At 42.0% G+C, this 71,288-nt stretch overlaps 11 protein-coding genes across 11 annotated transcripts; 7 read left to right on the plus strand and 4 right to left on the minus strand.

Moving 5' to 3' along the window:
* Positions 1 to 300: 300 nt before the first annotated feature.
* LOC307214794 (olfactory receptor 5AR1-like) lies at positions 301 to 1,245 on the plus strand (the record flags this gene model as incomplete). Its single annotated transcript, XM_079973804.1, has 1 exon — positions 301 to 1,245. The coding sequence occupies one exon, from the start codon at positions 301 to 303 to the stop codon at positions 1,243 to 1,245; it is 945 nt and encodes a 314-aa protein (XP_079829930.1).
* Positions 1,246 to 8,442: 7,197 nt separating this feature from the next.
* Positions 8,443 to 9,384, minus strand: LOC307201205 (olfactory receptor 5AR1-like; the record flags this gene model as incomplete). The annotated part of the gene is made up of 1 exon (XM_079950219.1): positions 8,443 to 9,384. The coding sequence occupies one exon, from the start codon at positions 9,382 to 9,384 to the stop codon at positions 8,443 to 8,445; it is 942 nt and encodes a 313-aa protein (XP_079806345.1).
* Positions 9,385 to 16,469: 7,085 nt separating this feature from the next.
* Positions 16,470 to 17,423, plus strand: LOC307214733 (olfactory receptor 10T2-like; the record flags this gene model as incomplete). The annotated part of the gene is made up of 1 exon (XM_079973685.1): positions 16,470 to 17,423. The coding sequence occupies one exon, from the start codon at positions 16,470 to 16,472 to the stop codon at positions 17,421 to 17,423; it is 954 nt and encodes a 317-aa protein (XP_079829811.1).
* A 3,731-nt stretch (positions 17,424 to 21,154) lies between these two features.
* LOC307214745 (olfactory receptor 10T2-like) lies at positions 21,155 to 22,108 on the plus strand (the record flags this gene model as incomplete). The annotated part of the gene is made up of 1 exon (XM_079973712.1): positions 21,155 to 22,108. The coding sequence occupies one exon, from the start codon at positions 21,155 to 21,157 to the stop codon at positions 22,106 to 22,108; it is 954 nt and encodes a 317-aa protein (XP_079829838.1).
* A 6,173-nt stretch (positions 22,109 to 28,281) lies between these two features.
* LOC307214738 (olfactory receptor 10K1-like) lies at positions 28,282 to 29,235 on the plus strand (the record flags this gene model as incomplete). The annotated part of the gene is made up of 1 exon (XM_079973700.1): positions 28,282 to 29,235. One exon carries the CDS (start codon positions 28,282 to 28,284, stop codon positions 29,233 to 29,235), a length of 954 nt encoding a protein of 317 aa, XP_079829826.1.
* Positions 29,236 to 33,016: 3,781 nt separating this feature from the next.
* Positions 33,017 to 33,970, plus strand: LOC307201216 (olfactory receptor 10T2-like; the record flags this gene model as incomplete). The annotated part of the gene is made up of 1 exon (XM_079950228.1): positions 33,017 to 33,970. The coding sequence occupies one exon, from the start codon at positions 33,017 to 33,019 to the stop codon at positions 33,968 to 33,970; it is 954 nt and encodes a 317-aa protein (XP_079806354.1).
* A 3,970-nt stretch (positions 33,971 to 37,940) lies between these two features.
* Positions 37,941 to 43,400, plus strand: LOC307201218 (olfactory receptor 5G9-like; the record flags this gene model as incomplete). The annotated part of the gene is made up of 3 exons (XM_079950240.1): positions 37,941 to 37,952; positions 39,656 to 40,682; positions 43,336 to 43,400. The coding sequence occupies 3 exons, from the start codon at positions 37,941 to 37,943 to the stop codon at positions 43,398 to 43,400; spliced, it is 1,104 nt and encodes a 367-aa protein (XP_079806366.1).
* A 795-nt stretch (positions 43,401 to 44,195) lies between these two features.
* On the plus strand, positions 44,196 to 45,140 carry LOC307214835 (olfactory receptor 5AP2-like; the record flags this gene model as incomplete). Its single annotated transcript, XM_079973881.1, has 1 exon — positions 44,196 to 45,140. The coding sequence occupies one exon, from the start codon at positions 44,196 to 44,198 to the stop codon at positions 45,138 to 45,140; it is 945 nt and encodes a 314-aa protein (XP_079830007.1).
* A 4,280-nt stretch (positions 45,141 to 49,420) lies between these two features.
* On the minus strand, positions 49,421 to 50,527 carry LOC307214915 (olfactory receptor 5V1-like; the record flags this gene model as incomplete). Its single annotated transcript, XM_079974005.1, has 1 exon — positions 49,421 to 50,527. One exon carries the CDS (start codon positions 50,525 to 50,527, stop codon positions 49,592 to 49,594), a length of 936 nt encoding a protein of 311 aa, XP_079830131.1. The 3' UTR covers positions 49,421 to 49,591.
* A 6,844-nt stretch (positions 50,528 to 57,371) lies between these two features.
* On the minus strand, positions 57,372 to 58,307 carry LOC307214923 (olfactory receptor 5V1-like; the record flags this gene model as incomplete). Its single annotated transcript, XM_079974018.1, has 1 exon — positions 57,372 to 58,307. One exon carries the CDS (start codon positions 58,305 to 58,307, stop codon positions 57,372 to 57,374), a length of 936 nt encoding a protein of 311 aa, XP_079830144.1.
* A 5,583-nt stretch (positions 58,308 to 63,890) lies between these two features.
* On the minus strand, positions 63,891 to 64,826 carry LOC307215000 (olfactory receptor 5V1-like; the record flags this gene model as incomplete). The annotated part of the gene is made up of 1 exon (XM_079974128.1): positions 63,891 to 64,826. One exon carries the CDS (start codon positions 64,824 to 64,826, stop codon positions 63,891 to 63,893), a length of 936 nt encoding a protein of 311 aa, XP_079830254.1.
* Positions 64,827 to 71,288: the final 6,462 nt, after the last annotated feature.

A 71,288-nucleotide genomic window follows, 5' to 3' on the forward strand; every position in this document is an offset into this window, starting at 1 on the left:
AAAAATGTGAAGGGCTATATGCTATTCTGTGTTCCTTGTTATTCCTCCACTTAAATGTGTGGCCTCCAAAAACAGCCTTTGATTAAATGAGAGATGGAGGGGGGAGAGAATATCACGTTACATGTGTAACACCTAGAGAAAAGGTTAAGCAGCACTATGTCACCCTAGGCATGTGGCCTCATGAAACTACTGCAGTTTGAAAAAAATGTGAATGATGATATGCTATTCTGTGTCATGTCAAAAATGGAAATAATCATTGTTCTCATATTTTGTTTACAGGTGAGAGCACACCTTACATAAATGGCAGAGGGAAACTTCACCACAATTACTGAATTTGTATTGCTGGGATTCACAGATAACCAGAATACGATGTTTGTTCTCTTCACTGTGTTCTTACTGATTTACTTGTTGATCCTGGTGGGGAACATTGGCATGGTAACATTAATCAGGGTTGACTCCAGGCTCCACACTCCCATGTATTTTTTCCTCAGTAGCCTGTCACTTTTGGATATTGGTTATTCCACTGTAATTGCTCCCAGGACACTAATAACCTTTGTGGCAGAAAGCAAAACTATTTCTTTCACTGGCTGTGCCCTGCAGTTTTTCTTCTTCTGCATTGCTGTATCCTGTGAGTGCTGCCTGCTGGGTGTGATGGCATATGACCGCTTCATTGCAATCTGCAACCCACTGCTGTATACTGCTCTCATGTCCAAAAAGCTCTGTTATTTGCTTGTGGCTGGCTCCTATCTAACAGGCTGTGTGAATGCAATTGTCCAGACATCATTCATATTTAATCTGTCCTTCTGCAGATCCAACATCATCAACCATTTCTTCTGTGATGTGCCCCCTATCCTAAAGCTCTCCTGCTCAGATACAGGCGTCACTGATATAATTCATTTCACCTTCTCGACAGCAATTGTATCAGTAACTCTCCTGACCATTCTTGTCTCTTACACATACATTCTTGTTGCCATCCTTCGGATCAACTCAGCCGAGGGCAGACGAAAAGCCTTCTCCACCTGTGCCTCCCACCTTACGGCTGTCACTGTATTCTATGGGACAGCCATTTTCATGTACTTAAGGCCCAGTTCAAAATATTCAGTGGAGCAAGACAAAATCATCTCTGTCTTTTATACCCTTGCGATACCTATGTTAAATCCACTCATCTACAGTCTGAGAAATAAGGAGGTAAAAGAAGCTTTCAAAAGGTTGGTTGGAGGAAAGGTTGTTTCTCAGAGACAGTAACTATCATTGTCCTATGTCTGATCCTGTTCCTTCCTGCTACCTTTATTGCAATGTCTAAATTATGAATTTTGGCCTTTACTTTGTGCTACATCCAGGTAATGCTGTTATCCTATACATAGTTTACAAATATTTGCATTGACCTCTGCAAGTTGGAGGGCTGCTTGCCCAGCATTGGGAAGAGGGGGGGCTCTGGCCAGGTCCTAGAGTCCACACATCTCCTTCCCAAAACCCAGTAAGTGATTGCTCAGCTTTGTGAAGGAAGTGGGAGGGCTCTACAACTCCACCATAGCCCTTGCATCATCTTTCCAAGGCCAGGTAAACCTGTGATCATAGTATGCTCAGGTGGTGATGGTGAATAAATAAATGTAGAGTGGATTTCCTCTGCTCTCCTTGCATAAGTAAAAGAAGTGTAAGATGTGAGTTACCTTTCACTATATGCAAATAAGATGTAAGTTTTACTGACCAGTGGTTATTAAATTTACTGAAACACAGAGGATTCAGATATCTGTCTTCTGTCAAAGAGGGAATGAGACACTACATTAATGTGCAACACAGAGTTTACTTTTTAACACGTAAGTGATCGAAATACTTGGCACATTTATGGGAGAGATGAATATCTCTCTTCTATCACATGGGTGTACAACGTGTCGATCCTGAGCCCCCAGTCGATCCTGTGCTCTGGGGGGGGGGAGAGAGAGAGAGAGAGAGAGAGAGAGAGAGAGAGAGAGAAGCAGTGAAGCCCCACCCCCACCTGAAAACCCCGGGTGGATACACAGAGCTTTGCAAAAGAGGCTCTTCCTGAGCAAGGACAAATTGAGGGCTGGCAATGGGCAGGCGGCAGCAGTGGACGGTGGAGCAACGTCAAAATGTTGCCCAATGTCAGTTTTCCCTTTGGAGGCTTGCTGATTTTGGAGGGTCTCCTCACTGAGGGAGAGACTGGAGGGTTCAGCACCCCCAGCCCCGTCCCCCAAAAGAGACAATTGATGGAGCAAAACAGTTTAATGTTGGAGGTTTTCCGTCTCCTGCCAGCGAGTTGCAAAGCGGGCAACAGATCAGGGTGCATTAAAAGCAAGCGACGAATTAGTGAGATGGAAAGGACTCCAAAGTAACACCACAGGAGGCAAACATGTCTTCCTAAGCAGCGGAGGGTTTGCTAGTAGGACATTGGCATGGCCACTTCTCTTTGGTTCAGATCCTACTGCCCCCAGGAGACAGCTGTGCACACTCATTCTGCACTTTTGTCATCAGAAGCTCCTTTCTCCGGGTCTGGGAAACCCTGATGCTGCTGGAAGGTGCTGTTAGAGGACCTCCCCAGAGCCAGTCCCCTGCGCTTGGTCCCAGAGCTGTGGGGAGCCTCAGCACCAGCAGGGTCCAGGCTGCTTGGCAGCAATGTGCCTCCACTGCCTCTTGTCACTATTGGCCAGGAAAAGTGATGGTGGCGGCGGCAGCGGGGTGGGATCAAGCAACCATCCTTGCTGGCATGTTGTGTGTGTTGCTGCTGTGGTGGGGGCTTGAGGGGGGAGAGAGTGCTGCTTTAAACTCCCCCCTCCCGCGTCCAGTTAGCCACTTCCTTCCACACAAGCACCCCCCTGCGCATGCTCTCCTCGTCCCTCCAATTCGAGTGTTAGTTGGCCCTGTATTTGGCTGGTTTGGATGGTGCTGGTGCTGCCCTGAGCAGGCAACACAGATGTCACTGGCCTACTTCAGAGCTTCTTCCTCTAGCCCAGCTAATACCGGGAGGAGAAGCAGCGCCCGGTGAGAGCTCCGCAGCGCACTCCACTAACCCGGCCAGTGATCTTCTGGGGTGGGGCGGGCGGGAGAGACCATCAGACAGACCAGTTTGGCCCTGAGGGGGTCTAAAAGAAACACAGCTTAAAACACACGTTAAGGGAGGGGGCGGGGAGAGTATGTTTAAGTTGAAGAATGAAAATGGGTAGATCACTGCCATTTTTTGATACTGAGTTTTGATCACAACCTATCTGAAGTTGGACATGCCTCTATCAGAATCTCAGATTAAGTCCTTTTCAAGTGCTCTCCTCCACACCAGTGCTCTTCAACCCTGGGTCCCCAAATGTTGTTGTACTGCAGGTCTCATCATCCCTGACCATTGTCTAAACTGGCTGAGAACAATGGGAGTGCAAATTCTGGAGAGCCAAAGTTGAAGAACATTGTTCCATAGGATTGTGATCACATGGAACAGGAGAGTAGGACCACAGCTGCTGGCCATGCCTCCATCACCACATCACTAAGGGAAATGGGTGTCAAATGAAACCTTTGTATTTTCCTTATTATGGATAGAATCCCTGAAATATGAACAGTGGAAAATTGGACTAACGTACTAACAGTGGAAAATTGGACTAACAAATTTAGCTAACATACCTTTCTGCTAGATCACAACGATATCTTCCATAGAACAAGCCATTAAAATAAAGATGGCAGTCATTAAGAAGCACCAGAGGACAACAGTATGAATGGCATACTGAGTAGTGCTGAGGGAGCTCAGAGTGATGTGCGGGGGGGGGGGGTGGACACACACAGAGACACCAACTCTCCATGCCACACCCCCATGCAAAATATGGAAACGGTTCAGAACATTTCTTCTGAATAATACCCCTGAGACGTAGAAAGTCCCAGGCTCAATCTTTGGCATCTTCATTTAGAAGGATGTGTTTGCAGCTGATGTGGCAGCCATGTGCCTGGCACAGTGGAATACTGTAAGCAATGCTGTGGGGGTGTCATTGTTTTGGTTTGTTATTAAATTATGCATTTTTGCATTTGTGTATTATAAACTGCCCTGTGAATCTCACATGAAGGGCAGTATAGAAATTTAATAAATAAATAAACAAATAATAAAAATGGATGAAAGAAACTGACTCACCTTATACCATATAAGGCAGCATCCTACAGCCTGCATTTGTGCAGAATCACAGAGAGCACATAGCATATTAGGTTCCCCACTGACTGTAATGTGAATTCCATTATAGCACTTACAGCAGGGGGGAAATATCCAGGAGTTCCAGTATATTCCTTCTGAATGGAGGATTGCCATAAATATATTTTGGTCTCTAGAGAGACAAGCTGCTGCTACCAGGTTGATTCCAGAGAAAGAGAGTAGCCTCTCATTCTGGAGAAGTAGGATTCATTGGCACAACCTTTACCTAGGATTTGTATGGTTTCCATCTTGTGAAAGAAGGCTCTCTTTTGTAAAGGATCCTGTAGTGTCAGGGAACTGACATCAGAGCTAGAGGTGGAGGCAGGGCTCCAAAGGGATGCAGGAGAGGGGACCAGCAGGGGGGAAGGAATTCAGCGTAACACCAGTAGAGAAGAGAATGAGATGGAGGATTTGGAGACAGGGCTCCAAGACCCTTCACCAGAGACTAGTGGGGAGAGCGCTGACACGCCTCTGCCTTCCCCTTACTTGCGCAGACGAGTTCCGCGCAGGGAAAGTAGGAGGAGACTTGGCGTCAAACAGCTCTTATGCTGGAAAAGGTTCAAGAAACGCCCACTGACGGATTCTGCAAGCGACTGACCGGCCACGGAGTGTGGGCTGTCAGCCAAGGGATGGTGAACCAAACAATCTAACTCAAATTGAAGGCAGCTTACGCACAAGTAACCCCTTACTACCATTACAGCAATCCGTCAGTCTCTGAAGTTACTTGTGCACAGGCAGGGGACCATGAGCCAGACTGGAGGTGCCGGTGCAGCGGAGCAAGCTGCGAGTGTGCAGGACTTGGTGAAGAGGAACCGGGACCTGGAGCAGCATGTAGCTCTGCTAACGGCGCAGCTGGATGAAAGGCAAACTCAGGATGCGCAGGTTAGACCCACCCCAGTGGCAAAGAAAGTGCCGGGACTGGTACACAAGTTTGGGGGGAAGCCCCAGGACTATAACGCGTTCCGAACGGAAATAGAGTACACTTTGGAACTGCAGCATGATGACTTTGCTGACAATGCAGAGAGGGTGGCATATATCGTGGGGCACCTTCAGGATGGGGCGCGCGAATGGGTCAGGCCCCTAATGGCCACGCAGAATGCTGCCATGAGGGACGTACGGAAGTTCCTCCAGGCAATGGATGCGATGTATTCAAGCCAAATTGGGCAGAGTGTGACCCAGCGGGAGCTGATGAGGTGTAAGCAGGGGGACCTATCCGTTAGAGACTATTGGTCCCGTTTTGTGATGCTAATACACCGGCTCGAATGGGACCTGGATGACCCGCCTATACGGATGTTGTTTGAGGAGGGGTTATCCCCAGCCGTGAAGGACGAGCTCTCCCGCGCGCCCCGCCCGCAGTCTATAAATGAATTGACCAAAGCCGCACTTGCGATAGGAGCTCGGCAGGAAGCACGTGCTTTGGAAAGGCGGGAAGGGAGAGGAGAGCGTTGCCTTGACTACCGCATTCCTGAGATGCCAAAGCAGCCTTCCGGGTCTGTTGAGCCAATGGAAATTGATGGAGCGCGCACGAGGTTTCAAGCGCCAGCCAAGGATGCAAAAGGGAGGGAAAGGCTGGCAAAAGCACCAAGAAGTGTTTCCTCTGCCAACGGCCAGGACACTTTGCCAGGGCCTGTCCACAAAGAAAGGCTTGGCAAGGGATGGTGGGAGCCGCTGGTAGCGAGGAGGAGGAGGCGGAGGACAAGGTGCAGGGAAACGCCAACGCTTGGCTGCCCACGGGGGGGCACAGCAGCCAGGCGAGCAACTAATGGAAGTGCCCCCACCAGACCCACCCAAGGCGTCAATAGCGATAGAGGTGGTGCTAGAACTCCCAAATGAGCACCCGGTCAAGGTGAAGGCAATGCTGGATTCAGGCAGCTCCTGTAATTTTTTTAGCAAGGAGTTCGCACTAGAGCACCAACTCCACCTGCTGCCACTTGATTTTCCCCTCCAGGTCACCACGATAGATGGCAGGGAGCTGCTGGGAGGGGAGGTGACACATCAAACCCCACCAATGAGAATGAGGGTTTCCAGACACACAGAAACCATTGCCTTTCATGTGGCCACACTGGCGGGACCCCCGATAATATTAGGCATGAGCTGGCTAGTGCTACATGATCCAGTGGTGGCTTGGCATCAACGGACAGTCACCTTTGGGTCAGCTCACTGTTTGGAACACTGTCTAGGGGGGGGAAGCCCAGGTTGAGGTTGGCAAGAGTGGCAGGAACAACACTGAAGCCGAGAGGAGAGGTGCCGCCACAGTACGCTGACTTACAGGTTTCATAAGAGAATCTAAGGCAGTGGGGGGCAGTCCGGTGTTCTTTGTGGACAAAAAGAACACGAATGAGCCCAGGTTGATTATAGACTATAGGGCGTTAAACCTTGTATCAGAACCCGTGACCTTCCCAATGCCCAGAATTGATGACATTTTAACACGGGTGAGGAAGGGAAAGATCTTCACCAAGCTGGACCTCCGGGGAGCGTACAATTTGATTAGGATGAGGGAGGGGGATGAATGGAAAACCACCATGTTCACCCCCCTAGGGGCCTTTGAGTACTTAGTCATGCAATTTGGATTACAGTCGGGCTCCGCCTGTTTTCAAGCCTTCATGCACCATGTGTTGGGTTCCCTGCTGTACAAGAACTGCGTAGCATTTCTGGACGACGTCCTAATCTATTCGGACAATGAGAAACAGCATGTCGAGGACGTCAGGGAAGTGCTAAAGAGACTGCAGAAGCACCAGTTGTGGGTCAAGCTGGAGAAGTGCCAATTTCACGCCAGGGAAGTGGAATTTCTGGGGTACAAGTTGTCGGACAGGGGCCTAGCTATGGACCCCAGCAAGGTGCAGGTGGTGCTGGACTGGAAGACCCCCAAAACACAAAAGGATGTGCAGAGGTTCCTTGGGTTCAGCAACTTCTACCGGAAGATGATCAAGAACTTCGCCCACTTGACCGCACCCATCACGGATTGTCTCAGTAGCAAAAAAAAATTCGTCTGGACTGAAAGTGCCCAACGATCTTTCAAAAGGCTAAAGAATGTGTTCACGTCGGAGGAACAGCTCTTGCACGTGGATGTGCAGAAGCCGATCTACAAGAACTACAAGTCAGAATTGCTTACATGGTGCCCTCCAGATGTTGTGGGCTACAACTCCCACCAGTCTTTGCCAGCATAGTCAAAATGTCAGGGGTGATAGGCATTGTAGTCTAGCAACATCTAGAGGGCACCATGTTGGCTTCCCCTGCTGTGTGTAAAAATGCAGAGTATAAATTTAAAATAAACTATAAGAGTTCCACAACAGGTATCCGAGGAAGCCCAAACCAATAGAGAGATTCTGGGAGGAGCAATTTGGAACCACCGATGAGGAGGAGGAGGATTTCGGGGGTTTTCCTGCTTCCGAAGAGGAAGGAGGAGAAGCGTCAGGGGACTGGGAAGCCCGTCCCACGCAGAGAAATCGGAGCGGGTGGGAAGCAGGGTTTGAGTCCTCGGAGGACGACAGCAGCTCCTTCCGGGGGTTTCCTGCATCGTCAGCTGAAGAGGGAGACAAGGTTACGTCACCGGGTCGGGCCGGGAGTGGAGGGGGTCCTGGGAGGGAGGTGGATGTCAAGGAACTGACATCAGAGCTAGAGGTGGAGGCAGGGCTCCAAAGGGATGCAGGAGAGGGGATCAGCAGGGGGGAACGAATTCAGCGTAACACCAGTAGAGAAGAGAATGAGATGGAGGATTTGGAGACAGGGCTCCAAGACCCTTCACCAGAGACTAGTGGGAAGAACGCTGACACGCCTCTGCCTTCCCCTTACTTGCGCAGACGAGTTCCACGCAGGGAAAGTAGGAGGAGACTTGGCGTCAAACAGCTCTTATGCTGTTAAAGGTTCAAGAAACGCCCACTGACGGATTCTGCAAGCGACTGACCGGCCACGGAGTGTGGGCTGTCAGCCAAGGGATGGTGAACCAAACAATCTAACTCAAATTGAAGGCAGCTTACGCACAAGTAACCCCTTACTACCATTACATGTAGGATTAAGTTAGCATCACAGATTGTTTTGTTTGGATATAGGCGGTCTGTATAGAATCAGGGTACTTTTTTCTCTCTGCCAATGTAAGGCATTGCAGAAATACACATTTAATTCTCCATTTAGGTATAACATGATAAATGCATACATAAGCAAGTTCTAGACATTAGATATTTCACATGCTGTGCACACAGAATAATAGTGCAAGTCAGATGCCTGCTGCTAATTTATTTCCAGTCAACACAGTTACTTAAAAAAAATCATGTAGAATGGGATCGTGCCATTTTGTTTGTCACCCTTGCAAAGGCATCTTTCACATCCTTGTTCCTCAGGCTGTAGATCAATGGGTTAAGCATAGGGATCACAAGAGTGTAAAACACAGAGACAATTTTGTCTTGGTCCATTAAGAAACTGGAGCTTGGCCTTAAATACATGAAGATAATGGTTCCATAAAAGATGGCGACAGTTGTCAGGTGTGAAGCACAGGTGGAGAAAGCTTTCTGCTGACCCTGGGGAGAGCGGATCTTCAAGATGGCTAAGAGAATGTACATATAGGACACTAAGATAATCACAAATGTAGTCAAGGCAATTATAGTGGACAGGATGAAGTGCAGAATGTCAATTGTACAAGTGTCTGAACAGGACAATTTCAGAATGGGAGGGGTGTCACAGAAAAAGTGATTGATGACATTTGAATTACAGAAGGACAGACTAAAAATAAAAACAGTATGAACAGTTGAATTTACAATGCCACATATATAAGCACATGCCAATAACACTGCACAAAGTTTTGAGGACATCACTGATAGATAGAACAATGGGTTGCAGATGGCTGTGAAACGATCGTACGCCATCACAGCCAGAAGGCTACCTTCAGCAGTTACAAACATACAAAACACAAAAAATTGTGTTGCGCATTCTGCGAAGGAAATCATTTTGTTCTGTGATATAAAGGTCATCATCATCCTGGGAGCAATGGCAGTAGAATATCCAACATCTACAAGTGACAGGTTGCTCAGGAAAAAATACATGGCTGTGTGGAGTTGTGCATCAATCTTGACTAAAACAATCATTCCAATATTTTCCACCAATGTGATAATATAGAATATTAAAAACATGGTGAAAAGAGCGACTTGGAGCTCTGGGTGGTCCATGAATCCCACAAGGAAGAATTCTGTCACTAAAGTGTGATTATATTTCATTACAGTGGTACCTCGGGTTAAGAACTTAATTCGTTCTGGAGGTCCTTTCTTAACCTGAAACTGTTTTTAACCTGAAGCACCACTTTAGGTAATGGGGCCTCCCGCTGCCGCTGCTGCTGCCGCTGCTGCTGCCGCTGCCGCTGCCGCTGCTGCACCGCTGCCACGCGATTTCTGTTCTTATCCTGAAGCAAAGTTCTTAACCCGAGGTACAATTTCTGGGTTAGTGGAGTCTGTAACCTGAAGCATCTGTAACCCGAAGTACCACTGTATTTATTTCAGCAGCAATACCTGTTGAGGAAAAAATCCGTTCAGGGCAAGGGAAGACCACGTCATTCATTCATTGATTCATTCTGAGCTTATTACTTGCTAAGATCATTGCGTGGCTATTCCCGCCCCCCCCCCCACAGGTTGAATAAATAAAGACTCCGGACACAAGAATTCAGGTTAATGGGCGAAAATGGCCACAACTTTATTGATTACAGGTAAGAGGGGTATTGGCTTTAGGCATTGGCCCCTAAGAGACTATCCGGTCTAACCGGGAAGGGTTAAGCACCAACAGGGGGAGCCACCCGAGATGCATATCCCTGGGCGCTCCCCAAGGGGTTACCGCTCGGGGGCGCGCTTTAGGCCCTAGCCTCCGTAGGTTTCGGACGAGGCGACGCCCCTCGGAGTCCTTTAACGAACTACCCTTCAAGCCTTGGGGGAGGTGATGGCAATCCTCCCCCCCAACCTCATTTGCATGACAATACCCCTGCCAATGCCTAACCGCCAAAACCAAGGAGTTGTGACGTTTTGCTACGAGGTAGGCGAAAAAACCAAGTGGCTTAAAATTTCAGCCAATTAGCCAAATGGAAAAACTCCTACCAGGCCCCTTGCGGCGACCAGCCGAAGCCCATAGCAAAGTCAAGGGCAACCTAAAGGGCGGGTGGGTGGGAAACTGCAGCTGCTGAAGCGGAGAAAAGGGGCGAGCCAGGGTCGCCCCGACCTTAAGTGGCCTTAGATCGGCCCGCCCCCAACGCCAGCCGATTGGCTGATGCTGCGGAGAATGCTAATTAAGGGAATTCCCTGTTTCCCGCGAGGCTGGCGTCAGCCCCGCGGGAGTGTGGGTGGGGACGTGAGCCCGCAACCCCTCCCCCTCCTGAGGGTCAGTTCGGTAGTGGCATTGCGTGGCTATTCCCGCCCCCCCCCCCCACAGGTTGAATAAATAAAGACTCCGGACACAAGAATTCAGGTTAATGGGCGAAAATGGCCACAACTTTATTGATTACAGGTAAGAGGGGTATTGGCTTTAGGCATTGGCCCCTAAGAGACTATCCGGTCTAACCGGGAAGGGTTAAGCACCAACAGGGGGAGCCACCCGAGATGCATATCCCTGGGCGCTCCCCAAGGAGTTTCCTCACCAAACTGCAGCTGCTGAAGCGGAGAAAAGGGGCGAGCCAGGGTCGCCCCGACCTTAAGTGGCCTTAGATCGGCCCGCCCCCAACGCCAGCCGATTGGCTGATGCTGCGGAGAATGCTAATTAAGGGAATTCCCTGTTTCCCGCGAGGCTGGCGTCAGCCCCGCGGGAGTGTGGGTGGGGACGTGAGCCCGCAACCCCTCCCCCTCCTGAGGGTCAGTTCGGTAGTGGCATTGGTAAATACATATTTCAGAGTATCTATCAGCAAAAAAATGGTGTCATGTCAACTTTCTGTAAAATAAACTTTCAGGTATAGTGTTGGTTGACAATAGTGTTCCATCCTTCAGCCTCACATATACCTTGCAATTGTGTGGAAGCCTTATGAGATGTATAACCCTGTAATGTGAGACAAACCTCTCCGGCATCTTCCTGATGAAGCGCAGCTCGGGACGTCCATAAATCTCCAGTCCTGACATGCTCCCAGCGACACATAACAGAAGTCTATGTGCACACTCAATCACTCAACTCAGCAGAACAGAGCAGAAACGAAATGGAGCTTGGTGTGTGCTTTCTAAGTATTTATTAAGCAATATATACAGGACAAAGGCATCCTCCTCTTTCTTCTCCAAGAGAGAGAGAGAGAAGAGTGACACCTTCTGCACTCTGTGCCACCGACTGGGGTGCTTTAGAAATAATAGCCTCCCCCTGCTCGGTAGCAATTGCCTTCCTGCGGACAGAACAAACACAAGCTACATTTAAATCTGCAGCAGGTAGAATGGCCAACTGAGACGCGACAGCTGAGTAACTCTCATCCACAAGCAGATATACATCATCATCATCATCATATACAATATACAAATATTAGATTATACATTTTAAAAAAGAAAAATACGAATAGTTTAACATCCTACACAATGCTAAATCTGCATCTTCTTTGCCCCTCTCTGACAACTGTGTTACATCATTACCTGTTTACTTATACACATTGGGTAGGTTCAACATACAACAGTTCTGGAGTTCTGCTGAATAGTAAGTGGAAGTTCAAGGTAAAAAGTGGTTAGTAAACCTTAAATGAGCATCTAGCACTTTCTATTGAGACAAGGTTCTCCTCTAATTGATCAGACCATAGTATCTTAAATCAGTGATGCAGCTCTCTGGAATGCTGTTGGATTCCATCTCACATAAGCTGTAGCCAACATGACCAACGGTCAGGGTTGATGGAAGTTGTATGGAGAGCCATAGCTTCCCCATTCTAGGATCTTGTCAAATGACATCCTGCCTGGCGCCTGGAGGGCCATAGGTTCCCCATCCATACCTTAGATGAAGCAAATGCCAGGAAGAACATGTATGCACTCTGCTAGCAGTGATTACATGGGACTGAATATACTCAGGAAAAACATATCTGAATGTCTCAAAGAATTGGTTTATGACAATGATGCCAGATAATGTGAAGCCCAGTCAATTCAGAATGGGGATAGAGCAAAATAATACACTTTTATTATTATTATTGTTATTGCCACACTTACACAAAATGTATCATTTCATCAAAATAAAATTTCTAATAAAACATTTATCACCACTTTTAGATAGACAATAAAAAAATAAAGTTAGGCCAGAAGATTGCAGATTCTTACCATACAGCAAGAGAAAACTAGAAGGTCTATGACTTTGGGGAGGAGTCATACTCAGTGCTAAAGAACATGCTTTAAAAGCAAATGTTCCCATATTCAAGCCCTGGTATCTCAGGTCAAAATACTCATTCACCTCCCTCCAAGATCCTGGACAGCTAAACTAGGTGAATCAATGGTCACACTCAATGTAAGGCATCTATATGCTCATGCGTTTTAGCCCCTACTTTGGAGAACTACAAGTCAGAATTGCTTACATGGTGCCCTCCAGATGTTGTGGGCTACAACTCCCACCAGTCTTTGCCAGCATAGTCAAAATGTCAGGGGTGATAGGCATTGTAGTCTAGCAACATCTAGAGGGCACCATGTTGGCTTCCCCTGCTGTGTGTAAAAATGCAGAGTATAAATTTAAAATAAACTATAAATCAAGGAAGCAACTGAAATCAGATTCTATAAGAAAGAATTAAGCATTCATTATCCTAAAAAAAAAAAAATCTTGTTAGTACAAAGGCTGGAGATTCCCTTAACAGATTCCCAGCCATCGAATCTTAGACCGAATATTGTTTCCAGCTGTGATGGAGCTAGACTGAATAACTTACCGATGAGGAAGAAAAGCTCTCATTCCAGATATCTGAAAATAAAAGGTATTATATATGGTATCCCAGACCAATTTAATAGTTCAGTGCTTCCACTGGGAATTGAACTAGTGCAGACAAACTCCTGGTGGACTCATTGAAATGTTGTTTGTGTTCTCTGGGTCAAAATACATGCAGGCTGTGCAGAGATTCAGCAAAAGCATGGCAAAGATTCAACATATTGCGTCTCCATTGTATCAATTGGCTTACATGCAAGTATATCATAAAATAAGAAAGGTACAATGAAGCTTTTATAACTTCTGGAGCTTGCCATAATTTCTGTGTTGTTTTTTTCCTAAACTTGAAAAGAAAAGAAAAGAAAAGAAAAGAAAAGAAAAGAAAAGAAAAGAAAAGAGAAAAGAAAAAACCCTTAGGATTGACTATCAAGCTGAGAATTGTCAGTTTGGATTGTCTGCAGTCATTTATTTAGGACACAAATCTACAGGGCCACTGGGAGCTCTGTCTCATTGTACTTTCTTGGCATGACAGTACAGCCCTCTCCTGCATTGCAAAAGTATTGTCAGCAGATCTGGGTCATATGAGACAACCCTATGGTATTGCTTCTCCCTGCAGCACTCTTCCCCACCCATAATCAAGGACAAAGTAGGCATTCTAAGGAAATGTACTATGGATTCATTTCATGAGGTCTAAAATTCCTGATGTTCCCAGGATGCTAAAGGAACATGAAAAGGACCCCTGGAAACATCCTGGCTTCTACGTCACATTCTGTAATCAAGAGGAACCAGTACTTTAGACATTCTGCTAACATCTGGACAGAAAAGAATTCCAAAATATTTCAGTCATCTCAGAAACAGCTGAAAAAAATACTCTATTGTGACATGCACAAGTATATTTTCTTGCAGTATTATTTCAGATAAATCATTCGGGTTATTATTGTAATTGATGTCTGTCAATGTTAAAAAAGCATTTGATTATGTCGATTGGCCATTCTTATATGAGCTAACATGGAAAATGTTAACTTCAGACACATTTTTTAAATGTAGATAACGGTTCTGCATAATCAACTTTGCACTTTAGACACGTTTCTAAATCTGGCTGTTTATCTGGGCTGGCCTTGACTGACATTGTTATTTATATTAGATTGGATCCACTCAGCAAATGGAGGGGCTCCTTCCAGCCATTTCACTCATTGGTGGAATGGAGAGGTGAAAACCTTTGCCAATTCCACCTTCCCCTTTGGAGGCCAGGGCACCACCTTCCAAACTGGCCCATATAGTACTCAAACCCACTGGAGCAGATTTTCAGGGAGTACTGCCAGGAACTGCCAGGGGAAGGGGAAGGGGTAACTAGTAAAAATTAGCTTCATGGATAGACAAGTCTCCTGAGTGGACAACCACTCTGGTGATGCACCTGTTAATGAGAGCCAACAGGTTTGGAACTATTGGCAATAAATAAAAGAAACATACAGAAAGAATAAATAAGCAAGTAAAGTAAAGGTAAAGGGACCCCTGACCGTTAGGTCCAGTCACGAACGACTCTGGGGTTGCGGCACTCATCTCACTTTACTGGCCAAGGGAGCCGACGTACAGCTTCGGGGTCATGTGGCCAGCATGACTAAGCCACTTCTGATGAACCAGAGCAGTGTACAGAAATGCTGTTTACCTTCCCATCGGAGCGATACCTATTTATCTACTTGCACTTTGACGTGCTTTCGAACTGCTAGGTTGGCAGGAGCAGGGACCGAGCAACGGGAGCTCACCCCATCGCGGGGATTTGAACCGCCGACCTTCTGATCGGCAAGCCCTAGGTTCTGTGGTTTAGACCACAGCACCACCCGCGTCCCTAAATAAGCTAGTAGTTGGAACTAAAATGCACAATTTAAGCAAATAAACAGATGAAACATGTATCACTAATCTAGCAGAAATAACAGAAAAAAATAATAGTCTCATTGGAGCTTGAAATCTTGGCTAGACTTACTAACAAAAAATATTAACATTGTTTCAGATGTTTTCAGATAAATACAGTATCAGGAAGTTGTATTACCCAAACATGAGACAGCACTGTATAAAATATTTTTATTTATGTATTTATTTTATTACATTTATATCCCACCTTTCCTCTAATGAGCCCAAGGTGGCATACATCCTAATCCTGCCCTGAACAGAAACAGAAATGTCAGAGCCCTAGCTCTTATCCTTGGAAAGTTTCATTCAAGGAAGAGAGACGGGTTAGATATATAGATCTTAGGTAAGAAAAGAATAATTACTATTCAGGAACTATGAAAACTTTAACATGAATCACATGAACATACTATAGTTCCCCCCTTTTTCTTTTAAAATGTCAAAATACTATGGAACAAGCATAATTTTGAATAGCTAATAAATTCAAACAATTCAAATTAATACTCAGCTTTATTGGCAAAACCCTTCACCTCTACCATCTACCTCCAAAGATTAATTGTTTTATTTATGTTTTGCATGGCCAACATTATCAGGGGAATATGTTCCCAAGTGATGAACCAGTCCTTGAATTAATAAGATAAAATCAAATTGGGGTAACTCACAACTGCAGTGCTGATTGCTTCTAGCCAGAGGTAAGATACTTGAAGATAGTAGCATAGCTTCATTCATTCATTCTTACATGTATGCATCCATCCCTTCTAGTCTCCATCTTCGTTTCAGTGCTCATTTTAAAAATGTTATTGACAAACTGAACAGAAGTTGCCTTTAAAGCCTGAGAGAGAAACAGAAGCTGTATAAAGAATGATTCAGTAAACTGTATTCAGCCCTACACCATCTATTAGGGTTAGATGAAGGATCTTGCTCACCTGTGTTATGTAACAAAGGCAGAGATCATTTGTTTTCAAAGTGCTACTCTGCCTAAAAATACGTGGAAGGGGGTGGTTCATCGCAGTAGGGAGGGGGGGATTTTTGGTTCTGTTCTTGTTTTAATGTGAAATGACCTAGTTTGCTGTTCCTAAAACAATGCGCAGACCAAGACTCATCTGTCCTTCAAAATTTGCACTTCTTTGTATTTTGCAATGCAGTTCTTCATATGTGCATATTAAGGGGAAATGTTCATAACCATGCAGAGAGAGAGAGAGAGAGAGAGAGAGAGAGAGAGAGAGAGAGAGAAATATACATAGATTAATTATATTAAGCAACATTGTTTGCCAAAATATGCATGTTAGGAGAAAATGCCCACGAATCTGCAGATAAATTTCCAAAAGGGCTTTTTTAAAATATTTGAACTGACATGGCAATATGGAATATTGCAGGAAGGGAAAGTGCGAACCTTAGAGAAATTAAATGGATAAATTTCTCCAGCAATACATTTGCAATCATTCCAATGTATTTCAAAACCTCAAGACAGGGTTAATGCCAAGAGCTAGATGAGAAATATTTTTTAAAACTAATAAGACTTTACTTCCTTTTTCCTTTCAGGTCAGATAACATTATTGGTAACATGAATAAGGGAAATGACAGCTCAGTGACTGAATTCCTCTTGCTGGGCTTTTCTGTCTTTGGAAGGAAACCAACTCTACTTTTCCTAGGTTTCTCTCTTATATATGGCACAATCCTGGTCTTCAACCTCACCATCATGTCTGTCATCCTGTTTGACCGGACTTTACACAGCCCCATGTACTTTCTACTCTTTGCATTCTCCACATCAGAAACCTGCACTACATTTATCACCATCCCTAAGTTGTTGGTGACCCTGGTGATAGGCAGTCAATCCATTTCCTTTGACGAGTGTGCCGTGCAGATGTTTTTCATTTCTGTATTTGGAGCGAACAACTGTTTCCTGCTTGCTGCTATGGCTTATGATCGGTATGTGGCAATATGCTGCCCACTTCAGTACCAGGTGCTGATGAACAAAAGAATTTGTACCCAAATGGTAGCTGCTTCATGTGTAACTGGATGTATCATATCACTGAGTATTAATACTCTCATTTTCAGGTTGCCCTTCTGTGGGCCAAATGGAATCAGGCATTTCTTTTGTGATTTCCTACCTGTGCTGAGGCTGGCTTGCATTGATGAATCAGTCTTGCACCTGACTAATATTGCAATCATTATTTTGTGTGCCATTGTTTTGCTGGGCACAGTCATAGTGATGTTTGTTTCATACCTGTACATCATTTCTGCCATCCTAAGGATCCCTTCCAGCTTAGGAAGGCAGAAAGCCTTCTCCACATGTGCCTCCCACCTCACAGTGGTGATAACACACTTTGGGTGTGCATCCTTTGTGTATTTGAGACCCAAGTCTTCCTCATCGCTAGATCAGGACACATTGATCTCAGTGACTTATGTCTTTTTAACCCCTCTACTGAACCCTGTGATTTATACCTTAAGAAACAGGGAAGTTAAAATAGCCATAAAGAAGTTAGTTGTGCACTCATTCTGTTCTCAGAAACTGTGAAGAGAAGGCACTTTGACATTTTTGTCAATTACGGTAGCAAGCAAGTCCTGATTGAGAATATAGTTGTTTAAGCTGTGACAGCTATTTGACATGAGAAATAAACTTGAATATGATTTAGGGTTGGGACCATGGTATAGAAGATATGGGTACCCCACTTCTCCCATACTCTCTGGTTCCAATCCTGATCATGTCCACCAATGACGGTCATTTTCAGTCTTCAAAATACAAGGAATGTCAATCCAAACTTCGAACATTATGGGTAGTTTGGTTTTAGTTTTAATTAACAAAATACCATTCTCTAATACAGTTTGCCAGTCCACTGTTTCAGTATTTGTACCTGAATAAATATTTAAGTACTCAAAAAATCTGTAGGCAGTGATTTGTAATCAAAGGGTTGGTATCTGTTAGATCAGAGAGAGTCAATGTCTTCCCTTCAGATATTTGGTGGACTAGAACTCTCATCCGGGTGAACTGACTGGCCAGCCATTTCCTTGGCTGTTGTGGGAACTTCATTCTCAGAAAGTGGGGAAGAGACTGACTCAGGAGGATCCCCTCCCTTTCTGTGATATCTGGGAGCAAAGGGGTAGAACCCTCTCCCTTGTCACTTCTTCATCTGTCCCAAATCCCAACTTCTGAATGCTCTGTCTCCTCCTGTGACAGACCCACCATGTCCCACTTGGAACCATGGGGTCCATAACGATCAGTCAGTATGATTGCAGCTATGGAGGCAGAGCATAGCCATCAAGCATTAGCCATCAAGCATAGCCACACATAGCCTTTGAAACTGTCCAGGTAGGGTGCAAGAAGCCTTTAGAGCTCTCCTTCTCTGGTAGGAGGGGGAAACCTAAGATTTTAACCATTCATCCTTTACCCATCCACCTTCTCCCACCCTAGTCTCTTACAATCATTCATCCAACCACAGTCCTTGGACATACTTACTCAACCCATTTTTCACTGTACATGTCAGAACCCTCCTTGTACTCTATATGGAGTGGCTTTTCATTTTAACATTCAAAGGTCGGTCCCACCTGGAGCAATCCAGTGTTTGTCAAAATGGAGAGGAAGTCAGGTGGTGAGGAGAGTGGGAAGTTGATGATATAGTCAGACAATCCCACCTGCATTGTCTCCCTCTTTCCCCACTACTTATTGCCAACCACATGTTTCATTAGGGCTTAATATCCTGGTTGAAACTGAGCTAGGAGGGGGGAGTGAGACAAGGTCACCAACCACATTGAGTTGTATAACCCTGATTACACCTTCTCCGGTGGGGCAGGAAGACACACTGGACACTGGATCAATTAGAGCTTAAACTGTTATCTTTTTAATTATGGCCTTTATAAAACTCCTGATTAAATTTAGGGCCAGGGTGTTGGTTTCCGCTCTCTTCACTGTGCAGCGAAGTACTTGTCACGAGACAGGTGTTTACATTCCACAGTCTGTGCTGTTGGGTTTTCCCACGGGAAAGGAGACTGGATGTGACGTACACTGGTTTCCTGTTTTTCACTGTTCTCACAGTGTTCTCTCCGTGCTTTAGAGGAGAGAGGATGCTTTCTCTGCTCCGGCAGAGGCAAGATGTTTTTCTGTAATCTACCAGCTTTGAAGTGTAAATAAAGTAAAATAGAGTATGTGGCACGTACTCCTCATCATTCTGCTGTGCACGGGACTCTGCAAAATCAACAATGGCTTGGGTTCAGATCTATCTGAGCCAGATTGAAGCCTAATCATGAATCTTGAATTTATTTCACAAAATGCATCTAATGAACATTTACGGCTCCCAACCCTAATCCTGCGAAAAGCCATCTGATTAGATTTTAATTTGATCCAGACTTGTTTTTGGAGGTAATATATTTATTGTTTGATTTTATACCAATGTTATATATTTGATGTTAGCTGCCCTGAGCCCAGTTATTATTTATTAATGTATCATAGTAAAAAATAAAAACAATGTATTGTAAGCCCTCAAAGCGGTTTCTAAAACAATGGTTTAAAAAATCAGGATTGTCAAATTGGGCCTGGGCCAAATTATGAGTACTGTGCACAGCACTAGTTTTTAACCCCATGGGCAACTGAAAAGAAAGAAAATTTATCTTTCTACAACTGAGGTGAGAAAACAGAAATTATCACTGTTTAGGATTTATTTAAAAAGACCCACCATTTTAGTCTTAATAACATGACACACTATATTTTTGCATATTTTTCTTTTTAAGATGTCATAAACTTGGGGAATAAACATAATTTTAAATAAAAAATAAATTCAAGGAATTTATATCAATACTCAGCTTTATTGACCAAACCCATTTCCTTTACCATCTAACTCCAGAGCGGAATTATTCTATCTAAGTTTTGCATACTCTATATTATCTGGGGAATATGTTCCCAAGTGGTGAACCAGTGCTTGTATTAATAACATAGTACCAAAGTGTGGTCTCCCACAACCGCAGAACTGCGTTATTCTACCTGGAGGTAAGATACTAGGAGATGGTAGCATCCACCTCTTCATGCATTCAAGCTAGTCTCCATTTTGTTTTTAAAAATGCAATTGACAAACAGGAAAGGAGTTGTTCTTAAAGCCTGAGAGAATAACAGAAGCTGCATGAGGAACGAATCAGAAAATTTGTTTGTATTCAAATTGGAGCCTTTCTTCAATCCTATGCCATCTATTGGGATTAGATGAAGCATCTTCTTTACCTGTGTTATGTAACAAAGCCTAAAAAGACAGAGATCTCTTTTTTTTCAAAGTGCTACTCAGCTTCAGAAAAGGTGACATGGTATGATTCACTGCAGGAGACGAGGGAGAAATTTGGTGTTCTTCACACTTGAATGTGAAACTACATAGTTTGCTATCGTTAAAGCAATGCACAGGCTAAAACATGCCTGTCCTTCAAAATTTCCACTTCTTTGAACTTTCCCATGCAAAAGCTGCATATTGAGGGAAGGTGCTCATAAATATCCACATATACCGTATCTTTCGCTCTATAAGATGCACCCAACCATAAGACGCACCTAGTTTTTAGAGGAGGAAAAAAAGAAAAAAGATATTCTGAATCAAATGTTGAAGAGGCTTCTCGCAGCTATCCCTGAAACTATTCCCTCTTGTATCCATCTTGCTGTTCTGGCTTCAACGATAGCTGTGAAGCCTGCACTCGCTCCATAAGATGCACACACGTTTCCCCTTACTTTTTAGTAGGGAAAAAGTGTGTCTTATGGAGTGAAAAATATGGTACATGAAATACAACATATATAGATTAATTATATTAAGCAAAGTTGCTTACAAATATGTGAATATTAGGAAAAATGAATATTAACTGCTTATAAATTTACAAAAGGTCTTTAAAAAAAAATACTTGAACTGGCAAGGAATTATGGCATGGTAAAGTTTTGAAAAATTTGTCCAGCCATACATTTTCAGTAATACCAATGTATTTCAAAACTTCTATGGCTAATTATATTTGGCAACTTTGCTTACGGGTTTGTGCATATTGTGAAAAAATGAATACTAAACTGCTTATAAATTTACAAATGACTTTAAAAAAAACAGTTGCTTGGGTGAAGATTCAAAAAATGAGAAATTGAAATAGATAGATTTCTCCTGCTGTACACATGCAGTAATTCCAATGTATTTCAAAACCTCGAGACAGGGTTAATGCCAAGGGCTAGATCAGAAAGATTTTTTAAAACTATTAAGACTTCACTTCCTTTTTCCTTACAGGTCAGATAACATTATTGGTAACATGAATAAGGGAAATGACAGCTCAGTGACTGAATTTCTCTTGCTGGGGTTTTCTGTCTTTGGAAAGAAACCAACTCTACTTTTCCTAGGTTTCTCTCTTATATATGGCACAATCCTGGTCTTCAACCTCACCATCATGTCTGTCATCCTGTTCGACCGGACTTTACACAGCCCCATGTACTTTCTACTCTTTGCATTCTCCGCATCAGAAACCTGCAGCACATTTGCCACCATCCCCAAGTTGCTGGTGACCCTGGTGACAGGCAGTCAATCCATTTCCTTTCTTAGGTGTGCCATGCAACAATTTTGTTTCTTTGGCTTCTCTGCAAGCAACTGTTTCCTGCTTGTTTCTATGGCTTACGATCGGTATGTGGCAATATGCTGCCCACTTCAGTACCATATACTGATGAACAAAAGGGTTCGTACCCAAATGGTAGCTGCTTCATGTGTAACTGGATGTATCATAGCACTGAGTATTAATACTCTCATTTTCAGGTTGCCCTTCTGTGGGCCAAATGGAATCAGGCATTTCTTTTGTGATCTCCTACCTGTGCTGAGGCTGGCTTGCATTGATGAATCAGTCTTGCACCTGACTAACATTGCAATCATTATTTTGTGTGCCATTGTTTTGCTGGGCACAGCCATGGTTATGTTTGTCTCATACCTTTACATCATTTCTGCCATCCTAAGGATCCATTCCAGCTTAGGAAGGCAGAAAGCCTTCTCCACATGTGCCTCCCACCTCACAGTGGTGATAACACACTTTGGGTGTGCATCCTTTGTGTATTTGAGACCCAAGTCTTCCTCATCGCTAGATCAGGATACATTGATCTCAGTGACTTATGTCTTTCTAACCCCTCTACTGAACCCTGTGATTTATACCTTAAGAAACAGGGAGGTTAGAATAGCCATAAAGAAGTTAGTTGTGCACTCATTCCGTTCTCAGAAACTGTGAAGAGAAGATATTTTGACCTTTTTGCCAATGCAAACATATGCAAGTCCTGATTGAGAATGCAGTTGTTTAAGCTGTGGCTGTTATTTGACATGAGAAATAAACTTTGATACGTTTTTGGCTTGGGGACCATGGTGTAGGAGATAAGGGTACCCCATTTCTCCCATACTCTCTGGTTCCAATCCTGTTCATGTCCACCAATGATTGCCATTTTCAGTTTTCAAAAATATAAGGAATGTCAATCCGCACATTGAATATTACGGGTAGTTTGGCCTTAATTTTAAATAACAACATACCGTTCCCTAATACAGTTTGCCAGTCCTCTGTTTCAGTATTTGTACCTGAATAAATATTTACTCAAAACATCTATATGTAGTAATTTGTACTCTAAGTGTTGATATCTGTTAGATCAGGAAAAGTCAATGTCTTGCCCTTCAGATATTTGGTGGACTAGAACTCTCATCAGGTAGAACTGACTGGCCTGCCATGACCTTGGCTCCCATGGGAACTTCATTCTCAGACTGACTCAGGAGGATCCCTTCCCTTTCTGTGATATCTGGAAGAAAAGGGATGGAGCCCTCTCCCAAGTCTGTTCTTCATCTGTCCCAAATCCCAACTTCTGAATGCTCTTTCTGCTCCTGTGACTGACCCACCATGTCCCAGTTGGCACAATAGGGTCCATGACAATCAGTCAGTATGATTGCAACTATGGAGGCAGAGCATAGCCGTCAAGACTAGTAGCCACACATAGCCTTCTTCTCCATGAATTTGTTGGATCATCCTTTGAAGCTGTCCAGGTAGGGTGCAAGAAGCCTTTAGAGCTCTCCTTCTCGGGTAGGGAAGGGGAAACCTAAGACCTTAACCATTCATCCTTTACCCATCTACCTTCTCCCACCCTAGTCTCTTACAATCGTTCATCCAGCCAGTCCTTGGACATACTTACTCAACCCATTTTTCACTATACATGTTAGAACCCTCCTTGTACTCTATTTAGAGAGGCTTTTCATTTCTACATTCAAACGTTCGGTATTAGCAGACTCAGTGAAACCCCAAAGTTTCATGGCCTGACCACAAAACTGGGAAGATGAGTTAAAGAGGAATCTAAAGTGTTTATTTAAAGATACTGTAACTACACACCCGTATGGAATGGTATTAAAAGAGACTTAGAAGTGTGGGGAAGGATGTAATTATCTCTATGGGGTAGAATATCAGCAATTAAAATGAATGCGCTACCCAAAATGTTATTTTTATTTCAGTAAATCCCAATTATAAAAGGTGTTTGTAACTTTAAAGAGCAGCAAAAAGCAATAATGAAATTTATTGGGCCGGGGGGAAAAACCTAAATTGAAATTAAAATTACTTACAGATGTTAAAGAGAGAGGAGGCTTTTCCCTACCAGATTTAAAATTGTATTATGAAGCTTCTTGCCTATGTTGGTTAAGGTACTGCATATTGTTAAAAAATACATATCTACTAGATTGGAAGGATTTTATAATAGATTTGGATGGCACACATATTTATGGTATGAGATGGTAAAAGTTCATAAAGGTTTTCTGAACCACATAATTTGAAAATCAATCTATGAGGTGTGGAATAGATATAAGAGTTTATTAGAACGGAAAGCACCTTGGTGGCTGTTACTGCTAAAGGCAACAACTGTGAAAAAGTCAAACATGGAAGAAAAGTGGGTCACCTGTGGAGATTTGGTGATAGAGATGGAGATAAAAAATTTGGTAAATGATCGGTTGCATTATTGGCAAATAAATGAAGTCTTTAAAGAAGATAAAAAGAAAAACTGATATGAATTTACAAGATCTAGGTTTGAAATGGATTTATTAAGTAATAAAGTAAAAATATTGTCAAAAATGTATGTTACTTTTGGAATGGCATACGAAAGATGAAGAAGTAAAATCAGTAATGATACATTGGGCAAAAATATTGGTCATAATATACAGTTAAAAGATTGTGGGAAAATGGAATAAATTTTACTGCTTGCAGCTTGCTTAAAGAAAATGGAATGAGAATGATGTACAGATGGTACCTAACACCAGTGAAATTAGCAAAAATGTATAGAAAAAATAATTTATGCTGGAAATGTAAAGAATAAGAGGGTACCTTTTGCTATATGTGGTGGGTTTGTAAAGAGGTGAAAGCTTTCTGGGAAATGATAAATGATGAACTTTAAAAAAATGTTGAAATATACGTTTATAAAAATAAAAAACCCCAGAAGATTTCTTATTAGGTATTGTAGGTAGAGAAATGCAAGGGACGCAGGTGGCGCTGTGGGTTAAAGCCTCAGCGCCTAGGACTTGCCGATCGAAAGGTCGGCGGTTCGAATCCCTGCGGCGGGGTGCGCTCCCGCTGCTCAGTCCCAGCGCCTGCCAACCTAGCAGTTCGAAAGCACCTCCGGGTGCAAGTAGATAAATAGGGACCGCTTACCAGCGGGAAGGTAAACGGCGTTTCCGTGTGCGGCTCTGGCTCGCCAGAGCAGCGATGTCACGCTGGCCACGTGACCCGGAAGTGTCTCCGGACAGCGCTGGCCCCTGGCCTCTTAAGTGAGATGGGCGCACAACCCCAGAGTCTGTCAAGACTGGCCCGTACGGGCAGGGGTACCTTTACCTTTACTAGGTAGAGAAATACACAAGCAGGACAAAACATTGCTTTTATGCAACAACTGCAGCAAGAATGTTATTAGCCCAAAGATGGGAGCAGGGGGATCTATCAACAAAAGAAGAGTGGCAGATGAAATTACTGGACTATGCCGAACTGGCGAAACTGATGGGAAAAATCCGGAACCAGCAGGATCATGTTTTTCTGAAAAAATGGAATAAATTTATGTTATATTTGAAAGACAACTGTAAACAATTAAACAACGCTAACAGGTTTATTGAAAGTTTTGTAAGGTTAATTTTAATCACTTATTATGTGTTGTAGTTAAGTAAGTATTACTGTATATAAGGTTATGATTTATCAGAAATAAGAAATACAGGAAAATCCAATGTACAGAGATTAGGTTTGAAAACCATCATTCAGGGAGGAGAGAAGTCACAGCCTCAGGGAGCCAAATGTTTTATTTTGCAAACAGCAATGTCATGTATGAAAATATTTGTAAAATTAATAAAATTAAATAAATAAACAGGAATCTGAAGTGTACAGGTGCTCCTTTGCTTCAACAGCACTCACTCCATGAAGCTTGGAAATACACGAGATGATTGTGGCTTTTATTCGGCCTGTGCATCTGCTCAGAGCAAATCCTTGATCCCAAACTGATTCTGGCTGAGTGAGTCAAGGCAGCCCATGATTCTCTTAGGTCGGTCCCACCTGGAGCAATCCAGTGTTTGTCAAAATGGAGAGGCAGTCAGGTGATGAGGAGAGTGGAAGGAGATGATGTAGTCAGACAATCCCACCTGCATTGTCTCCCTCTTCCCCCACTACTTATTGCCAACCACATGTTTCATTAGGGCTTATTATCCTGGTTGAACCTGGGCTAGGAGAGGGAAATGAGAAAAGGTCACCAACCACACTGAGTTGTATAACCCTGATTACACCTTCTCTAGTGGGGCGGGAAGACACACTGACCTCATGTTCAATTAGAGCTTAAACTGTTATCTTTTTAATTACGGCCTTTATAGAACTCCTGATTAAATTTAGGGCCAAGGTTGGCTTGGGTTCAGATCAATCTCAGCCAGATTGAAACCTAATCATGATTCTTGAATTTATTTCACAAAATGCATCTAATGAACATTTACGGCTCCCAACCCTAATCCTGCGGAAAGCCATCTAATTAGATTTTAATTTGAACCTGACTTGTTTTTAGGAGGTAATTTAATTACTGTTTGATTTTATATCAGTGTTATATATTTGATGTTAGCTGCCCTGAGCACAGTCATGGCCGGGGAGGGCGGGATATAAATAAAAGTTTATTATTATTATTATTATTATTATTATTATTATTATTATTATTATCATTTCATAGTAAAAAACAAAAACAAACCCTCAAAGCAGTTTCTAAAACAATGGTTTAAAAATCAGGATTGTCAAATTGGGTACTGTGCATAGTGCTAATTTTTAAGCCCCGTGTGCTGCTGTGGTTCTCCCGAAGCGGCTTAGTCATGTTCGCCACATGACCCAGAAGCTGTACCCCGGCTCCCTCGGCCAGTAATAAAAAAAAGCAAGATGAGCGCCGCAACCCCAGAGTCGGCCACGACTGGACCTAATGGTCAGGGGTCCCTTTACCTTTTGTAATTGAAAAGAAAGGCAATTTATCTGTCTATAACAGAGGTGAGAAAGCAAAAATTATCACTGTTTAGGATCTATAAAAAGACACACCATTTTAGTCTTGATAACACGACACACTATATTTTTGCATAATTTTCTTTTAAAAAGGTCATAAACCTGCACTCGCTCCATAAGATGCACACACGTTTCCCCTTACTTTTTAGTAGGGAAAAAGTGTGTCTTATGGAGTGAAAAATATGGTACATGAAATACAACATATATAGATTAATTATCTATATATTGTCTCCCTCTTCCCCCACTACTTATTGCCAACCACATGTTTCATTAGGGCTTAATATCCTGGTTGAACCTGGGCTAGGAGGGGGAAATGAGACAAGGTCACCAACCACACTGAGTTGTATAACCCTGATTACACCTTCTCGGGTGGGGCGGGAAGACACACTGACCACATGTTCAATTAGAGCTTAAACCGTTATCTTTTTAATTATGGCCTTTATAAAACTCCTGATGAAATTTAGGGTCCAGGTTGCCTTAGGTTCAGATCAGTCTCAGCCAGATTGAAGCCTAATCATGAATCTTGAAATTATTTATTTCACAAAATGTATCTAATGTTTCATAGTAAAAAAACAAAAACAAACCTCAAAGCAGTTTCTAAAACAATGGTTTAAAAAATCAGGATTGCCAAATTTGGCCATGGCCAGATTATGAGTACTGTGCACAGCCCTAGTTTTTAACCCCATGGGCAATTGAAAAGAAAGACAATTTATCTTTCTACAACTTAGGTGAGAAAGCAAAACGTATTATTATTTAGGATCTATAAAAAGACACACTATTTCAGTCTAAATAACATGACACACTATATTTTAGAATTTCTTTCATTTTAAAATGTCATAAACTTGGGGAATAAACATAATTTTAAATAAGAAAAAAGTTCAAAACATTTATATCAATACTCAGCTTTATTGACCAAAGCCTTTACCATCTAACTCCAGAGCGGAATTATTCTATCTAAGTTTTGCATACTCTGTATTATCTCGGGAATATGTTCCCAAGTGGTGAACCAGTGCTTATATTAATAGCATAGTTTCAAAGTGTGGTCTCCCACAACTGGAGAGCTGCGTTCTTCTAGCTGGAGGTAAGATACTAGGAGATGGTAGCATCCATCTCTTCATGCATTCAAGCTAGTCTCCATTTTGTTTCAGTGCTCATTTTAAAAATGCAATTGACAAATGGGAAAGGAGTTACTTTAAATGAGAGAAACAGGAGCTGCATGAGGAACGAGTCAGGAAATTGGCTTGTATTCAGATTGGTGAGTTTCTTCAGTCTTATACCATCTATTAGGATTAGATGAAGTACAGTATATTTTTTACCTGTGTTATGGAACAAAGTGCTACTAGGCCTCAAAATAGGTGACAGGGGATGGTTCACTGCAGGAGACGAGGGAGAAATTTGGTCCTCTTCACACTTGAATGTGAAACTACATAGTTTGCAGTTGTTAAAGCAATGCACAGACCAAAACATGCCTGTCCTTCAAAATTTCCACTTCTTTGAACTTTCCCATGCAAAAGCTGCATATAGAGGGAAGGTTCTCATAAATAGTCATATATACATGAAATACAACATATATAGATTAATTATATTAAGCAATGTTGCTTACAGATATGTCCATTTTAGGAAAAAATGAATACTGAGCAGCTTATGAATTTCCAAAAGGACTTAAAAAAAATACTTGAACTGGCAAGGAATTATGGCATGGTGAAGATTCAAAAAAATGAGAAACTGAAATAGATAGATTTGTCCAGCCATACATTTGCAGTAATTCCAATCTCAAAACCTCAAGGCAGGGTTAATCTCAAGGGTGAGATCAGAAAGATGTTTACAAACTAATAAGACTTCACTTTCATTTTCCTTTCAGGTCAGATAACATTATTGGTAACATGAATAAGGGAAATGACAGCTCAGTGACTGAATTCCTCTTGCTGGGCTTTTCTGTCTTTGGAAAGAAACCAACTCTACTCTTCCTAGGTTTCTCTCTTATATATGGCACAATCCTGGTCTTCAACCTCACCATCATGTCTGTCATCCTGTTTGACCGGACTTTACACAGCCCCATGTATTTTTTACTCTTTGCATTCTCTGCATCAGAAACCTGCAGCACATTTGCCACCATCCCCAAGTTGCTGGTGACCCTGGTGACAGGCAGTCAATCTATTTCCTTTGTCGGGTGTGCCATGCAGATGTTTTCCTTTTCTGTATTTGGAGCAAACAACTGTTTCCTGCTTGCTGCTATGGCTTATGATCGGTATGTGGCAATATGCTGTCCACTTCAGTACCATATACTGATGAACAAAAGGGTTTGTACCCAAATGGTAGCGGCTTCATGTGTAACTGGATGTATCATAGCACTGAGTATTAATACCCTCATTTTTAGGTTACCCTTCTGTGGGTCAAACGGAATCAGGCATTTCTTTTGTGATTTCCTACCTGTGCTGAGGCTGGCTTGCATTGATGAATCGGTCTTACACTTGACTAACATTGCAATCATTATTTTCTGTGCCATTGTTTTGCTGGGCACCCTCATGGTGATGTTTGTCTCATACCTTTACATCATTTCTGCCATCCTAAGGATCCCTTCCAGCTTAGGAAGGCAGAAAGCCTTCTCCACATGTGCCTCCCACCTCACAGTGGTGATAACACACTTTGGGTGTGCATCCTTTGTGTATTTGAGACCCAAGTCTTCCTCATCGCTAGATCAGGACACATTGATTTCAGTGACTTATGTCTTTCTAACCCCTCTACTGAACCCTGTGATTTATACCTTAAGAAACAGGGACGTTAAAATAGCCATAAAGAACTTAGTAGTGCACTCATTTCATTCTCAGAAACTGTGAAGAGAAGATATTTTGACCTTTTTGCCAATGCAAACATGCAAGTCCTGATTGAGAATGCAGTTGTTTAAGCTGTGGCTGTTATTTGACATGAGAAATAAACTTCGATACGTTTTAGGGTTGGGACCATGGTGTAGGAGATAAGGGTACCCCCCCTACCCCATACTCTCTGGTTCCAATCCTGATCATGTCCACCAATGATTGCCATTTTCAGTTTTCAAAAATACAACGAATGTTAATCCGCACATTGAATATTACAGGTAGTTTGGCCTTAGTTTTAAATAACAACATGCCATTCCCTAATACAGTTTGCCAGTCCTCTGTTTCAGTATTTGTACCTGAATAAATATTTACTCAAAAAATCTGCATGCAGTAATTTGTACTCAAGGGGTTGGTACAAAAATGGGACCATTAAGATACATTTACACAAACAGGCTGATTAAATTTCATTGAGGACTTTTTAAAGAAATCGCAAATTCATGGACATATGGAGCGCTGAAGGGAGAGTCAATGTCTTGCCTTCAGATATTTGGTGGACTAGAACTCTCATCAGGTAGAACTGACTGCCCTGCCATGTCCTTGGCTGTTGTGGAAACTTCATTCTCAGACTGACTCAGGAGGATCCCCTCCCTTTCTGTGATATCTGGAAGCAAAGGGGTGGAGCCCTCTCCCAAGTCTGTTCTTCATCTGTCCCAAACACCAACTTCTGAATCCCCTATCTCCTCCTGTGACTGACCCACCATGTCCCACTTGGCACCATGGGGTCCATAGCATTCAGTCACCTTTTAAAATATCCTGAATAAGGACGGGGGCAGGAACTTGATTCATATGGAGCGCTGAATTTAAGATTGGAAGAATGAGAGACAGAAATTGAAATTGACACAGAAGAATAGAAGAGGAGCATCTAGTCCAATATCCTGTTCTCACAGTGGCCAACTGCAAGCCTCTGGGAAACCAGCAAGCGGGACCTGCGCACAAGAGCCCTCTTCCCTCTTGTAGCTTCTAGCAAGTGGTATTCAGAACCATTACTGCCTCTGACTATGGAGGCAGAGCACAGCCATCAAGGCTAGCAGCCACACATAGCCTTCTTCTCCATGGATTTGTCCAATCATCCTTTGAAGCTGTACAGGTTGGGTGCAAGAAGCCTTTAGAGCTCCCTTCTCAGGTCGGGAGGGGAAGACCTAAGATCCTTTGAGGCCCAATACACACATTTAAAGCTTCCCTTGGGGGTTCAAATATGGAGGCTCGAACAAAATTCCCATTCATTCAGACTTTATTTAGTAATGGTTTACAGGGCAGAATTCAAAGAGTCTATGAGAGCATTCCCTGTATGGTAAGATATATGTCAACTTAACCATTCATCCTTTACCCATTCACCTTCTCCCATGCTAGCATCCTACGATCTCACATCCTACCACAGACCTTGGACATACTTACTCAACCCATTTTTCACCGTACATTTTAGAACCCTTCTTGTACTTCATATAGAGTGGCTTTTAATTTTAACATTCAGACGTTTGGTGTTAGCAGGCTTAGTGAAACCCAAAAGCTTTGTGGCCTGACCACAAAACTGGTAAGACAAGGTAAGGTGGAACCAAATGTGTACAGGTGTTCTTTTGCTGCAACAGCACTCACTCCATGAAATTTGCAAATACAGGAGATGCTTGTGGCTTTTATTCAGCCTGTGCATCTGCTCAGAGCAAATCCTTGATCCCAAACTCATTCCGGCTGAGTGAGTCAAGGCAGCCCATGATTCTCTTAGGTTGGTCCCACCTGGAGCAATCCAGTGTTTGTCAAAATGGAGAGGCAGTCAGGTGGGGAGGAGAGTGGGAAGGAGATGATGTAGTCAGACAATCCCACCTCCATTGTCTCCCTCTTCCCCCACTACTTATTGCCAACCACATGTTTCATTAGGGCTTAATATCCTGGTTGAACCTGGGCTAGGAGGGGGAAATGAGACAAGGTCACCAACCACACTGAGTTGTATAACCCTGATTACACCTTCTCGGGTGGGGCAGGAAGACACACTGACCACATGTTCAATTAGAGCAGCCTTTCTCAACCTGTGGGTCCCCAGATGTTGTTGGTCTACAACTCCCATCACCCCTAGCTAGCAAGGCCAGAGCTCGCGGATGATGGGAGTTGTAGTCCAACAACATCTGGGGACCCACAGGTTGAGAACTGCTGAATTAGAGCTTAAACTGTTATGTTTTTAATTACAGCCTTTATAAAACTCCTGATTAAATTTAGGGTCCAGGTTGCCTTGGGTTCAGATCAATCTCAGTCAGACTGCAGCTTATCATGATTCTTGAAATTATTTATTTCACAAAATGTATCTAATGTTTCATAGCAAAAAAACAAAAACAAACCTCAAAGCAGTTTCTAAAACAATGGTTTAAAAAATCAGGATTGCCAAATTGGGCCAGGGCCAGATTATGAGTATTGTGCACAGCCCTAGTTTTTAACCCCATGGGCAATTGAAAAGAAAGGCAATTTATCTTTCTACAACTTAGATGAGAAAGCAAAAATTATCACTGTTTATGATCTATAAGAAGACACACCATTTCAGTCTAAATAACATGGCACACCATATGATGCATATTTTTCTTTTTAAAATGTCATAAACTTGGGGAATAAACATAATTTTAAAGAAGAAATAAATTCAAAACATTTATATCAATACTCAGCTTTATTGACCAAACCCATTTCTTTTACCATCTACCTCCAGAGTGGAATTATTCTATCTAAGTTTTGCATACTCTGTATTATCTGGGGAATATGTTCCCAAGTGGTGAACCAGTGCTTGTATTAATAGCATAGTATCAAAGTGTGGTCTCCCACAACTGGAGAGCTGCGTTCTTCTAGCTGGAGGTAAGATACTAGGAGATGGTAGCATCCATCTCTTCATGCATTCAAGCTAGTCTCCATTTTGTTTCAGTGCTCATTGTAAAAATGCAATTGACAAACAGGAATGGAGTTGCTCTTAAAGCCTGAGAGAGTAACAGAAGCTGCATGAGGAACAAGTCAGAAAATCTGCTTGTATTGGAGGGTTTCTTCAGTCCTATACCATCTGTTAGGATTAGCCGAAGCATCTTTTTTACCTGTGTTATGTAAGAAAGTCTAAGAAGACAGAGATCATTTCTTTTCAAAATGCTACTCAGCCTGAAAATAAGTGACAGGGGATGGTTCACTACAGGAGACAAGGGAGAAATTTGGTCCTTTTCACACTTGAATGCGAAACGACATAGTTTGCTATTGTTAAAGCAATGCACAGGCCAAAACATAGCTGTCCTTCAAAATTTCCACTTCTTTGAACTTTCTCATGATAAATCTGCATATAGAGGGAAGGTGCTCATAAATATCCATAAGTATACCGTATTTTTCGCTCTATAAGACAAATCCAACCATACGACGCACCTAGTTTTTAGAGGAGGAAAACAAGAAAAAAAATATTCTGAATCAAATGTTGTATGAAAGACAACATATATAGATTAATTATATTCGGCAACTTTGCTTAAAGATTTGTTCATATTAGGAACAATTGGATACTAAACTGCTTATAAATTTACAAAATGACTTTAAAAAAACAGTTGCTTGGGTGAAGATTCAAAAAATGAGAAACTGAAATAGATAGATTTGTCCAGCCATACATTTGCAGTAATTCCAATGTATTTCAAAACCTCAAGACAGGGTTAGTGTCAAGGGTTAAATCAGAAACATGTTTATAAACTAATAAGACTTCACTTCCTTTTTTTCTTTCAGGTCAGATAACATTATTGGTAACATGAATAAGGGAAATGACAGCTCAATGACTGAATTTCTCTTGCTGGGCTTTTCTGTCTTTGGAAAGAAACCAACTCTACTTTTCCTAGGTTTCTCTCTTATATATGGCACAATCCTGGTCTTCAACCTCACCATCATGTCTGTCATCCTGTTCGACCGGACTTTACACAGCCCCATGTACTTTCTACTCTTTGCATTCTCTGCATCAGAAACCTGCAGCACATTTGCCACCATCCCCAAGTTGCTGGTGACCCTGGTGACAGGCAGTCAATCCATTTCCTTTGTTGGGTGTGCCATGCAGCAATTTTGTTTCTTTGGATTCTCTGGAAGCAACTGTTTCCTGCTTGTTTCTATGGCTTACGATCGGTATGTGGCAATATGCTGCCCACTTCAGTACCATATACTGATGAACAAAAGGGTTTGTACCCAAATGGTAGCTGTTTCATGTACAATTGGATGTATCATATCACTAAGTATTAATACTCTCATTTTCAGGTTGCCCTTTTGTGGGCCAAATGGAATCAGGCATTTCTTTTGTGATTTCCTACCTGTGCTGAGGCTGGCTTGCATTGATGAATCAGTTTTGCATTTGACTAACATTGCAATCATTATTTTGAGTGCCATTCTTTTGCTGGGCACAGTCATGGTGATGTTTGTCTCATACCTTTACATCATTTCTGCCATCCTAAGGATCCCCTCCAGTGTAGGAAGGCAGAAAGCCTTCTCCACATGTGCCTCCCACCTCACAGTGGTGATAACACACTTTGGGTGTGCATCCTTTGTGTATTTGAGACCCGAGTCTTCCTCATCGCTAGATCAGGAAACATTGATCTCAGTGACTTATGTCTTTCTAACCCCTCTACTGAACCCTGTGATTTATACCTTAAGAAACAGGGAAGTTAAAATAGCCATAAAGAAATTACTAGCACGCTCATTCCATTGTCGGGAACTGTGAACAGAAGGCATTTTGACATTTTGTTAATGGACATCCAAGCTCTGATGGAGGATGCAGTTGATTCAGCAGGGCCTGCTACTTAACATGAGAGGGTAGCTTGAGAGCATTTTACTGTTGGAAGGAAACTAAATCCCCTCACCCACATTTTCTGGTTCCAGTCCTGATCACATCCCCAATGACTGCTGTTTACAGTTTTCCAAAATACATGGAATGCCAATCCACACATTTAACGTTACGTGTAGCTTGGCCCTGAATAGCATAATACATTTCTATAGTACAGCTTGCCTATCCAGTTCATCAGTATTTGTCCTTGAGTGATGAATATTAACTTAATGAAGCAGTACACAGTGATTTGTACTGTGGGAATTGCTGGATGTGATTCATACAGAATATAATATGGAAATCCAACGTATGTACATTTTCATCTTTTAAGGACAGAATGGATTGTGTATAATTGTCCCTATTAAACTGGAATGTTGTTCCTAAACAATGATACTTTTTCTTTTACCATCTAAACCACAGAGCCTAGGGCTTGCCAATCGGAAGGTCGGCGGTTCGTATCCCCGCAATGGGGTGAGCTCCCGTTGCTTGGTCCCAGCTCCTGCCAACCTAGCAGTTTGAAAGCATGTCAAAGTGCAAGTAGATAAATAGGTACTGCTCCGGCAGGAAGGTAAACGGCATTGCTGTACGCTGCTCTGGTTCGCCAGAAGCGGCTTCCGTGTGCTGCTCTGGTTTCGGTGTTCACTTGCACCAGAAGCAGCTTAGTCATGCTGGCCACATAACCCAGAGAAACTGTCTGCAGACAAACGCCGGCTCCCTTCAGCCAGTAAAGTGAGATGAGCGCCGCAACCCCAGAGTCGTTCGTGACTGGACTTAACAGTCAGGGGTCCTTTACCTTTTAATGGCAATGTAAATGAGCCAAATGAAAAGTGATTTGGGCTTGCAGGATGTACTTTCCTTTTTCCTTTAACCCTGAGGCTGAACTACTGGAGCCAGATGTAAAATAATGGCAAGGTTGGAACCAGACATACTTTGAATTAAAGAACAGGATGCCTCTTTATTGTGCATCACCTTGAGGGAGGTATTTAAAATGTGATTAATAAATCAGTAATAAGAATAGAACTGAAACACAGTAATCCTTTGAATTTTTCACTTTTCTGAATTTTGTGATGTGGTTCTACAGCCAAATAATTGTACAAATTGCATATACTAATGTAAACTGTGCATAAAAATGACATTTTAGTGAAAATTGCTTTGCAAAATGTAAATCTTGGTCACAACTGAATGCAAAAATATGAATATGAATAGCAATACACACAAACATGCAGATGAATTTTCATGAGTATTTTAAAAAATGCAAATCCATGGACATGTCAAGAATTGAACCTAAGAGTCAACAAATGAAAAATGGAGGGGCTTTGAAACTGACAGATTCACCCAACCCAGTGCTGAAGATGCAGCTTTTTGTTATGGCCTCTGAAAGCTGAACCGTATTATTATGACCCTCCTGAAAAGGGTAAATGAATGTATCAGTTTTTCCTTTGTATTGATGGTTGGTTTTATTTCATTTTAAACTATTGTTTACTCTGGAACCTTATGATGAAGAGTGGGTGAGAAATCTAATAAATAAATATAAATACGTTGTTGTTGTTGTTGTTGTTGTTGTTAGAATCATAGAATGGTAGAGTTGGAAGGAACCCCAAGGGTCATCTAGTCCAACTCCCTGCAATGCAGGGGGTTGTTGTTAGTATTCAACACAGGTTTGCTGTCCTGGGATCGTAAATTCACAAATGTATTTTATAGCTTTCTCCTGGAAATGTGGATATATAGGATTGCAACATTATTCTTCATTTTCAGATCATTACTAGATGATTACATTGGAACCTCTATTTGTGACCATAATCCATTCTGGAGGTCCGTCCGGAGGTTGAAATGGGTTGCAGGGAGAGGTGCCGTTGTGCACAGGCACGGGCGGCGATTGCCCACATCTACGCATGCACAAACAGCGATCGTCGCTCCTATGCATGCGCGAATGGCGATCGCCGCTCCTGTGCATGCGCGAATGGCTGCAAACTCACCAGTTACTTCCAGGTTTGCCTTGGTCGTGACTTGGAATGACTGTAAGAAGAGGTATTGGTAAGCAGAGGTTCGACTGTACTGTGCATGTATTATTAACATGTCAGACATTTCCATGCTGAAGCAAGGTTGGGGATATGCTTTTATCTCTGCTGAATCTGGCCTTGCATCTCCTTCCTGTGACATCTGTGTGTTCAGTGTGCTTGTCTGCCATGGAATCCCAGCACCAGCACCAGCACCTGCTTGCAAGTAGAGGCTCTGTGTGTGATTGATGCACCTATAGAGCCATGCATTGGGGTTCCTTTGAAGACACTGATGTTCAAAATAGGGATTTAGAGAAATGAGATGCAGTGTCAGGGAAGGGGGACGGGTGTTAAAATGACAACTCTGCTCCAGTTTAGCATGGAAATACCCTACACTTGTGTAATGCCTGAAGCTATTTTCTCTTACATGGTGCAATCAGAAATGCATTCCTTTTTTTTTTCTGCTTCCGTTTAATCATTTTCCATCTTGTGAACTCTTGGTGCACCTGATTGCCATTTGCAAACAATCTCTGGAGTGCAGGTCTCTGCAACTTCAGGACTGAAATATTACTGTGTGGTGTGTACTGTGCACCTGGGATTCATTAGAGTAAATATGAATTCTGCCTTTACCCACAGGATATCGTAGTGTGGTGTGTTTTTTTAACACAACCATAATATATTAATTTTCCATGTATAAAATTAGAGAATCCAGTCTTTTCAAACTATAGCATACAGATCATTAAATCAGAAGGCTTTGAAAAGTTTGTGTTCTCTTGCCCTCTTCCACACTTTCCATACAGTAAGTTCAATAATATTCCCTAAGTATAATGTGTTTCACTAACAAATAGAGGGGTGGGATGACAAAGAATAGCCCAACTGAAGAAGCTCATAGCCTAGTGGAGGAGCATATGCATTGCACCCAAAGGGTCCCAGGTCCTTTCTCTTGAATCTCCAGGTCAGGCTGTGAAATGTTGGAGACACACTGTTTGTCAGTGTAGGCCACTGGATCAATGGTCTGAATCAGTATAAGGTATAGATAGAGAGGAAATTTGTTTGAAACATATTTATCAATGAAATTTGGCACTTCTGGCCATACTGGATTACTTCTTACATCAAGTATTCTCTTACAACCAAGCCACTGGTGCATTGTCACTTTAAACAAAATGCAGAACTGATTATATTCAAAAATTTAAACAAAATTATAGAGGGGGGAGCATGTTATATGTATAAAAGAGTCAAGCCCAATGTGGTACTATATTTTAATTATTAATATGTAAGAGTTTTTATAGTTACATGCTTTTTTGTATGCATCTGTTTACGTGCTGGTTACTTTAGGGAACCTGGAGTGCATATGCATATAATACCCAAGAAATGTTCGTATTTTTAGTGGAACCGGGGGAAAGGAATACCTTCCTTCTTGACAAGAGCAAAGGAGCAAGACAAGAATTAGAAAGAAAGAAAAACTCATGTGGATAACTTCAGCATCAAGTTGTTCAGAAGGTTCCATCCCTAAAGGTAGTTTCCAGTGCTTCTGCTTTACTATCTACTTCTGAGTAAACTTGCAGAAGGCCTGCCTTCAGACATAAGGCTCATCCACACTTACCTCTGCTCCACATTTCTAAGGACAGGTTCCAGCTTTCTGGGTCTGTATCCCAGCTCTTTGTTTAATTTTTGGCCTGCCGCTTTCTCCGTGAAAAGCTGTTTACCACTGAATTGGAGCAAACAGCAATCCACAGAAAACACAAATTGTCATTTGCTCTGATTCAGCGATAAAGATTGGGTTTTCCTGGGGAAAGTTACAGGGCAGAAACAAAAACAAAAAGTGCTCATACCAAGAAAGAAAAGAAAGCTTGGACCTGTGCCTAGAAAGCATGGGGCAAAAGGTAAGCCCTAAATCTCACTATTTTCCATACTGAAAGAGGAGGAAGCAGTGAAGAGGTTAGTAGGATGGATTCTATAAAGTTCTCAGAAATGTAATGTTTCCACATTAATTTGATGGGGGCTGTTTTACAACCCCTTGCATGCATCTGCAGCGGAAAAGGCATAGGCAAGCTTTTAAAATTGTGTGCCTGCTTTTTTAATTTATCCTGAGATGTCCTTGAGTGTTAAGCTGCTATTGGGACAAAAATGGGATGGGAGGATTTTACTCATGTAACTTTAGGATAGGGAGAACTCTGTTATTGTTACATTAATTTCAAATTGAAGCCTTTTTGTGTTTTGTTTTCTGGAACCAGTCCTGAAGCTTTATTGAATAGCATAATGAAAATCAGTATCAGTAAATGCCACTTGGGGGAGTTAAATAATAGGGAGGGTGGGGCAGGGTAACTTCAGTGGTAACTGTGCCATTTAAAGAACGCTGTCTTGTTCACCAATTTGACGGGGGCTAATTACCCTTCAGCACTCTTTCCTCCCTTTTCTTATACTCACAACCAGGGTGATTTAAAAGAGAAAGATTCTTATCCCACCCTAAGTCTGAGCTGAATTGGTGATTCAAAATATAGAACCAGAAGGTGGTGATTATTGTGCATTAGTCAGCACTGAATGCTTTGTGGTGGAACATTGAGGCGAGGCTTCCTTCTTTATCTGAGTTTCCAGAAATAAAACAACATCATCCCAGAACTCTTCTTTACTTGATCCTAGTACACACACACCCTCTCCATGTAAAATGTTCTTAGTAACCTTATCACTGCCAAGCAGTGGAAAAATGTTTTTAAAAGGAGAAAAAGAGCCTGTAAGCCCTTGGGCAATGCCATAAAAGAAAAGGAAAATACTAGGAATAAGCAGATCAGGATTAGAAAGGTCTGTAGACATGCAATCTAACCTGCATGTCTATGTTCCCATCCAGCCCATCAAATGTAGACCATGGAGTTTTGTCCCAGATTCTGGAACCAACCAAAATCCTCCCCCATCCTTACCTGTCACCCTGCAAATATTCTTCTACTCCACCTCCTATCAGCTACAGCCAGCATGACTTATGCTCAAGGATTATGAGAGATGTAGTCCAAAAGCATCTCGTAGCCTCCATTCCTGCTCTCCATCCCTGCTTTATGTGATGCTAGTTATCATGTGTAAAAAAAAAAAAAATCTCTTCCATGAGGCTTCTCACTACTAGCAAAATGGCCAAAACATACAGGCATGCATTACATACACCATCTTTCTATAGTTAAAACCATGCTCAATGTGGCTTACAGCATTGGGGGGGGGGATCATAATTACAAACATAACATAGTAGTCTTGAACAGTAAATAAAACATTTAAAAGTGCACAACTAAAATATGCAATTTCCACATAAATCATTAGAATCTCTAAAATAAAAATACAAAAATTAATATGAGTAACAGCAACAACTCCTCCAACCCCTACTAAACAATATCCCAGTCCAAGAGTCTCCTCAGCAGCCTCAGCTTTTGTAACTGGGGTCAAACAAAACAAGGAGGCCAAGTATTTACTGCTTAGATACACATCCCTGGAACACAGTCAGAGCACTGACACGGCAACAAATTAGCATAACATGTAACTATTAGATAGGTTGGTATTATTCAGCTTTATTTACTTGCTTTATTCAATTATCATCTTTGCTCTCCAGGTTCTTGATGCTGAAAAAATGGACAAGCAAAATAATCACAGCAGGGTGACAGAATTCATCTTGTTGGGATTCACTGATGACCCAAAGGTGCAGATTGCCCTCTTCTTGCTATTTCTAGCCATCTATGTTATCACTGTGGCTGGAAGCCTCAGCCTGATTGTGCTGATCAGGACTTACTCCCACCTGCACACTCCCATGTACTTCTTCCTCTGCCACTTATCATTCACAGACCTCTGCTATACCTCTGCTATAGCCCCCAAGATGCTGGTGAGCTACTTGTTGGGTGATAAAACCATCTCTTATGCTGGCTGTGCTGCTCAGCTGTGCTCATTTGCTGCCTTTGTGAGTACTGAGTGTTTCCTTTTGGCTGTGATGGCATTTGACCGCTACATGGCTATTTGTAACCCACTTCTGTACTCTGCTGTCATGTCCCAAAGAGTGTGCAGCTGCCTGGTTGTAGGATCGTACGCCGCTGGTTTTGCCAACTCAGCGCTGCAGACAGTATGTATATTCAGATTATCCTACTGTGGACACAACATCATCAAACATTTCTTCTGCGATATCCCTAAACTTCTGAAGCTTTCCTGCTCTGAAACCTTCCTTTCAGAGTCACTGTCAGTCATTGCATCTGGAGCAGTTGCTATGACCTCTCTTTCAGCCATTATGATCTCCTACTTCTGCATTTTATCTGCCATCTTGAAAATACACTCTTTCAAGGGCAGGCACAAGGCCTTCTCCACTTGTGCTTCTCACTTGACCTCAGTGGCTCTGCTTTATGGAACGGGGACCTTTATGTATATACATCCCAACTTGAAATCTGGACTAGATGGAAATATGGTGGTTTCGGTAGTCTACACATTAGTGATACCCATGCTCAACCCCCTAATCTATAGTTTGAGAAACAAAGAGGTGAAAGAGGCCATTAGAAAAGCCACAACAAAAACGAAAGAACATCCCCCTTCCAAAAGCATTGAGAGAAATGATGGCAACCAATGTCGCACCCCAAGACCAAACAACTTAAACCAAGGTAAGATTACATAGGGAGATGCATTACACTGTACCAGACCATTGGTTCAACTTGCTTGCTATTCTCTACTTTAACTGGTGATAGCTCTCCAGGGTTCAGACATAGCTCTCCCTGCCCTACCTGGAGACACTGAACCTGGGACCTTCTGCATGCAAAGCAGATCCTCTACCACTGACTATAATAATAATAATAATAATAATAATAATAATAATAACAATAATAATAATAATAATAATAATAATAATAATAATAATAATAATAATAATAATTTTATTTATACCCCATCCATCCGGCTGGGTTGCCCCAGCCACTCTGGGCAGCTTCCAACACACGTAAAAATCAAAATCAAAATCAAAATCAAACATTAATAGATTCAGGTAGGTAGCCGTGTTGGTCTGACACAGTCAAAATATATATAAAAATAAAAAATTGTTCAGTAGAACCTTAAAGACCAACTAAGTTTGTTCTTGGTATAAGCTTTCTTCAGATACATATCTATACATATATGTACATATATATATGTACATATATATACATATATATATATATGTATTCTTCAGATACATATATATCTGAAGAAGTGTGCATGCACACGAAAGCTGATACCAAGAACAAACTTAGTTGGTCTCTAAGGTGCTACTGGACAATTTTTTATTTTTATATATATTCAAACATTAATAGTAACAATCTGATCCAATATAAAAAGTCGCAGTAACTTTAAAATAAACCATTTTCAATAATCCAGTAGAATTACAGTTCTTCCCTCAACTACATAGTTGTGTTACATGAACAAAGAATGTTAGACCCCTTTACTTAGTCTGACCCCGTCTTGGATGCTAGTATCTTTATGCATATCTTCTCAATAACAACCTTATCCTTAAACTGAGTTACAATGAATCAGTTATGACCACCTTCTACAACGTGATAATCACTTCAAGGAAGTCAGAGCATTTCTGTGTCACAGTGTTATTTCATTGTGATTCCTTCCATCGACATTGTTGCTCAAGATCCTATCCATTCTCTTTCACTAGCTACTGAACGTTTCTCAATATGCCACATTCTTTTTTCAGACACAACACCCAACTTTCCCTTGTTTTCAGAGGGAACTGTGGGTCACGGGGCCTCGGCACGCAATTCCACAAGACCTCACTAGAATGGCGGGATGGGCAAATTGTCCGCATGGGTGCTGCCTCATGGGATTCTGCGGCCCAAGGTGGCTGCTTCAGCCCACCTTATGGGTGGACCAGCCCTAGCCATTGGTCATACTGGGTGGGAACTGGATGATGGGAACTGGAGTGCAAAAACAGCTGGCAGGGCGCAGGTTCTCCATCCCTGCCATAAATGAAACAGATGTCAAGGTTCTGAGACATACATTCATGTGTACCATATTGTTCGATCCAAATATAAGGTAAGAGAATATAATAAACTGGAAACCCCAAGGGAGTGGAGAAAAATAAACTATGGTGCCCTGTGCATTCATTTTAATTGCTATGTGCCTTTAATTGAGTTCAAGGCATAAAGTACTCAAGAGATTATCTAAAGCAGATATTATAAATATCCCATTCTACTAATTCTACCCTACCTGGTTTTCTCAATACTTGCATTACTTAGATCAGGTGGGTCTTGGGTAATAACTTTGTGACAGCCAGTGATTAGGAATTAAAGGTTCCTTCTGTTCTTCTCTGTCATCAACAGTAATTAACTCTATGTTTACTTCCATCTTTTGCAAATTATGAAAAATATTTCAACAGAAGTACTATGTCTGTTTGGTGATCTGGATATATGAGGAGCTTTTGTAAGATGAAAATTTGAACTTAAAATTTGTGGGGGGAAATAATTAAGGATAAACCAACAGGATATGAATTTGCTGAACCAATTTTTAAGTGGAATACAAAGAAGGGAGGCGTGAGGAAGTCAGGAAAATAAGTTAACTAAAGAGGAGGAACTAAAAAAGAGGGATTTCTGTTTTTCTTTCTTCTTTTTTCTTTTTTTTTCTATGTTAATTGTTTGTATTTTTGTATTTTTGTATCTTTGCATTTTTCTATTTTTTCTTGTGTGTTTTTCATTGATTGTTGTATAATTTTTCTATTGTGAAAATCTAATAAAATATCATAAAGGATATATGAGGAGCTTTTGTATGGGGTAAATGTACACAGTTGGAGTAATTTAACAGTAGTATTAATACTGGGGTGCTATATTATGTAGTTTTGCATTTCAAAGCTCTAGAACATAAGCTGGAGTAAGATCCATGGTATACAATGTATTTATCATGTGTGTGTTTCCAGGACCATGGGAAGGTGAGTTGGCCTTTTCTCTAGTCACTATTTTCCCATGGAAATCCTCTCCAATCTGCTAGTATTTACCCCAAAGATGCCATTTGACTCCCACTGATATTATCCACATTTTCCATGAGAAATAAAAAGTTTATTGCAGGTCCACTCACAGCACCCCTCACCCCCATGGACAAAGATATTGAGCAATGATACTTGGAACAAACTTGATACGACAACCTTCTGGGATTGGAAAGGTGGCCACACCTTTATTGAATACAGATATAGGTAGACTTTGGCTCAGGCATTGGATCAATCAACCTCTGGGTGGAAGGTTGAAGTTTGAAGGGGCTTTTACTATGTTCGCAGCTTATTTCTCACAGCGAATGAGAAAATTCATAGAGATGAAGTCAGTAAGACTCAGTATTCACAACAGTTTGCAGCTTAAAGAAATTCAAGTGGTCCAAATTGCATTGCAGTCTTTTTATATTAATAGCTTTATAATCAATTTATAAAGCACCATGCACACTCAAAACCCAGCTTTTTTAAAAAAAAGAAAAGAAAAAAAGCAGGCTTCCAAAACACCTGAGCAAGAAAAAGATAAGCAAAAGAAAGGGGGTAAAAGAAAAGGGGGACAATGCAAGACCTATCAGCCCAAATTGTAAAGTATTGTTTAATGAGGGGAGGGTAGTAAAAATAAAATGAAAGTAGGTGAAAATAAAATTAGAAATGGAAGATGGTTTTTTTTCACTGTCACTAGATCAAATGTATTTTTCCAGAATTTGAATATGCACAACAGCTTGATTATTGATCCACATTTGTCATGATTATGACAACATTGAAAAAGTCCCACCATCACCTTCAGAGTAACAGTGCTATGTAGAACTCTTCTGCAGCTCTGCAGTAATAAGAAAGATAATGCAAAGCTCACACTGCTTCTAATGTTATCCTTCTAACTAAAGATTTTAAGAGTACTTTTCCCATTTAGAGTTGCTGAAAAGCAAGCACAGAGATCAACTCTTTGATCCATTGCACAGTGACAACAGAAATTAAGCTACGATGTCCATTTCACATCCTTTTCTATCCTGTATGTTTGAAATGTACTTTTGAATTAGGAAGCTGGTTAGCTCCAGTTGATCAAATTTGCAATTCGTGCTGCAAATAAATCTTCAAGTCTAGCTATTTTCTTCCTTTCAAGTTTCCATTTTTACCTCTCCCTGGCAGGTGAAAAGACCTAGAATAAATGACCACAAAAAATCAAACCCAAGTGACTGTGTTCATATTCTCAGGATTCACAGATCATCCAGAATTGCAAGCTATCCTCTTTATCACATTCCTGGTGATTTACACCATCACTCTGGGTGCAAATCTAGGGATGATCATCTTGATCAGGATGGATCAACAGCTACAAACCCCAATGTACTTCTTTCTCAGTCACTTGGCTTTCCTGGATGCCAGCTACTCTTCTACAGTTACTCCAAAAGCCATATGGGACCTTTTAGCTGAAAGGAAAACCATTTCCTTCGCTGGGTGTGCAGCACAGTTTTACATGTTTGATGGTCTAGTGATGACTGAATTCTTCCTGCTGTCTGTGATGGCATATGATCGCTATGTGGCCATCTGCAACCCATTGCTTTATTACCTAGTTATGTCTAAGAAGTTCTGCACTGCGACAGTGGCCGGTGTATATATCTATGGCTTTGCGAGCTCAGTGATTCAAACAGCCTTGACTTTTCAGCTGTCCTTCTGCAGATCAAATGTGATCAATCATTTCTACTGCAATGACCCACCGCTTCTCGCTTTGTCCTGCTCTGACACTCGACCGAAGGAAATCCAGCTTTTAGCTCTATCTGCTATCAACTTATGCAGTTCCCTCTCAGCAATCATCGTCTCCTATGTCTACATTCTGTCTGCCATCTTTGGGAAACACTCTGCAGGTGGGAGTCAAAGAGGCTTCTCCACATGCGCCTCACACATGACAGCTGTTATCATTTTCTATGGCACCCTCTTCTTCATGTATCTTCAACCCAGCTCGGCTCATTCTCTGAACTATGACAAAGTGGTGTCAGTTTTTTATGCTGTTGTTATCCCTATGCTGAACCCTCTGATCTACAGCTTAAGGAACAAAGAAGTGAAGGGGGCCTTGAAGAGAGTGATGGGAAGAAATTGTTTTTATAGTATGGTTTAAATAAAGTGAAGCCCTAGTCCTGTGTTTAAAAAATAGTAGTATTACAGTTGACCAACTCTACAATTTTATGATTCTGTGACCCTGAGATAAATGCTGCACTGATTACCATTTCAGAGCTGTTTTTAGTGATAAAGACCTTCCCATAGGGAGCCCATGGGGTGCCCTCCAGATCCCATCAACCAATGCTCAGGGGTGATATAAACCACAACTTTGAGAGGTCACCATCTTGGCTTCCCTTGGAAGGGAATTGTCAAGGCTACGGGAAAGCTATTTCTCCCCCAGTTGTAGCAAGAGCAGGGAAAACAAGGTAAAGTCCTTTTTAATGAGTTTTATTTAATACTAATAGCGAGAGACAAAAGACTGCAACAAGTCTTAACAATGGCATTGCTCCAAATTGGGCACCTCCTCCCTCCTTTCTAGCAACAGCACCTTCCCTTACAGTGGCCACTTGTGGCCAAATGTCTCTGATTCAGTTGTTCCTGCACTCTTAATGAACGAAGCATTCTGGGAAAAGGATGACCATCTGTACTGCCTCCACCACCCACAAGTGGTTATCCATCTATTGGATTTTCTGGTGAAAGGTAGCTGTCACCTTTGGAGTGGCAGGGTGGCCAGCCAACTGGTCATTCAAGCCCCTATAGGATGTACCTTGGATAGAGATAAGTGAATCTGCCAATTTAAGTTTCTCATATTTCCAGTTGTCCACATTTCTACATCAGTTTGTATTTTTTAAAGTCCTCATGAAAATTCTGCAGCGTTCTAGTTTGAATTTCCCCATATCTGATGTACACATACTTGAAAATCAATTTTCTCTCATGGATTTTTGTATGATGTTTTCAGTAATGATGCATTTGTAGGCATACTTTCCCATAATCTATGCATTTTTGTACACATCACTTAACTACATTGCAAAATTCAGAGAAGTGCAAATTTTGAGACATCGGTGTGTTTCATTGTTTCAGAAAGTGCTAATTAGATGGGTTCACCTTTAAATGCAAACTGAATTGTATTTCTCCCCCATCACTAGTCATGGAGATGATTTCTCCCCTCTATTTACTAGCCATGGGTGTTCCATAAGAGGCTCCACATACTGTGCTGACCTGCTCAAATTTCCTGCTGGACAAGAGGGCTTCAGGTGCCAAACCACTGAAGTCAGTAATGTCTATCACATCCTTTTCTACTCATATTAAACCTGCATTCACTGATGCTTCAGAGTACACAATGACTATCTGTTCTAAAAGTGTTTTAAGTTGGAGTCAAAACTCTTTGTATATGGGTCTTGTGTGAAATGGGGTTTACTAGCCCTCCTTTCCCATTCCTCCCTTCCTAAGCAAAAACAGCATTGCACCAGGACCCATGCCTATTTGAGGGCTAATACTCTAAGCTTTATTTTTTTTATTTAAAAAATAGCAAATCCCCACCTTTAAATGTTTTTAGCCAATGAGTGAAGACAAATCTATGATTGATGAATGGTTGATGAGTTCTGTCCTGCGTCCATTGTTGTTTAACAATAATAATAATAATAATAAATTTTATTTATATCCCGCCCTCCCCAGCCGAAGCCGGGCTCAGGGCGGCTAACAACATTAAAACAGTATGACATTATAAAACATTATAAAAATGAATTAAAATCAAAATTGATGGCAACCATAAACTAAAGCTTTGTAAAGATTGCCAGAGGAGGGGGTCAGGCTGCGCCCTGACCAAATGCCAGGTGGAACAGCTCTGTCTTGCAGGCCCTGCGGAAAGATGTCAAGTCCTGCAGGGCCCTTGTCTCTTGTGACAGAGCGTTCCACCAGGTTGGAGCCGCAGCCGAAAAAGCCCTGGCTCTAGTTGAGGCCAGCCTAACCTCTCTGAGGCCTGGGACCCTCAAGGTGTTTTTATTTGAAGATCGTAAGTTCCTCTGTGGGGCATACCAGGAGAGGCGGTCCCGTAGGTACGAGGGCCCTAGGCCGTATAGGGCTTTGAAGGTTAAAACCAGCACCTTAAACCTGATCCTGTACTCCACCGGGAGCCAGTGTAGCTGGTATAGCACCGGATGAATGTGATCTCTAAGCAAAGACCCCGTAAGGAGTCTCGCTGCGGCATTCTGCACCCGCTGGAGTTTCTGGGTCAGTCTCAAGGGCAGCCCCACGTAGAGCGAGTTACAATAATCCAGTCTGGAGGTGACCGTCGCGTGGATCACAGTGGCTAGGTCAGGGCGAGAGAGGTAAGGAGCCAACTGCTTAGCTTGGCGGAGATGAAAAAATGCCGCCTTTGTTGTAGCTGCAATCTGCGCCTCCATGGAGAGGGAGGTATCGAAGATTACACCCAAACTCTTAACGGACGGTGCTGGCACTAATTGCACCCCCGCAAGAGATGGGAGTTGCCCCCTCAGCCCCATGTCGTCCCGTCCCAGCCATATTTATATATTTATAATGACTTGGATGAAAGAATGGAGGGGATGATCATCAGTTTTGCAGATGACACAAAATTGGGAGGGATAGCTAATGCAGCAGAAGACAAAATCAGAATTCAAGGTTACCTCAACATATTGGAGAAGTGGGCCAAAACTAACTAACAAAACTAACAAGGTTGTGCACTTAGGCAGGAATAATCAGCTGCCGAAATATAAAATGGGAGGTGGGGGGTACCTGGCTTGCCAGTAGTGCATGTGAAAAGGATCTAGGGATCTTAGTAGACCACAAGTTTAACATGAATCTACAGTGTGATGCAGTGGCAAAAAAAAGATACTGCTATTCTAGGCTGCATCAACAGAAGTACCTTCTCGCTGTTCTGGCTTCTGGGATAGCTACGCGAAGCCTCTTCAGGGCAGCGGGATGAATGCTCCCCCTGCCCTGAAGAGGCTTCATGTGGCTATCCCAGAAGCCAGAACAGCAAGAGGGATCACTGCGCAGCAATCCCTCTTGCTGTTCTGGCTTCTGGGATTCAGAATTTTTTTTTCTTGTTTTCCTCCTCTTGTGCATCTTCTAGAGCAAAAAATACATTATAGTGTCCCCTTGGTCAAACCACACCTGGGATACTGTGTCCTGTTCTGGGCAGCACAATTTAAGAAGGATATTGACAAACTGGAACGTGTGTAAAGGAGGGAGACTACAATGATCAATCCCATAATATATGTGCATTTAACTTGTGCACATTCAGTTTTATGTGTGTGGCAATTTTAAAAAACAAAAAGGGGAAGGATGGCAGATGGGGTTCCAAGAAAAAATGCCTTTGGCAATCCCACCTGCCATTGAACACAATGGGGTTTGACTATACACAATTTTGGCTTTAGGCAATGTCCCTGGAGCGTAACCCCTGTGTAAATTGTGGACTTACACAGTATGTTTCCGAGCACAATTCAAAGTTTTGGTGTTGACCTTTAAAGCCCTAAATGGCCGCGGCCCTGTATACCCGAAGGAGTGTCTCCACCTCCATCGTTTTGCCCAGGCACTGAGGTCTAGGCCGAGGGCCTTCTGGCGGTTCCCTCATTGCGAGAAGCAAAACTACAGGGAACCAGGCAGAGGGCCTTCTCGGTAGTGGCACCAGCCCTGTGGAATGCCCTCCCATCAGATGTCAAAGAGATAAACTACCTGACATTCAGAAGACATCTGAAGGTAGCCCTGTTCATGGAAGTTTTTAACGTGTGATATTTTAATGTGTTTTTAATCTTTGTTGGAAGCTGCCCAGAGTGGCTGGGGAAACCCAGCCAGATGGGTGGGGTACAAATAAATTATTATTATTATTATTATTATTATTATTATTATTATTATTATTACTGTGCATGACAGGTGGTGCTATTTAAAACAGCAAGAGACCATTGCTGCATTCCCTATGGCTGCGGGGGGGGGGGGGTGAGTTTTCACATTTTACTTCTAAAATAACAAAACAAGCAGAACTGGCCTATTTCCAATGGAGTGGAATTACACAGTTGAGACAAAGTGCGTGAAGAGGCCTGGGCAGGCTCTGTATTTATCCCCCTAGTGCAGTTTGCCCCTCCCCCAGGGAGGTCCTGCACAGCAGCCCGCCTGTGATTGGCCAATTTTCAGGCAGGCTATGATCTGACTAAGTCCTGCACCCAGCACTGCCACAGGATTTTGCAGGGGAGGTGGTGCCAGGCCGCAACACCACCTGCCCAATAGGGAGCAAGAGGACTTGTCAAGTGTCAGGCCTGCTTAAAGCCTTATAGCCACTTAAAGTAAAAGAAAGAGAGGTTAACTACTTTTGCTTTGTCCCTGCTTACTGCTACAGCCGTGGAGGGAATGTGGACCACCATACAAAAGTGATTTTCTCACTTTGTGCAGGACAAATGAAAAGGAAAGAGGGAGGAGACCATGTGGCCTTCTCCCTTAAAAACAGACCAGTGCGCAGTGTTGGGGATTTGGGCCACGTCTGAGAGATACTTCTGAATGGGCTAAACAACACATTTTGATAGTACTGAGGAACAGGAAAAAATGAACCGAGTCCATTCATGGAAATCTTTTCAAGCCAAGTGCTTTGACCAGAGCCCTTTTAACTTGCTTATTTCTCAGGCTGTAGATCAAAGGGTTTAGCAGGGGAGTAACAACCACATACAACATAGAAACAATTCTGTCCTGTTTGGGGGAATAGCTGGAGGTGGGGCGTACATAGGTGCCCATGGTCGCCCCATAGAACAGGAAAACTACAGTCAAGTGGGAACCACAGGTAGAAAAGGCTTTGCTCCTTCCCTCAGCAGACTGCATGCGCAAGACAGTAGAAATGATATAGACATAAGAGATCAGAGTGACCAGGAAAGCACCAGCTCCTAAAATACCAGGCACAACAAGAAGGACCAGTTCAAAGATGTAGGTAGAGGAGCAAGAAATCGCAACCAGTGGAGGGATATCACAGTAATACTGGTTAACTTTGCTGGGCACACAGAAAGTTAATGTAAAGGTCAGCGAGGTAAGAAACGAGGCATGGATAAAGCTAGCTAGCCAGGACCCAGCAGCCAGCTGCATACACAGCCGTGTGCTCATTATGTTTGTGTAGTGCAAGGGACTGCAGATAGCCACATAGCGGTCATATGCCATCACTGCTAGCAAGAAAACTTCAGTGCCCACAAAATCAATCAGAAGGAAGAGTTGTAATACACAGCCAGCAAATGATATTGTCTTGTCCTCTGACATGAAGACCTGGAGCATCTTTGGCACAGTGACAGTTGGGGAAAGAATATCCAGGAAAGATAAATTGCTGAGGAAGAAGTACATGGGGGTCTGGAGCTGGACTTCTGTTGCTATTGCCAAGATAATTGCCCCATTCCCTGCCAGAGTGATCAAGTAGATCAGCAGAAACACCAGAAAGAGGGAAATCCGCACTTCCGGAACATCAGAAAGCTCGATCAGGTAGAATTCTTTTGTTTCTGTGATGTTGTCTTTCTCCATCTTCCTGCCAATCAAATTAATCAATTAGAATATCTAAAATACACACAGAGAGAAAGTAGATTTGTTAAAGGTGTTGGAAGAGAAAGAGCAGGGATCATTCAATTTGTAACCCAAGGGTTAATTCCATCATTAGTAAGACAGCCAACCAAGAGGAGAGATGAAGGTGTTTTTTGCAATGAATCAGAATGCTGTGATCGTTACTGAGTTCTGATTTGCTGTGCTGTTCTGAATGAGTTTTCCCCCTGTGTAGTTGTGTGTCTCCTTGGCATGTACTAGGCCTGAATGAAGAAACCTTTGCTTATTTCTCCTCATATTATATACTGCTCTTGTTCAGTTTACTAAGTGAAGTATTCTCAGTTTCTCTTCTTTCCAGATACTACTTCTGTTACTCAAGTGACTCTGCTAACAATAAGTAGGTCTATATCTTCCTACATACAAAAAAAGTAACACTGTTGTCATGCTGTGGTTCACATGGTGGCCACACCAACTCCTGCATGATGACACAAGGACAGGCAGGTGAGTGAGTGAGTGAGTGAGTGAGTGAGTGAGCAGTAAGATGGTCCAAGTGAGCTTCTTAAAAAAGGATGAGAGGCACTGTCTGTAAAATGTGACTGCAGCAAGGTTTAATGGAGAGGGGAGGCTTCAACAGTTTGGCAAATAGCTCTGAAGCAGCTACCTCCTCTGTTAAACCTTGATGCTTTAAAGGTGGGAAACCACACTCTCTAAAGCACCTCCAACCAGCCCTCCTTAAAAAGGGGTTAGGCCAGGTGTGGAGGTAGGAGTTTGCAAAGGGGTTAGTAGGTAAACGGGCTTGGTGAGCAGGAGTGTATAACAGATAGACCATTTGACTTTTAATCACATAGAACTTGTACCATACCTGTATCCCTGCCACAAACACGGCTACCAAGCAGGCCAAGAGGAACTGGCAGCTGAGTGGAAGAGAGTTGCCAAAATATCAATACAGATTCCATTGAACATTGTTTGAAACAAGGTCATATTTACTTTTCACTGTGAAATGATTTGCCATCTTGGCTGTCTCTTAGTGCAGACCCAGTTCATCATCCCTGAGCTTCCACACCCACCACCCACCATGAACCACCACGGGCAGTGTTGATATTCCTTTTTACTCTCCTTTCAGAGGGATATTTTTTAAAAAAGAAATTTCCCTCTCATTTATACCATTTGGGAAAAAGTACAAACACTAACTTCAAGGGAGGTGTTGGTTGCAGAGCATTGGATGCAGGGGATCTGAAACCACCCCTTACCCACCCCCAGTAAAACCCCAGAAGGCCCCATTTGTTCCCTCACCACTTTCAGAGCACCAACAGCAATAGCAAGAGATCTTGCCACTGTTTCTGCAGACCCTCCAAGTGTCCCTATTTTCCAGAGACATTCCCAGATTTACAGAAGCCGTCCCAGTTTCTTATTGGATCCCAGAATGTCCCGCTTTTCCTTAGGATGTCCCTGTCTTCATCAGAGAAATGTTGGAGGGTTTGGAGCTATGCAGCCCCCAAGCCAAGGAGATAAATAGCTATACAACCTTTAGAAGACATTGGAATACAGTCCTGTATAGAGAAGTTTCTTAATATTTAATGTTTTATTATGTTTTTATATATGTTGGAAGCTATCCAGTCAGTTGGGCAGGACATTATTATTATTATTATTATTATTATTATTATTATTAGTGCCCCAGTTTTCATCGGAGAAATGTTGGAGGGTATGCTTCTGAAGGGAGACCTCCCTGATCCCTCTCCACTGAAATATCTCTCTTTCTCTGATCATGCAGAGGAAGATCTGCACAATCCTATGGCATAGGAATGCAGACTTGATGAAAATACTTAAATAATATAAACTGTATCATATACTATGTAATGCAAATTATTCTATTCAAAATTTTAGAGACCACTGGAATGATGGGTAATACATTAGTACCAAAGCCTGAAAGATATTTCTAAATTGCAGGCGTTTGAACAAGGTGACTATTGGGGTCCTTTTCAACTCTACAATTGTTTGATTCTATGTTATATATATACTGCACCACATCTTGCTTTTAGCATTTAACAGCTATATTTATTAACTTTAATAATAATAATAATAATAATAATAATAATAATAATAATAATAATAAATTTTATTTATATCCCGCCCTCCCCAGCCGAAGCCGGGCTCAGGGCGGCTAACAACATTAAAACAGTGTGACATTATCAAATATACTAGTTTGACCTGCAACACAATGTTGCAATGTCCAGCCATAGCATTCTATTCACTCCTTTCTATCTCCACCTTACCCTAGACAGCAAGTTAGCATTTCATGCTCACTGAGCAGGCTGTTTGATGGTTACCGACCTCCTAAAGCTTTTTGCCCTGAAAATGTTGCCCAGTTCTGCAAAATTCAAGGATTCCTACATCAGCTGATACAGTGGAACCTCAGTTGTCGAATGTAAACTGTTCCGGAAGACCATTCAACTTCTGAAACGTTTGACAACTGAGGCTCAATGGGCTGTCAGCAATTTCCATTGAGAAAATTGAAAAACACACAGTGGAAGCCATTCAACTTCCGTGGCATGTTAGAAAAAGGAAGCATTTACTTCCGGGTTTTCAGCATTCGGGTTCCGAAACATTCGGCTTCCGAGACACTCGAAAAATGAGGTTCCACTGTATATGCCAAAGATACTATCACTTTTGGACTGCCGTCACTAAACCTACAGTATACATTCTCACAAATAGATTTAAATCTTGGGTAATGACAACACTATATTCAAAGCTACTAACAATTACTAAACCTACCATATATCTATACATTCCCACCAATGTTTCCATTATACAGATAGGGGACTTTTAATTATGAAATGGAAACTTGCCCAACATTATCAACTGATGTCTCAGTGAGTTCTGATCTTTGATCTTTAGTACACTGAATGAATACAATATAAATCCAATTTTTTAAAAAAACAGCACTACAGACCTAAAATGTTTGACTGCCTAAGATTGCCAGTATAATGAAATTCACCCACTTGCCTTTCTTGCTTTCCTTGCAATCTGTAGCACCACAGTAGGAGAGGGCAATGTGAAGAACTTATGTGGAGTCAAGAGAAATGTACATCTTCTGAAGTATAATATAAGAAATATTGCCACTGCCATTTGGCAAAAGGGGAAAGCCTTCTCCCCCCCTCCACTCCCGCTTTTGCCATGGGGAGAGCTGGCATTAAGGTGAAGTGTCTACATTGGGACAAGTGTCTCTGGGGCATCTTGCTGTTCCTGACTTGAAGTTGCAAGTGAAAAAACTTACTTGGCCCAAATCCTATGACTCTGATCCAGGGTAGCTGAGTTCTCCCAAAGTTATGGCAAATTCAAGAAGACTTAATTTAGTGATTCCATGATTTAAGGAAGGAAGGAAGGATGGAATAGTTTTTTGAGAGTGTTTGGTGTTTTTAATATTATGATTTCAATTTCTAGTCTGGCCATTATTCTATTAATGATACCAGGACAGCTTACAACATAAAACATGAATTCCATTAAAACAAAAGCAAAACATTCACATATAAAATTACAACCTATATAGTACATCAGATGGAATACCAGCAATTTACAGCTAGTCACATCAAGTCAAGTCCCTACAGAAACCTGACAAAGTGGTGCTGAAAAGTAGACACCTATGTCACCAGATGTATCTGAGGGCGGGGAGATACAGTGATACCTTGGGTTACATACGCTTCAGGTTACATACGCTTCAGGTTACAGACTCCACTAACCCAGAAATAGTACCTCGGGTTAAGCACTTTGCTTCAGGATGAGAACAGAAATCGTGCAGCAGCAGCGGCGCGGCGGCGGCAGAAGGCCCCATTAGCTAAAGTGGTGCTTCAGGTTAAGAACAGTTTCAGGTTAAGAACGGACCTCCAGAATGAATTAAGTACTTAACCCGAGGTACCACTGTATAAACATGGTGCCACCACAAGTTGCTTGCTTCACATCTCGACATGAATATAAAGAGAGGTATTGGTTATCATCGTTAAAAAGAATTCAAAGGATAGGTACATGGAAAACAACCTTCCACTGAGCTATGCCACTGACTCGTCTTGTTCAGTAGCAGGTACACTGACTGCCCCTGGTTTCAGGCAGGATATTTTCCAAATGCCTACTTGGAGGTGCCAGGGATTGAACCTGGGATCATGTGCAAGCAAAGCATGGGCTACCAGGCAAAAATTTCCTCTATAACCTGGCCTTTGGTCTTTAACTATTGGTGGCCATTTAGAAGTGGGTGGTATGTTGTTAATGTATTTCTTTTTCCTCTTGGTTTTAATGTATCTATATGAGAGGGTTCCTGTCTGTTTGTTTGGTTGCAAGTTGCTAACAAATTTTATAAATAACAACAACAACAACTTCACTTTTAAAATATACATAGTGGTTCATAGTTTTTCCAAGAGCAATGTCTTCCCATTCTTTTTGTGTGGGAGAAGAAGATGGAGCTGTTTAAGTATACTTTTATAACTCTGTTAGGATACACATTTTACAGAGAAACATAAGCAAGAGAGATACTGCCTCAAGGAACGTACAATCTAGAGGCAGGTGGGTTGTGGAACAGGGGCTACAATAGCAGAAGGGATTACATAAATTGAGAGTAAAAGAGAAACAAAGGAAGAAATGGAGCAAATGCATTTTATGCATGTTTACACTGCAACCCTCAGGAGTAACTCCAACTGTGTTCATGTGTAATTACTCTCAGGCAAGGCTGCTACAGTTAGTGTGGACAGGTTGAAGATCCTGAATCCAAACGTTCTTGTTGCAAGGAGCTTGAACCATCAGTACTCACAAATAGTGGAGCCTGTTGTTGTTGTTGCTGCTGCTGCTGCTGCTGTTACGCCAGATGTAATGTTGTGCACTAGTGTGAACCCACAAATGCACAATTAACCCACTCAAGCTTCATTGCAAACAAATCAGAGCAGCAAAAACAGTCATGGTGTCAAAACTTTACCCTATATCAAAACAAAAGGCTCTTTAAAAGATGTCCTGTGGAAACTGAGGAGGATATCAACCAGATTTTATTTCCTTTCAATTGATCAGTCGAATATTAGTCAAGAATGTGATTAGAAGCCAAACATATTATGAGAGTACTGAAGGACAGAAAAAAGAGAATTTAGCCACTTCATGAAAATGTTTGGAGGTGAAATGCTTTGACAAAGGCCCTCTTAACATCCTTATTCCTCAGACTGTAGATCATAGGGTTTAGCATGGGAGTAACAACCCCATACAACATGGAAACAATTCTGTCCCATTTGGGTGAATAGCTGGAGGTGGGGCAAACATAGGTGGCAATGGTGGTCCCATAAAACAGGAAAACCACAGTCAGGTGGGAACCACAGGTAGAAAAGGCTTTGCGCCTTCCCTCAGCAGGCTGCATGCACAAGATAGTAGAGATGATATAGACATAAGAGATCAGTGTAACCAAGAAAGCACCACCTCCTAAAATGACAGCCACAAGTTTGCATATCCCGAATGATACGTAACCAGAGGTGCTCGCAAGTAGAGGTACCACTGTATTGTACTTCACCAGATCTTAACCTATTACAGTATTTGTAAGAATGGACTCCAAATATCATTAAATTTGTCCATGGCAAGTCTGCGTTTATATGCAAGTTGTTCATATACTGTGAGTTTGTGGAAGTCTTCAATCCCTGTAGAAGGGAGCCACATTTTTATTTTTCCAATTAATCAGTCTTTTTGCTGTGGTAAGGGCACGAAGAGTCCACTCATATTGTCCCTTTGTAAGGTTCCATGTGCTGTGTATATAATTCAAAAGGATATTCTGCTCTGTAAATGTAAGGTTTTCCATACAGTTCTGATAGTTTCAGTTACCTTCTGCCAAAAATATTTCAATATAGGACAATGAAAAAACATGTTTTATTTAATGTTGTCTATGCAAATACAAAATTAGTATTGTTTAAACGGTTGAACCAAAAAGGTTATTTCCTATTAACATCAACTCCAATTTGGACCAGGTTATAGTATATCCACAGATATTGCCAAAAACATCTATGGTTTGCAGTAATATTGGAACAGAACTGTGAGGTTTTGTGATGAACAGAATAATATCATCTGCAAACATTATCAATTTGTATTAAGAAGATTGAGTTGTTTAGGTATACTTTTATAACTCTATTAGGATACATGACACTTTTCAGAGAAACATGAGCAAGAGTGGTGCTGAGTCAAGGAGCATACAGTCTAGATGCAGATGAGTTACAGCATAGGGGCTACAGTGCCAGGGGGAATTACATATAGTGAGAGTAAAAGATAAACAAAGGAAGAATTGGAGCAAATATCTTTTATAAAATGTTTACACTCAGAAGTAACTCCCACTGCATTCAGGTGGACTTACTCTCAGGACTACATGAAGACAAATTGAAGCTCCTGATTCCAGAATTCCTTGAGGCAAGGAGTTTGAACCATCGGTACTCACAAATATTAAGGCCTGTTGTTGTTGCTGCTGCTGTTGTTACTGCAGGTGTAAGACTGTGAACTAGTGTGAACCCACAAATGTACAACTAACACCATGGAATCTTCAGTGAAAACTAATTTGAACACCAAAAACAGTCATGGCTTTAGACTTATATTCTTTATGAAAACAACAGTTTAAATGCCCAGGATAAACCCTTTTAAAGGCTGTGTATTCTACTCCCTTAAAATATGTCCTGTGGAAACTGAGAAAAATCTGGACCTGGGCTGATATCAAGACTTAATTTGCTTTCCCTCTCAAAGGATCAATCAAGTATTAGTCAAGAATGTGCTCAGAAGTCCAACATATTCTGAGAGTGTTGAAGGATAGGAAAGACAGAACCTAACCATTTCATGAAAATATTTTAAGGCTGAGGGCTTTGACCAAGGCTCTCTTAACGTCTTTGTTCCTCAGGCTGTAGATCATAGGGTTTAGCATAGGAGTAACAATCCCATACAACATGGAAATAATTCTGTCCTGTTTGGGTGAATAGCTGGAGGTGGGGCGAACATAGGTGGCAATGGTGGTCCCATAAAACAGGAAAACAACAGTCAAGTGGGAACCACAGGTGGAAAAGGCTTTGCGCCTTCCCTCAGCAGACTGCATGTGCAGGATAGTAGAGATGATATAGATGTAAGATATCAGAGTGACCAGGAATGCACCACCTCCTAAAATGCCACCCACAAGAAGAGCAGCCAGTTCTGGGAGGTAGGTAGAGGAGCAAGAGGCAGCCATTAACGGTGGGATATCACAGTAATATTGATGAATTTTATAGGGCTCACAGAAGGATAATGTAGAGGTCAATGAAGTATGAATCATGGAACTGATGAAGCCGGTTAGCCAGGTCCCTGCAGCCAGCTGAACACACAGCCTTTTTGTCATGATGTTTGTGTAGTGCAAGGGACTGCAGATAGCCACATAGCGGTCATACGCCATCACTGAGAGTAATAAAATTTCAGTGCCCACAGCATCAATCAGAAAGAAGAGTTGTAATACACAACCAACAAATGATATTGACTTGTCCTCTGACAAGAAGACCTGGAGCATCTTGGGCACAGTGACAGTTGGACAAAGGACATCCAGGAAAGACAGGTTGCTGATGAAGAAGTACATGGGGGTCTGGAGGTGAACATCCGTAGCTATTGCCATGAGGATTGATCCATTCCCGGCCAGAGTGATCAAGTAAATCAGCAGAATTGCTACAAAGAGGAAGATTTGCACTTCTGGGAGATCAGACAGCTCTGTGAAGTAAAAATCTCTTGTTTTTGTAATATTGTCTTTCTCCATTGCCACTCAATTTGCACATCTAAAGTATGGAGAAAACAAAGCAGATTTGTTAAAAGAGCAAGAGCAGGGATCATTCAGTTTGTAACTTAAGGGTAGTTCTGTTTTTAATAAGAGAGCCAGTCAGGAAGCATGGTGCCAATGCCCCACGTCTAGGGGATCGTAGGCACCTCGGTCCCCTTGGTATCAGTTTTAAGGGGGCCAGGCTCCCTCAATTTTCAGACATTTGTTGTCTTTCTTAAAACTACAAGTTTGACCTGCAACATAATGTTGCAATGTCCACCCACAGTGTTTTATTCACTCCTTTCCACAGTGAGACAGCATTGCATGGCATGCTGAGTTTGATAGTTTCCCTCCACCTAAAACATCCCACCTAAAGATGTTGTCCTCTTCTGCAAATGTCAGGGTTTCCTACATCAAATTATACCTTTTCCTGGTGTGCATGGTGCCCTTTGGGCTACATCAAGATAGCATGAATTTGCTATTAAAATATATTAATCCAGTCAATGTCCATTTGTTTTCTAATGTTAAACTTTATAAAACCAGATACAAATTATTCCAGCTTTTTCATCAGCTCTTTTCAACTGACAAAATAAGATTTTTCAAAATATTTTTCATTTAAAAATGTCATTAATTTTTCATTAAAATGCATGATGAAAGAGGAAAATCCCAATATCAATAAAACAGGTATAGTATCATCTAACAACACTACCCTCCAAAATTTCACTTCCTCTTAATACCAGACCTTTTTAGGGTAGGAGAGTTATTTGCCAAATCTGTCAATGTTTAATAGAAATAAATGGGTTGGAAATTTACATAATGATACCAGTGTATTGCAGACATACAATAATTGTTATAAACAGTAACTGAACCTACCTTATACATTCCCACAACTGAATTTTAAAACAATGGAATTGGTTTTAATACAGAGTTGAAAACTAAATGGATTTAAAAATTAAGTCATCACAACAATGTATATTGTGAAGATGATATAGTATTTCTACTGCAAAACCGAAAGCTACAGTATAAAGTCCCTTTTTACTGATAAGGGATTCAAGACTGTGACATAAAAATTTGCCCATCACCCACTGATATCATGAGTTCTGATGTCTGATCTTCAACTCTTTGAATGAATACAGTTTGCCTATCACTAAAAAATAGCACTACCTACCTAAAATGTTTGACTGCCTAAGTCTGCCAGTACAATAAAGCATCTACTTGCCTTCCTTGCTTTCCTTGTAAGTAAGAGTCTTTCCACAGTAAGAGAGGGCAATGTGAAGAATTTATGTCTCATCAGGAGAATGGTGTCATGCCTCTTCTGAACTAAAATTAAATAAACATTGCCTCTGAATTGAGTCAAAGGAGCAAAGTATCGTATTATTTTTCCTTTGGTATAGCAGTGTGGGTGAATGGTATTGAGACAAAGTGTCTATATTGGGACAAAAGTCTCTGAGGAATCCAGCAGTCCCTGAGTTGAAGTCTCAGAAGTGTGCAAATTCATTTGGCCAAAAGGTATTTTATATGCAATAGCCCTGATCCATAGAAGATGGGTTGTGCCCAAGTTCAGGTGAACTCAATGGAATTTACTTTAACCTTGAAATCTCATTATCAAGCAAGAATATTTTAAAAAAAATGTGGAGTCAAGACAAATGCTGGCATATGTCTGTGAGCACCTAGAAAGTCTGTGAGCACCTAGAAAGGAATGCTGTGATCACCAATAGTCAGCATGGATTTCTGAAAAATAAGTCATGTCAGACTAAACTGATCTCATTTTGACAGAATTACAACCCTGGTAGATGAAGGGAACACAGTGGATGTAGCCTACCTTGATTTCAGCAAGGCATTTCACAAGGTGCCCAATGATATTCTTGTAAAGAAGCTGGTAAAATGCGGTCTTGACTATGCTACCACTCAGTGGATTTGTAACTGGCTGACTGACCGAACCCCAATGGTTCCTCTTCATCCTGGACAAGAGTGACTAGTGGGGTGCCACAGGGTTCTGTCTTGGGCCCGGTCTTATTCAACATCTTTATCAACGACTTGAATGATGGACTCAAGGACATCCTGATCAAATTTGCAGATGACACCAAACTGGGAGGTGTGGCTAACACCCCAGAGGACAGGATCACACTTCAAAACGACCTTGACAGATTAGAGACCTGGGCCAAAACAAACAAGATGAATTTTAACAGGGAGAAATGTAAAGTATTGCACTTGGGCAAAAAAAATGAGAGGCACAAATACAAGATGGGTGACACCTGGCTTGAGAGCAGTACATGTGAAAAGGATCTAGGAGTCTTGGTTGACCACAAACTTGACATGAGCCAGCAGTGTGATGCGGCAGCTAAAAAAGCCAATGCAATTCTGGGCTGCATCAATAGGAGTATAGCATCTAGATCAAGGGAAGTAATAGTGCCACTGTATTCTGCTCTGGTCAGACCTCACCTGGAGTATTGTGTCCAGTTCTGGGCACCGCAGTTCAAGAAGGACACTGACAAACTGGAACGTGTCCAGAGGAGGGCAACCAAAATGGTCAAAGGCCTGGAAACGATGCCTTATGAGGAACGGCTAAGGGAGCTGGGCATGTTTAGCCTGGAGAAGAGGAGGTTAAGGGGTGATATGATAGCCATGTTCAAATATATAAAAGGATGTCACATAGAGGAGGGAGAAAGGTTGTTTTCTGCTGCTCCAGAGAAGCGGACACGGAGCAATGGTTCCAAACTACAAGAAAAAAGATTCCACCTAAACATTAGGAAGAACTTCCTGACAGTAAGAGCTGTTCGACAGTGGAATTTGCTGCCAAGGAGTGTGGTGAAGTCTCCTTCTTTGGAGGTCTTTAAGCAGAGGCTTCACAACCATATGTCAGGAGTGCTCTGATGGTGTTTCCTGCTTGGCAGGGGGTTGGACTCGATGACCCTTGTGGTCTCTTCCAACTCTATGATTCTATGATTCTATGATTCTATGTTTTCTGAAGTAAAGTTTAAAAAACACTACATCTGCCGTGAGAGGAAATGGCACCAAGAGAAAGTGGCTACATTTGGACAAAGGTCTCAAAGGAATACTGCATTTGCTGACTTGAAGACTCATACGCGCAAAAGCTCTTTTGGCCAAAAGGAATACAATGGTCTTGATCATGGGCTTAGCCAGGATTTTTGTTTTGGGTGGGGCAGGCTTTTGTTGGGGGACAGAACCTCAGTTAGCTATATAATTTTATTGATTTTTATTGATGGGGGGGCAGCTGCCCCTCCCTGCCCATGCTCCTGATCCAGAGAAAAGAAATGTTAGTCCTATGTTCTGGAGAACTCAAGCAAACTTTATTTAACCATAAAATCTCATTGATTTCTATGAAGTTCAAGGGCAGCAGATTTACTTGGGACCAAACCTGGTTTAAAAGGCTTTTTTATAAACTGCATCTTGCATTCCTGTTATCTTCCATTTGCGAGGCCACCCAGAAGAATCTAGATATGGTGGTGTGCACTGTTAACTATCCAGCTATTAGAAAGTCACAAATAGGGAGAAAGATGGTATCTCAAATAGCTTGCCAGGATTGATCTTCCTGTTATCAACACACAGACGGAACCAGCATTAGTCAGCAAAATCAATATCATCTTCAACATGCCAATGCCTTCAGTATGAGTAGATGTCAGGGAGTGTTGATAACAAATGAGTGTAGTTAATTAACTAGAAGATTTATTGCAAAAACAGAGTTCACTGGAGCGGCGATCACAGCTGTCCATCTATAAATCAAAGATGTCCCTTCTAAGGAGGGTGTTTCCGGCGAGACCAGAAACAGCTCAACTTCCTCTTGTGATGTATTCTGTTTTGCAGACCCCCTTATGCCCCTGGACCTTGGACTAAGGGGGTCAGCTCCCCCTTGGACTAAGGGGGTCAGCTCCCTTCCTCATTCTCTGAAACAGTACTACCGTGGTCCTTCACGCTCTCTGAGCTGCTTTCATTTCTAGCCCCTGCATTTTGTCCTTCACAAGTGCGCTGGCAAGCTGCCAGCTGACTCTCTGCAACTCGGCTATCAGTTTACATTCCTAAGGGCAGGAAAGTTGACTTTCGGTTATAATCATCCTGTCTTGTAGTTAACTCTCCCTCTCTCTTCCTGGTTACGTCCTTCACTGGGAGCTGGCTGCAAACTTTCCCTGGGGGCTGGCTCATTCATGACAGTTGATGAGGGCTAAGGAGCCTTTCTTGGGACGCGGGTGGCGCTGTGGGTTAAACCACAGAGCTTAGGACTTGCCGATCAGAAGGTCGGCGGTTCGAATCCCTACAACGGGGTGAGCTCCAGTTGCTCGGTCCCTGCTCCTGCCAACCTAGCAGTTTGAAAGCACGTCAAAGTGCAAGTAGATAAATAGGTACCGCTCCGGCGGGAAGGTAAACGGCGTTTCCGTGCGCTGCTCTGGTTCGCCAGAATCGGCTTAGTCATACTGGCCACATGACCTGGAAGCTGTACGCCAGCTCCCTCGGCCAATAAAGAGAGATGAGCGCCGCAACCCCAGAGTCGTCCGCGACTGGACCTAATGGTCAGGGGTCCCTTTACCATTAAGGAGCCTTTCTTAGCCTTATGTACTAACCTTTGCCATTAGTTTACACTCTTTGCTTTTTTATTAATCTCCAAGGCCAACTCAAACATAAGAACTGATGCTTTTCACCTAACTATTTAGGAATCCATGGTCACCCAAGAGACTTTGTTTGTCTCTGTTGAAGAAAATTTCTTCTGGAACAACACACTCACACACCTTGCATTTTACCCTTGGCTTTCCTTCATTCCTATGCTGAGGAGATTTCCATGTCACCACCATCAACCCCAACAGACCTCATCCTTGCAGAATCAGGAAATGCATTAAACTCTCTCAAGTCCACCCCTCCCTCTCCTTCCCCTGCCTTCTGCTTTGAAGCCCCATGAAATCCCCTTCTCTTGGGGGAAACGTGTTCTCTTCCTTGTCTGTTGTCTCACCCTAAAATCTCAATTCCCCCTTTCCTCACTATCCATACCCTCCCACTGCTAAAGGGTGACTGCCCAAAGTCTCTAACTTGCATTCTTGTTATTTTTGCCTTAAAACCTTCTCAGAACCCCACTCTTGAGCGCCCCCTAATTCCTGTGAATATCTCTGTTTCTCTTCTGCAAGCAAACAAGTCTAGTCACCCACCCACCCTGGTTCTAAAAGAACTTTCACCTCTTGAGCCAACATCCTCTTTCTCTGCCTTCCTTCTCCACACCCGTATTTTCAAATGAGTATCTAGGAAAATTTGAGTGTCAGGTTGGTGAGAATTGCAGACTTGTGTCCAAACTGCATAAGGTATTTACTCAAATCTAATGCGCCATCGAATCTAATGTGCACCTTTATTTTCGCAACATAATTTGGCCCCCAAGAAGTGTGCATTAGATTTCAGTAAATATGGTACTTCATAACAGGTCATTAAATGATTGTCTCCCAGTACAGGCTCATAAGAAGGAAGGAAGGAAGGAAGGAAGGAAGGAAGGAAGGAAGGAAGGAATATTGTAGTGACTTTTAGCTCAGATGTACAATGTATTTGAAGGACAATATTCAAGGACAGGGATGTTTGAACCCAATAACTTCATGAAAACCTTTTCAAGCGAAATGCTTTGACCAAGGCCCTCTTAACATCCTTATTCCTCAGACTGTAGATCATAGGGTTTAGCATAGGAGTAACAATCCCATACAACATGGAAACAATTCTGTCCTGTTTGGGCGAATAGCTGGAGGTGGGGCGAACATAGGTGGCAATGGTGGTCCCATAAAACAGGAAAACTACAGTCAGATGGGAACCACAGGTAGAAAAGGCTTTGCGCCTTCCCTCAGCAGACTGCATGCGCAAGATAGTAGAGATTATATAGACATAAGAGATCAGAGTGACCAGGAAAGCACCACCTCCTAAAATGCCAGCCACAAGGAGAGCAACCAGTTCAGGGAGGTAGGTAGAGGAGCAAGAGGCAGCCATTAGTGGTGGAATATCACAGTAATATTGGTGAATTTTATAGGGCTCACAGAAGGACAATGTAAAGGTCAATGAGGTATGAATCATGGAATTGATGAAGCCGGTTAATAAGGTCCCAGCAGCCAGCTGAACACACCGCCTTTTGGTCATGATGTTTGTGTAGTGCAAGGGACTGCAGATAGCCACGTAGCGGTCATACGCCATCACTGAGAGCAAGAAGACTTCGGTGCCCACGGCATAAATCAGAAAGAAGAGTTGTAATACACAGCCAACAAATGATATTGTCTTGTTCTCCGACATAAAGATCTGGAGCATCTTTGGCACTGTTACTGTGGGGCAAAGGACATCCAGGAAAGATAGGTTGCTGATGAAGAAGTACATGGGAGTCTGGAGGTGAACATCTGTCGCTATTGCCATGAGGATTGATCCATTCCCGGCCAGAGTGATCAAGTAAATCAGCAGAATTGCTACAAAGAGGAAGATTCGCACTTCTGGGAGATCAGACAGCTCTGTGAAGGAAAAATCTCTTGTTTCTGTGATATTGGTTTTCTCCATTGCCACTCAAATTGCATATCTAAAGTACAGAGAAAAGAAAGCAGATTTGTTAAGAGAGCAATAATAATAATATTATAATTTATTATTTATACCCTGCCCATCTGGCATGGTTTCCCCAGCCACTCTGGGCGGCTTCCAACAGAATATTAAAATACAATAGTCTGTCAAACATTAAAAGCTTCCCTAAACAGGGCTGCCTTCAGATGTCTTCTAAAAGTCTGGTAGTTGTTTTTCTCTTTGACATCTGGTGGGAGGGCGTGCCACTGCCGAGAAGGCCCTCTGCCTAGTTCCCTGTAACTTGGCTTCTTGCAGTGAGTGAACTGCCAGAAGGCCCTCGGCGCTGGACCTTAGTGTCTGGGCAAGAGCAGGGATCATTCTGCTTGTAACCTAAGGGTAGTTCTGTTATTAATAAGACAGCCAATTGGGAAGCAGGGTGCTGATGCCCCAACTCTAGGACATCTTAGGCACCTGGGTCTAGCTGATATCAATTTTAAGGGTGCCAGGCTCCTTCAATGTTCAGACATTTGTTATCTTTCTTAAAACTACATGTTTGACCTGCAACACAATGTTGCAATGTCCACCCACAGAGTTTTATTCACTCCTTTCCACAGAGAGACAGCATTTCATGGACAATTAGCATGCTGAGTTTGATAGTTTTCCTCCACCTAAACCCCCCCCCCCAAGATGTTGTCCTCTTCTGCAAATGTCAGGGTTTCCTACATTAGATGATACCATTTCCTGGTATGGGTGGTACCTTTAGCATGAATTTGCTATTAAAATATATTAATCAAGTCAATGTCAATTTGCTGCAAATGTTAAACTTTATAAAACCAGATACAAATTATTCCAGCTTTTTCATCAGCTTTTTTCAACTGACAAAATAAGATTTCTCAAAATATTAATCTATTTTTCATTAAATAATTTTGCTAATTCTTCATGAAAATACATGTTAAAAGAAGAAAATATCAGATTTAAAAAAAAACTAAAATCAATAAAACATGTATAGTGCCATCTAACAACATTACTCTCAAAAATTACACTTTCTCTTAATACCAGACCTTTTTAGGGTAAGAGAATTATCTGTCAAATCTGCCACTGTTTGATAAAAATAGGTGGATTGAAAATTTACATAATAATACCAGTGTATTGCAGACATACAATAATTGTTATAAAGCAGTAACTAAACATACATTATAAAGCAGTAACTAAACCTACCTTATACATTCCCACAACTGAATTTTAAAACAATGGAATGGGTTTTAATGCAGAGTTGAAAACGAAATGGATTTTAAAATTAAGTCATTACAACAATTTGTATTGTGAAGATGCTATGGTTTTTCTACTGCAAAACCGAAAGCTACAGTATAAAGTCCCTTTTTACTGATAAAGGATTTAAGATTGTGACATGGAAATTTGCCCATCACCCACTGATATCATGAGTTCTGATGTCTGATCTTCAGCTCATTGAAGGAATACAGTATGCCTATCACTAAAAAATAGCACTACCTAGCTAAATTGTTTGACTGCCTAAGTCTGCCAGTACAATAAACATTTACTTGCCTCCCTTGCTTTCCTTGTAGACTTGAGCACCACAGTAAGAGAGGGCAATGTGAAGAATTTATATCTCATCAGGAGAATGACAGCATGCCTCTTCTGAACTAAAATTCAATAAACATTGCCTCTGACTTGAGTCAAAGGGACAAAGTATTGTTTTTCCTTTGGCACAGTGGTTGAGGGAATGGTATCGAGACAAAGTGTCTATATTGGGACAAAAGTCTCTGAGGAATCCGGCAGTCCCTGAGTTGAAGTCTCAGAAGTGTGCAAATTCATTTGGTATTTTGAATGCAATGGCCCTGATCCATGTAAAGATGGGTTGTTCCCATGTTCTGGTGAACTCAAGGAAACTTACTTTAACCTTGAAATCTCATTGCTTTCAATGGGACTCGCACAGCTACTTTTCTCAGGAGGACAATGTCTCTTCAAAGCAATTATTTGTTTTAATTTATTTTTAATCTTTTGTTGGAAGCCGCACAGAGTGGCTGTGGAAACCCAGCCAGATGGGCGGGGTATAAATAATGAATTATTATTATTATTATTATTATTATTATTATTATTTGCTTTTTCCATGATGTTTGTGTAGCATGATGGACTGCAGATAGCAACATAGCGGTCATATGCCATCACTGCTAGCAATAAAATGTGAGTGCCCACCACATCAATCAGAAATAAGAGTTCTAACATGCAACCAACAAATGATATTGCCTTGTCGTCTGACAAGAAGACCTGGAGCATCTTTGGCACAGTGACAGTTGGACAAAGGACATCTAAAGAAGATTAATTACTGAGGAAGAGATACGTGGGGGTCTGGAGGTGAACATCTGTCCCTATGGCCAAAAGAACTGCCCCATTCCCTACCAGAGTAATCAAGTAGGTCAGCAGAATTGCCACAAAGAGGGAAATTTGCACTTCGGAAGATCAGGCAGCTCGGTGAGGTAAAAATCTATTATTTCTGTGATATCGTCTTTCTCCATCTTCCTGCCAATTAGGTCAACTGGGATATCTAAAATACAGTGGAAACAGAGTAAATTTGTTTAAAGCTTAACTACTTAACAATATATAATTTATTACCTTTCTGACTTTTATTTACATAGAGCATGATTCAATTTTTGTGTCTCCACACACCCCTCATCCACCCATGGCTACCAGCTTGGCCAGAGGGGAATGGCAACTGAGTGGGAGGGAATTGTCTAACCCTTGTTTAAAACAAGATCATATGTACTTTTCACTGTGAAATAATTTAGAATTAATATAGCAAAGCTCTACCATGAGCCACTGTGAAAAGGAAATGCCATCTTATCAACAATTTCAACAATAATCAATTTTGAAATTTAAAATACAAAATTTACGCCATATTAGGCTTCAAGCAAAACCTGACCTTTGACTGATTAACAGTCTGTGTCCTTCTTAACTCTCTTTGCAACATTACCAACTAAATGAAATATTTGAAAATGAAAAAAGGAAGGATTTGCTTATGAAATCTCAAATTTTCAGAGAGAGAAAATAGAAAGTGGTACTAAAATATCTTCAGAGATGTACAATTCATGCTTGGAATGGGAAATTAAAGATGAAGAGGTCAAGTATGTTGTGACAAAGTGGGCAAAAGATGTGAGACATAATACTCAGGTGGAAGAATGATTTAAAATTCATGGCCTGTACTTCATTTAAATGTTGGAAAGGTTAAAAAAAAGGAAAAGGAAAAGGCCATTTGGATAATCCTAGCTCAGTACAGTCCCAGCTAAAGAAGATTGGTATATTAAGGTAATGGAATAGGCTGAAATGGTTAAAATAATTGGGAAATCTAGAAATTAAGATGATAAAGACTCTCCTCCCTGAAAGAGAGGGGAGTGGTTGTGGACGGGAGCCCCCTGCCTCCAGCTCACCTGGCTGGCACTCACGCCCCCCCCCCCCCGTGGCCGTCCAACCAGGTGCCATGGGGGGGCGTGTCCAGCAGCCTTTATGCTGCAGTGCCAGCCTCCCCCCCGGCCTCATTTCTCTTTGTCGTCCTGGGCGAGTCACCCACCCTCCACTCCCTTTGAGTTAGGGCTTAGGTCATTGGCCTTGCTATGGACCTTAGGTTGGTCGCCCCGGTTGCCCGGGGGGCCTGGTAGGAGTTTTTCCATTTGGCATTAGGCTTTTTGGTTTTTTCGCCTACCTTGTAGCAATCGTCACAACTTTTTGGTGGTATTGGTGGGTAGGTTAGGCATTGGAATAATGTGTTGTGGTGTGTTGAAGTGCTAGGTGTGGCCATCGCCTATGCCTTCAATTTCTAGGGGTATTCCGTTAATGGAATCTGGCGGTCGTGTATTCCGTCCGAAGCCTGCTTGGCGGGAGGCCATGGCACGACCCTCGGTGACATCAGGGGTGAGCCTATAGTTGGATTAGCATCAACAGGTGATGAACCCCTGGTGAATAAACCCACTTGTTTCGCGATCCAATGCCTAAGCCAATACCTTTTCATTGCTGTAATCAATAAAGTTGTGGCCTTTTCTAGCCCATTAACCTTATATCACGTGTCCCTGTGTCTTCATTTTACTTCGCGGGGGTCGGGTCCTCGAACCACAACAATATATAGAAGTATGGGAAATATTTATTGTATACACACAAAAGCAATGCGCATAAGTAAATACATTAGCAGGATTTTGGAAAGCACTTGTAACATGTTAGAAAATGTATTAAAAATGGAAGAAAATAGAAGTTAAGATTTTTTGGATGTGCCTAAATGAAAATAATAAAATTGAACCTAGGGTGGGGATGGAGGGAAGTCAAGGGATTAAAGTAATCCCAAACTAAGGATTTAATATGATTTTTTTTAAAAAAAAACAACAACCCAAAAACAGTATTGTATGTGTGTGTTGTTGTTGCTGTTATTCAGTTTTGCTGGGGGGGGGGGTCTTTTCTTTCAATGAAATGTTTTTGTTTTTTGTAAAAAGTTAATAAAAATATTACAATTTTTTAAAAAAAACAGTCTGTGTCTTTGGTGGCAAAGAATCTTGGTGGGATGCAACTGAGTTATTGTATGCATAGAATGAAGTCCACTCATGCCACATCTCCTTCCACCTTGTGCACCCAGTAATCCCTCAATCTGCTGTAGAGGGTTGGGAGAAAACCCAGAGCAGGGAGCAAGAGGAGTGCACGGCAGAAAAGAGGGGGGAAGGTCCTATTGTGCAGGTGGACCTCGTTCCCCTGCTCACGGGCCACTTTGCACTACACTGATTCTACCCACTATGTTTCTTCAACTGCGATCACAAAACCAATGGTATACATCCCTCCAAATGGATTTAAAACTTAGGTAGTGGGTTTTAACTCAACTAAATACATTTAAAAATTAGATCATGGCAACAATATATTGTGAATATGCTAAAAAGATTTTTTTACTGCAAAACCTAAACCTACAATATGCATTTCCATTTTACAGATAAGGAATTTAAGATTGTGAAAAGGAAACTTGCAAAAGATCATCAACTAAGATCATGACTTCTGATCTCTGATTGTTAGTTTGTGGAATTAATACAATAAGTGTATGAGTAAGAAACAGCACTGCAAACGGAAGCCCTTGCCTTTCTTGCTTTCCAAGTAATCTGTAACACAACATTATCAAGCAAGACGATTAAGAAAAAAGTGGAGTCAAGAGAAATGCTGGCATATGTTTTCTGAAGTAAAGTTTAAAAAACACTGCATCTGCCATGAGAAGAAATGGCACCAAGAGAAAGTGGCTACATTTGGACAAAGGGCTCAAAGGAATCTTGCAGTTGCTGACTTGAAGATCCATACGCGCAAAAGCTCTTTTGGCCAAAAGGAATACAATGGTCTTGATCATGAGCGTGGCCCTGATTTTTTTGGGGGGTGGGGCAAGCCTTTTGTTGGGGGGTAGAAACTCAGTTAGCTATGTATTTTTTATTGATTTTTATTGATTTGGGGGGGAGCAGCTGCCACTCAATGCCCCTCCCTGCCCATGTTCCTGATCCAGGCAAAAAAAATGTTAGTCCCATGTTCTGGTGAATTCAAGCAGACTTTATTTAAGCATTAAAATCTCATTGATTTCTATGAGGATCAAGGGCAGCAAATTTGCTCAGGACCAAACCTGGTTTAAAAGGCTCTTTTATAAACAGCATCTTGTATTCCCGTTATCTTCCATTTGAGAGGCCACCCAGAAGAATCTAGATATGGTGGTGTGCGCTGTTAAATATCTAGCTATTAGAAAGTCACAAATAGGGGCAAAGAAGATGGTATCTCAAATAGCTTGCCAGGATTGATCTTCCTGTTATCAACACACAGACGGAACCAGCATTAGTGAGCAAAATCAATATCAACTTCAACATGCTAATGCCTTCAATATAAGTAGATGAGGCCTGAAAAGCCTTTCTTAGCCTTAAGTACAAACCTTTCCATTAGACACTTTGCTTTTTTGTTAATCTTCAAGCCCAATTCAAACATAAGAACTGATGCTTTTCACCTAACTATCTAGGAATCCATGGTCACCCAAGAGACTTTGTTCGTCTCTGTAGAAGAACATTTCTTGTGGAACAACAAACTCACACACCTTGCATTTTACCCTTGGCTTTCCCTCATTCCTATGCTGAGGAGATTTCCATGTCACCACCATCAACCCCAACAGACCTCATCCTTGCAGAATCAGGAAATGCATTAAACTCTCTCAAGTCCACCCCTCCCTCTCCTTCCCCTGCCTTCTGCTTTGAAGCCCCATGAAGTCCCCTTCTCTTGGGAAAATGTGTTCTCTTCCTTGTCTGTTGTCTCACCCTAAAATCTCAATTCCCCTTTTCCTCACTATCCATACCCTTCCACTGCAAAAGGGTGACTGCCCCAAAATCTCTAACCTGCATTCTTGCAATTTTTGCCTTAAAACATTCTCAGATCCCCAAACAGCGTACAGTGTCCAAACTG

This window comes from Podarcis cretensis (genome assembly GCF_951804945.1).
Source record: "Podarcis cretensis genome assembly, chromosome: 1".
NCBI classification, from domain to species: domain Eukaryota; kingdom Metazoa; phylum Chordata; class Lepidosauria; order Squamata; family Lacertidae; genus Podarcis; species Podarcis cretensis.